Raw genomic sequence first — 72,089 nt, 5'->3', positions numbered from 1 at the left:
TCTCCTGTACCCCTGGTGGGTCACCTGCTCTCCTGTACCCCTGGTGGGTCAACCTGCTCTCCTGTACCCTGGTGGGTCAACCTGCTCTCCTGTACCCCTGGTGGGTCACCTGCTCTCCTGTACCCCTGGTGGGTCAACCTGCTCTCCTGTACCCCTGTGGGTCAACCTGCTCTGTACCTCTGGTGGGTCAACCTGCTCTCCTGTACCCCTGGTGGGTCACCCTGCTCTCCTGTACCCCTGGTGGGTCAACCTGCTCTCCTGTACCCCTGGTGGGTCAACCTGCTCTCCTGTACCCCTGGTGGGTCAACCTGCTCTCCTGTACCTCTGGTGGGTCATCCTGCTCTCCTGTACCCCTGGTGGGTCAACCTGCTCTCCTGTACCCCTGGTGGGTCAACCTGCTCTCCTGTACCCCTGGTGGGTCAACCTGCTCTCCTGTACCCCTGGTGGGTCAACCTGCTCTCCTGTACCCCTGGTGGGTCAACCTGCTCTCCTGTACCCCTGGTGGGTCAACCTGCTCTCCTGTACCCCTGGTGGGTCAACCTGCTCTCCTGTACCCTGGTGGGTCACCTGCTCTCCTGTACCTCTGGTGGGTCAACCTGCTCTCCTGTACCCTGGTGGGTCATCCTGCTCTCCTGTACCCCTGGTGGGTCAACCTGCTCTCCTGTACCCCTGGTGGTCAACCTGCTCTCCTGTACCCTGGTGGGTCAACCTGCTCTCCTGTACCCCTGGTGGGTCACCTGCTCTCCTGTACCCCTGGTGGGTCAACCTGCTCTCCTGTACCCCTGGTGGGTCAACCTGCTCTCCTGTACCTCTGGTGGGTCAACCTGCTCTCCTGTACCTCTGGTGGGTCAACCTGCTCTCCTGTACCCTGGTGGGTCACCTGCTCTCCTGTACCTCTGGTGGGTCAGCCTGCTCTCCTGTACCCCTGGTGGGTCAACCGCTCTCCTGTACTCTGGTGGGTCAACCTGCTCTCCTGTACCCTGGTGGGTTCAACCTGCTCTCCTGTACCTCTGGTGGGTCAACCTGCTCTCCTGTACCTCTGGTGGGTCAACCTGCTCCCCTGTACCCCTGGTGGGTCAACCTGCTCTCCTGTACCTCTGGTGGGTCAGCCTGCTCTCCTGTACCCCTGGTGGGTCAACCTGCTCTCCTGTACCTCTGGTGGGTCAACCTGCTCTCCTGTACCCCTGTGGGTCAACCTGCTCTCCTGTACCCCGGTGGTCACCTGCTCAACCTGTACCTGTGGTCAACCTGCTCTCCTGTACCCTGGTGGGTCAACCTGCTCTTCTGTACCTCTGGTGGGTCAACTGCTCTCCTGTACCCTGGTGGGTCAACTGCTCTCCTGTATCCCCTGGTGGGTCACCTGCTCTCCTGTACCTCTGGTGGGTCAACCTGCTCTCCTGTACTCAACCTCTCTCCTGTACCCTGGTCAACCTGCTCTCCTGTACCCTGGTGGGTCAACCGCTCCTGCTGGTGTCAACCTGCTTCCTTACCTGGTGGGTCAACCTGCTCTCTGTACCTCTGGTGGGTCAACCTGCTTCTCCTGGTGGGATCAGCTCTTCTGTACTGGTGGGTCAACCTGCTCTCCTGTACCTGGTGGGTCAACCTGCTCTCCTGTACCCTGGTGGGTCAACCTGCTCTCCTGTACCCCTGGTGGGTCAACCTGCTCTCCTTATCCCTGGTAACTGCTCTTGTAGTGGGTCAACCTGCTCTCCTTCCCCTGGTGGTCACCCCTGACCCTGTGGGTCAGCCTCTCTCCTGTACCCTGGTGGGTCAACCTGCTTCTTACCTGTGGGTACTCCCTGACCTGTGGGTCAACCTGCTCTCCTGTACCCCTGGTGGGTCAACAGCATTACCTACATCACCATCGTGTCTTTAGAATATGAGGAAGATCAACATCATGTCATCATCATGTGAGGAAGATCAACATCATGTCGTCATCATGTGAGGAAGATGACGCAATATTCCTCATGGAAAACCAGTTTGCTGCCAGAGGGATATACATGTTTCCCTGTTCTCTCTCTCTCTCTCTCTCTCTCTCTCTCTCTCTCTCTCTCTCTCTCTCTCTCTCTCTCTCTCTCTCTCTCTCTCTCTCTCTCTCTCTCTCTCTCTGGTTTTGGTGTCATGCATTGACAAACAAGTAAACAATACACAGTCTGCCCCAGACATGGCCAGTTGTAGCAGCTTACACAATAAACAAACAGTTGTTTCATACACCAGGATACATCAACTGGTTCGAAGAAACTGTTTTAGTTAATACAAATCCTAACCTTGAAGACAGTATCAAATGTACGTCTATATGTTTAGTGCTGGAAAGTGTGTGTGCGTGTGTGTGTGTGTGTGTGTGTGTGTGTGTGTGTGTGTGTGTGTGTGTGTGTGTGTGTGTGAGTTTGTGGCGTAGGGGTAGGGGAGGGGGTTGAATGTATTCGTCTATGTATATTGTCTGCATTATGTAATGTATTGTAATGAGGCAATATCCATTTATGTAACGGCCAAAGTCTCCTTTGGACTGGACATCAACCGTGGGATAGCAGTAGATGATGGGCAAATATATTCACATTGTGTTGCTATTACCCAACGTGGAATTAGCAGGATCTGTACTAAAAGGATTTTTGCCTCATATAATGCTTACTCCAGAGGCCTACTGGAAGCTTTATACCCAGAGCTGAGGTGAAGTATGATATACTGTAAGCCTGCAGATAGCATACTCGACCCATTCTGGTATACTTAGGTGATACAAGACGATATGAGATTCACAAGATAATCAATAGGTTTCAACATACACATACGTATATCAAGGTTGTATACTACATATTCTTATGTTGTCGACGCTATATTTATATATGATACAGTATACTCTTGTTGAGTATAATCCAACGCTTCACTAGGGCAATATATAAGCAACAACAGCATACTTTTTGATCGTACTAACATACACCGTCCTTACCTTCGAGCAATGTATGATGTATTAGCTGAATACATAAGTCTTCAGTATACCTGACTTAGGTAAGATGCCTTGTTGGATGAGATGCAACAGATATGCTTACCATTAAGTGATTAACATACGTACCTGGCTAGGGTGAAGCATACTTCAGTATACTCTTACCTCGCATAGTCTTGTCTTCCGCCACATGAAACACAAGAGCCAACTGTATGGTACACGAAGCTACACAGGACTGACTCCTGTTCTAGAGCGAAGGTGAGAATGCCGTACTAGTTTCAGCCAACCACACAGTCAACATAGGTCATCTTACATCTGTTTCCCTCAAGATTAAAGACTGAATTACTTGGCTAAGGGTGAAGTATGATAGCCTGATTCAGTAGGATGCGTTTCAGTACGATATAAGCCACCTCACACTGAGCCAAGCCAGAGTGTGAGCCACCTCACACTGAGCCAAGCCAGAGTGTGAGCCACCTCACACTGAGCCAAGCCAGGTAAGGCTTAATCCAGAAAATTACTTCAGTCAGGGAGAATTTTAAGGCATAGTCAAGAGCTTACTACCTCATCTCTCTCTCTCTCTCTCTCTCTCTCTCTCTCTCTCTCTCTCTCTCTCTCTCTCTCTCTCTCTCTCTCTCTCTCTCTCTCTCTCTCTCTCTCTCTCGCTTTCTGCCTATCGACCCATCTGCTCATTTATTTATCGATTTCTTATGCGCTTATTTTTGCTCTTTGGATTATGAATCCTTATTTCAAAAATGGGGAAAAAAATTTTCGCCACTAGTTCAATATATATATATATATATATATATGTATATGTGCGTGTGTGGACGTGTATGTATATACATGTGTATGTGGGTGGGTTGGGCCATTCTTTCGTCTGTTTCCTCGCGCTACCTCGCAAACGCGGGAGACAGCGACAAAGTATAAAAAAAAAAAAAAAAAAAAAAAAAAAAAAAATATATATATATATATATATATATATATATATATATATATATATATATATATATATATATATATATATATATATTCATTTATTACACTTTGTCGCTGTCTCCCTCGTTAGCGAGGTAGCGCAAGGAAACAGACGAAAGAATGGCCCAACCCACCCACATACACATGTATATACATACACGTCCACACACGCACATATACATACCTCTGCATTTCAACGTATACATATATATACATACACAGACATATACATATACACACATGTACTTAAGTCATACTTGCTGCCTTTATTCATTCCCGTGCCACCCCGCCACACATGAAATGACAACCCCCTCCCCCCACATGTGTGAGAGGTAGCGCTAGGAAAAGACAACAAAGGCCACATTCGTTCACACTCAAGTCTCTAGCTGTCATGTATAATGCACCTAAACCACAGCAATATATATATATATATATATATATATATATATATATATATATATATATATAGTCGAAACTAGAGGTTTAAAATTGGATTTTTTCCCTTGCTGGACCAGAGACAAAATATTCTCCCTTTCTTTCTTTTTTCCAGTTTCCGAACATGATTCTTGGGGTCCATTGACGAGGGTTTTTTCGTGGGATGGTAATAAAATCAAACCCAAACTGAGGGAGAAACGTTCAGGTTCTGAAAAAGAAGTTGGTGATAATCCTGGTCTATAAAACTGGGGCTTTCACTCTAATGAGGTGAGACTCCAGGGGGGAACATGGTGTGGTATGGCATTTTCTTTCTACTTCTTTTATCACTTGTATGACAAAGTAGGTCTGGGTCTCTGAGTCTGTCTGTGTGTTTGTCTGTCTTCTCTCTCTCTCTCTCTCTCTCTCTCTCTCTCTCTCTCTCTCTCTCTCTCTCTCTCTCTCTCTCTCTCTCTCTCTCTCTCTCCCCGACTACTGAGGACAGCAAGCTACTGTTCACACCAGATATTAACCCGCTGTACACGACGCTACGGCCATGCTGGCCTTTCAGATCAAGGGTTTGCCCATCATACTCAAGGGTCATACCATCGTGTTCACGGGTCGTACCGTCGTGTTCAAGAGTCGCACTGTCATGTTCAAGGGTCGTACCGTTATACTCAAGGATCGTATCGTCATGTTCAAGGGTCGTACCGTTATACTCAAGGATCGTATCGTCATGTTCAAGGGTCGTACCGTTGTACTCAAGGATCGTATCGTCATGTTCAAGGGTCGTACCGTTGTACTCAAGGATCGTATCGTCATGTTCAAGGGTCGTACCGTTGTACTCAAGGATCGTATCGTCATGTTCAAGGGTCGTACCGTCGTACGCGAGGATCGTATCGTCATGTTCAAGGGTCGTACCGTCGTACGCAAGGATCGTATCGTCATGTTCAAGGGTCGTATCGTCGTACTCAAGGCTCGTATCGTCATGTTCAAGGGTCGTACCGTCGTACGCAAGGATCGTATCATCATGTTCAAGGGTCGTACCGTCGTACGCAAGGATCGTATCATCATGTTCAAGGGTCGTACCGTCGTACGCAAGGATCGTATCGTCATGTTCAAGGGTCGTACCGTCGTGCGCAAGGATTGTATATTCGTGTTCAAGAGTCGCACTGCCGTCGGCCTCAAGGGAATAAGAACCCCGTCTCACAAACACCTCCTCCAATACATTAAGAGACAAAGAGAAGCCTCGCAAAGGTCACCAGGGGAGAGACAGAGAGATCTAAGACGCTTTCCAGACCACAAGGAATCTTCCAGAGACTTGACTTGTTCCCTAGGTACCAGCGGAGGAGAGAGTGGAGACAAGGAAAGGTCGTCCATGAAAAGATGTCCCTTGTAAAAGTCTATCCTGGAAAAGTCTTCCTAATACAAAAAAATCCTCCCTGAAAAGGGCCTCCTAAAGAAAAGGGCTTTCCTGGAAAATTCCCATCCTCTGGAAAGGTCTACCTAGAAGGGCCCTCCTGGTAAGGTACTTCCCGGAAAGTTCTCCCCGGGTAAGGTCCGTCTGGGGAGGTCGCTCCCATGGGGTCCACGGACCAGCCACGCCACTAAGGGATTAAGATGACAGAGTCAGTACCTGCTGGATTAGTAGACGGTCGGTAGGACTCTCTCTCTCTCTCTCTCTCTCTCTCTCTCTCTCTCTCTCTCTCTCTCTCTCTCTCTCTCTCTCTCTCTCTCTCTCTCTCTCTCAATAGACGACCTGTTTCGCCCCTCAACAGAAGGGTGTCGATACCGTTTTGGAACGGACGGGTTGACACACATTCTACACATGTAGAACGACTACCTCTCTCTCCAGACAGACTTGTCTGACACCTGACACTAGGTTCTCAACAGACGGCATGACACCTGACACTATGTTCTCCGTAAACCAGTTGACACCACCCTGTCCTCAACAGACATATTGACACCTGTCTAAGCGCGCTTGCTGACAGCCTCCCTGAACAGATAGACTAACACCCTGTGTGTGTGTGACTCTATCCCATGTTGGGCGGTGTCAGGTGGGTGTGGGCGGTGCCAGCGGAGGGTGCAACACGCCCTCACACCCGCTGCTGCCTGACTGAGGCCAATGGCCCCGACTCAGCCCCTTTATAGCGATCGTCCGCTGCGGTACTTTCTCGGCTGCCAAACACATTGTGGATCGCCTTCGATATATCCGTGTCTAACGTCGTTTTACTGAGTCTCCCCCGGGAACTAGACCTTCCTCTCATCGTCCGCGACACAGTGATTGATTGGCCATGATCGTTTGGGTAATGGTAGGTGAGAAGGAAGGGGATTAAGGCCACAAAAGCCATTGTTGTTTGGAGGAGGGCGAGAGCTGGGCGGGGCCCAGGTAAGAGCGCGACGCCTGGTGTTGCACAGACGTGTACCTCTTATGCTCTGCCCGGGGCACTGCAGAGGTTTTCCTGGGGAAACTTGACGTAGAGATGAATTATTTACTGTTTCCCCTACGTCATCATAACACAGCCAACGACGCCTCTGCTCGCTACACCGACGACGACGACGACGACGACGAAAACGTACGAAAAGAAAACTTGAATCCCATGTTTGTGACAGCGACAGGAAGTGAAAGAGACACTTCTCTCTCTCTCTCTCTCTCTCTCTCTCTCTCTCTCTCTCTCTCTCTCTCTCTCTCTCTCTCTCTCTCTCTCTCTCTCTCTCTCTCTTTCAGGGGGGCGGAGGTTCTCCCAGCCTCCCCCCACAACATTTCCCATAATGCACCTGGCTAGCCCCACCCTCTCCTCATCTGGCCCACCACACCCACTCAGCCCGAGGCTCTTATATCCCCTTTATGACGTTTGACTTCCACACTGTCTCAAGTTGACCCCAGCCTGGCGCTGGTCCAGCCTCACCCCGCCTGCTGAGCTGCACACGGTCCTTACTGACCCCTGCTATCGTACTGAGGGCTGGAGACGGCCTCCATTGACCCCTGCTATCCTGCTGAGGGCTGGAGACGGCCCTCACTGATCTTGTTATGAGGTGGTGATAGCCCTTCCTGATTTCTGCTTTCGTGCTGAGGGCCACGCATGGCAGCTATCGACCTTTTCTGCCACAGTCATTACGGCTGGAGGTGGTCTTCCCTCATCCCTTCTACCACAGTCATCACTACCTACTATAATTAAGTGTCAGAAAGTATGGAATGTCAAGATAAATGTTGGCTGGTTCTCCGCTCATCTCACCTGAGAAAAATGACCAACTTCGTGACGTGATCTTACAAAGATCTGCTCAAACTTTTCCTCAGTTTTCAGTCCTGGTCATAAGAGCGTCACGAGCCTGACACCCACAGTAATGAAAGTTGGTAAGGTAGACATTAGGCCGGGGGGATATTACCGTCTACGTCATCAAGTGCAGTCGGGTGGCCTAATTAGTTTAGTTCTGGCGGCGAATGCGCAGGATGGCGGCGGTAAGGCGAGAGCTCCTGTGTGTATCATATCCCATCGTCCATTACTCCCAGCTAATGCAAGGAACTGGAGGACGCACTAACTAGGTCAAGGCAACTATGTAGGTCCTTGTTTGGAGGTCGTCTATAGAACTCGTTTTCCTTCTGTTTCTCCTTCCGGAAATCTGTACATAACAAGTTGTTCTCAGGTCTCTTGTGGCCCAGTTACCAGAGTGGGTGACGTCATGTTATTGTTTCGTATTGATTCTTTTGTAATGGTGATCATCACCATCATGAGTAGGGCGCTAATCACCATCACCACCATCACCATCACCACCACAACAACAACCATCACTTACCATCACTACCACTAAATCACATCAGCCCGGTGGCCGTGATGGCTCTCGAGTATTTTTGTGCGATGTGTCACCTGAAACCCAGGCGTCCGCTCTCCTCGTTGTGGTGGGTGGAGAGTGGGCAGGAAAACCAGACAGGAGAGAAAAAAGAAAGAAAATGAAACGGTAAGAGAGAGTAATGTGCACAGACGAGCGGTTAGATTGGTGGTGTGGGAGAAACAGAAAGTATTCTGCTCAACATCCACCTCTGTTCACATCTCCAGTTCCCGACACCGTCACCTCCGGCCTACTAGAGATCCCTCGTCCCGTAGTTGCTGTATGTCACCTCTACCATATCGAAACCATCCGAGCTGATACGTCTCTTCCCCATCCTGAGCCCCAGTCTCTCTCCCACCCACACCCACATAACCTTCCTCACCCTAATCCCAAGCCTCCCCACTCCCCGCCATCTCCCCAAGCCACGGTGCTGACCCCAGAGACAGAGGGTGTTAGCAGGGTTTAGCTCCCCGGATACTGGGGTTTGGTTGCTATCTTCATGAAGACCTCACTAACAGCTTTCCAGGGATGGTCTGTTCTTGAACCATGTGAGTGTGTGTGTGTGTGTGAGAGAGAGAGAGAGAGAGAGAGAGAGAGAGAGAGAGAGAGAGAGAGAGAGAGAGAGAGAGAGGATGACAACTGGTTTCCTTCACGCTGGTCGTACTCCTTCGAGTCGTTTAACCCTTATGACGACCTCGTGCGCCACAATACGCACAGATGAACGAAAGAATGAGGAAATCACTGGTTGCCTCCACCCTCCAACCTTCCACCCTCCACCCTCCAACCTTCCACCCTTCAACCTTCCACCCTCCACCCTCCAACCTTCCACCCTCCACCCTCCACCCTTCCAGCCTCCAGTCTCCAGCCTCCAGCCGTTGCCTCCAGCCACCCAACCTCCAGCCTCCAGCCACCCAGCTTCCAGCCTCCGTCTCCATACACTCACTATTTCTTAAAATATTGTCCATCCCGGACGAGAAGTGGATTACCTGGGGTGAGTTACTATCAGTAATGACTCACCCCAAACAAACACAGTAATATCTTGTCCTGTAATGATGGCCTGTCGAGCCGTCAATGACCAGTCTAGAGGTTCGTTGTTGTGGGCTGACTGACTGGAGGGAATGCTTCACTCCAAGCCAGACATTGGCCTTAAAGTCCTCAGGGCCACAAACAAGGCGGGTCTGTTCTCCGAGTCTCTTAGAAACAGTATTTTTTGACTAAGTTACAGTACCGCCATTTCATGTATCAAGATTATGTACTATGTTAGATTTCACTTCTTTTACGATATATTTCTTGAGTATTTTCCTTGATCTTAAAACTCATTTTTCAACGTTTCGAATAAGACTTTGTTTCATCTTGAAACTGTTTCATTCATAATCATTGTATAAACGCCGTCACGTTGTCCCTCAGTGTTGACATACAAGTTATCGTTCACCCGAGCCTGGCTATGGCTCCCGTCGTCTTGTTATGTCGGAAAACAGCAGTAATTTCCTGAATGAGGAAGAGGAAGAGGAGGAAGAGGAGGAGGAAGAGGAGGAAGAGGAGGAAGAGGAGGAGGAGGAGGAAGAAGAGGAGGAGGAAGAGGAGGAGGAGGAAGCTTGTATCGCTGTACAGCTCACCAGGTGAACCACCTTCCTTGTTTCACTTTACTCAGGACAATTTCCAGGTTAATTACTTGCTTATCTAACATTATCATAACTGAATTATGCACGACGTTTATTCGTCTACATTTTCTTTCGTAAAGTTTCTACTGAGATTATCAAAAACTGACAATCAGGTCTGTAGTAAGGCCTCTGTGATGACCTGATCTCTCTCTCTCTCTCTCTCTCTCTCTCTCTCTCTCTCTCTCTCTCTCTCTCTCTCTCTCTCTCTTCAGAAGATGTTGGACACGTAACCCTCGGAAGCCCTGACCACACACACACACACACACACACACGAGGGAAGGAAGGCCTCACCACAGCAGTAGCATCACAACACAAAGGCAAACTTCCTAAACCTTCGATACGTGTGGCTCATTGGATCAAATAGATAATCATCGTACGTATAAGGGATCAAGTTGACATTTAATGTATTGTAGATGTTACCAAATTATTAGTCATCGTGGTGTAAAGGACCCAGTTAGGCAGTTATCTATCGTAAGTAAGCCAAAATAGACTGTTATTGGATGTATATGAACATGAATAGAAGTTATCGTACGTGTATGAGCACAAGTAGAGAGTTATGGAAGAGTATGAGTCCACAGTGGGTTATCGTACCATACATGGGGTCACATGACTAGTTAGCGCCCCATATCTTGAGCCCCAATATGGCAAAAGGTTTCCTAACCCCAGTATGGTACACGAGATCTGAAACCCACTAGGTCTGAACCCCAGTATGGCAAAATGGTTCATGTGTTTAGCTCATATTTATCAAGGGAACAATTGCATTACCATGAGAGGCAACCTCACCACCAGTCCACCACCCACCGTTGCCAAGAACCGGTCAACCACAGCCAAAATCTGATCCGATTAATTAGCGAATCACCACTGTTTCCAGACTGATCAGTTGCCCCTCATTAATCCCCTCGATCTTATCCCTCACGATCTGATTATTCTCATTAACATAATTAGGCGATCAAGGTTAATCCTCTAATGTCCAAGACGGAGGCAGTATGTGGCCAGCTGGCTGAGTGACTGGTGGTGGTGATATGGGTATTTGATAACAAAGATTCGATTAGAATATAAGATTTGTGTGGGTGTCCCAAAGAACTGATGAAAAGAATTAGAAAGATAGATAAATAGATAGAAAGATAGATAAATAGATAGAAAGATAGATAAACAGATAGAAAGATAGATACAGATAGGAAGATAGACAGATAGAGAGGAAGACAGATAGAATAGGAGACGACGGAGAGGCGTGAAGAATGATCACACGTCACAGTGGGTGAGGCTTGACCTCCCCAGCAGAACGGACCTGACCTTCCTTGAACTGGTGGGTGGGGGAGGGTGATGAAGGAAAGGGCGATTTTGATGGAGTGATGGAGAGATTGTGGCGGAGGCAAGGCTTGTTGGAGGGAAGGTGGAGAAACGACAGTGCCTCCAGCTGTCATTGTAGTGACTCTCCACCACTTGTCTACTGTGGCCTCCCACCTGCACCTCCCCCTCACATTTGAATCTCTCCCTCCCACCAGAACTTTTCCCTCCCACCTGAACCTCTCCCTCCCACCAGAACTTCTCCCTCCCACCTGAACCTCTCCCTCCCACCAGAACTTCTCCCTCCCATCTGAACCTCTCCCTCCCACCAGAACCTCTCCCTCCCATCTGAACCTCTCCCTCCCACCAGAACTTCTCCCTCCCACCTGAACCTCTCCCTCCCACCAGAACCTCTCCCTCCCATCTGAACCTCTCCCTCCCACCAGAACCTCTCCCTCCCACCAGAACTTCTCCCTCCCACCTGAACCTCTCCCTCCCACCAGAACCTCTCCCTCCCACCTGTGGGATCCAAGGTCCCCTTCCCCCCCATCCCACCTCTGACCACTGCTGTGAGCGTAGGATGGGGTTGGGATGGGATGGGATAGTTTCTGGTGTAATCAGCATGACGTCCTGGTGTTCTCAGGCTGGTGGTTTACCTTCACACACACACACACACACACATGCATGTGTTGGATGAGGATGACCTCTGGCTTACCATGTCCTCCAGAACTCTGGCCTTACTTTCATCCCGACGTATGTCAGAACGACACTCAGCATAACAGACATGTAGACGGTCAAGCGTATCTCGTAGATCTCCTGTTGTCCCACCACGCACGCGCGCGCGCACGCATGTAGCGATGGAGAGTCCAACCCGTCGCAGGGATGGAGGGCCGAGCCTCTCATAGAGAGGGAGGGTTAGACCTGTCGTAGAAAGGAGGGGGGGTGTCAGACCTGACCTTCCCCCCCTCTCTCTCTCTCTCTCTCTCTCTCTCTCTCTCTCTCTCTCTCTCTCTCTCTCTCTCTCTCTCCAGAGGGCAAAAACTTTGAAAAGTACGTGTCATATGATTCATGCATACGACATCAAGATGATCAATTCTAGAATATAGTCTATTCAGAAATGTATAATGTGTTCTTAACGATCTTATAGACAAAATAAATGGTCTTTACGTAAGTTTTCATAACACTTCTGTGAACTATCTTACCATATATATGTATCAGAGACAGACAGACAGACAGGCTGCTGACATGTCTAGATTAAGATTCTGGGTCACTAGCTGTACTCCTAGACTGACCAAAAGATGACCTAGTAAATACGCAAGAGAGAGAACTAAATATCTGTGATCTCTACCCAAGTGATACTTGACAAGCAACTGATAAATCGCGATCCCTCATCCTTCATGCTGTTAGGCACTGAATGAATGAACCTCTGGAGACAAACGAGCATCCGTGTCCTCCCCTCTCCCCCTATATCCCGCCATAGCAACTAACACATCTCTGAGATTACCAGGTATATCTTCATAAATGATCTCTTTCCTGGCTAAACATACTTTTTTTCTCGGACTAAACCTACTTATCTAACAGTATATATATTCATCTGTATGTTTGTCTATCTATCTGTATGTCTGTCAAGATTAGTATGTATGTATCTATCGATTCATGCATATACCTATTTGTATATCAGTCTATACATCCAAGTACACACAGGGTCTGAAATTACTCACACACATCCTCAACAAGTGTGTGAAGTGAATCATAGACTTCTACCACTTATAAAAGTGTCTTTTAATGTTGTTATTTTACATATAAGTAAATGCACATTTTTCAAAATGGCCTCCAATGATTTCGTTGAGGGAAAACAATTCCAAGTCAAATCTCGATTGAACAAACCTCCCATAAGGAAAGGTGAACACCTGAGTTGCTGCTGCTAACAGGGGTCGAACCTATGTGCTCAATTCTGTGACATCTACAAGAAAAGTATTATGTTTGCATAACAAACGTGCATAAGATAAAACTCTGATAAAACTGGGAATGACAGTGCAAGGTGATTGAAACAGCATCATTTATCATGATCAGTATGTGGTGAGTGATACGCTGTAAGTGTTTATGGGTATGCGCAGGTATAGTGTGTATTAAGTTCACAGATTTTTTTCCTTAACATGTGTGTGTACAAAATAACAGAGGAGGGCGAGTGGGTCCAGTTAAAAAGGAGTCTCCGGTAGGGTTGTTTCTTCATGGTTGTTTGTATATGGATGGGATGGTAAGAGAGGTAATGCAAGGGTCGTGGAGAGTAGGTTTGTAATCTGTTCAGGGTTGGGGTGAGGAGCAGGGAGGCGAGTCAGGTATTTTCTGATGACTCAGCACAAGTGACAGATTTGTGTGAGAAACTGCAGAAGCTGCTGTCTGATCTGGAAGTGTGTAAAAGGATAAAGTTGAGAGCAAATGTGAATGAAAACGAAGTTATTAGGTTTAGTGGTGAAAAAAGACGCTTTCTTTTGGAGTGTGAGCTTGCATGGACAGAAGTTAGAGAAAGTTGATAGAGACCTGGGAATGTACAGCATGGAAACAAAAGAAATCATGGAGCTGAAGTGAGCTGAAGGATGGGCGAGGGGACAAAGATCATGGGAATGTTGAGAAATGTATGGTCACTCTGAGGCAAAATAGGTGTTTGATGGTATAGTAATCCTGTCAGTGCTGTATGAATGAGAGATGTGGTAATACGAGAAGTATACATGAGAGAACTGAAGACAGTGTGCTGAAATGGATTGGACATATGAAGATGAGTGACAAGAGGATGACTAAAAGTATATGTAAGAAGTGGAGGGAACAAGGAAATGGGGAAAGTCAAGGAGGTAAAAGGATGGAATGAAAGATGCTTTGATGGTTTGGGGCCTGATCATGCACGAGGGTGATTGGTATGCAGGAATCAGAGATAACTGAAGCAGTGTGATGAGAAGGGGACAACCTACGTACAATCATTGTGCTGAACCAGAGCCCATGAAGGGGCCAAGAGAAACCACAGAAATTTCTGTGAGGCCCAGTTGTGGTTAGGAGGCTTTGCTTTTGATGCACTATACACGACAAGATAGAGAGTGGATTTGAGTGAATGAGGTCATTTCTTCCATGTTCGTGACACTACCTTAATAATGCAGGAAATGGTAAACAGAGAAAATCCTATAAGCTAGAAATAAGGCTTTTTTCTACAAATCCCTGCATAAACTATTGATAGTTTAGTAGGTAGTAGTTGGTAAGCAGCCACTGACGAGGGAGGTATATTACCGGCACTACCAGCTTGGATATTGGTTGGGTTAATGACTGATATACAGTGAACCAGCAATTCGGGGGTTGTCAAATGGCACTGCTCTGATCCAGGTAGCTGTCTTTTCTTTCTAACTCACATGTGGACTGCTGGCATTCTGTCCATAAACATAAATCTCTCCCACTTGTCACAAATAACATTTGACAAAACTTACCTCACACAATCCATTCATCATAGCTACATTTTCCTGCAGTGAGAAATATGTGCTAGCCCTGCTTTTTGGCAAAATGGTAGGAGCATTAGATATAAGTAGTAGGTAGGAACATCAGGTGGGTACAAGAAGTAGTAGTAAGTAGGAACAGTAGGAGCATTAGGTGAGGTAGTAGGTTGTAGGTAGTAGTCTGTAGGAACATTATAATAATAATCCATCCGGTTTATTGACCAAGAAGGTTACATACAATATGGTATATTGCATAACATAATGGCTTGGTTTACAATGTTTCTACCACTGAAAAAGACTGCACTAGAGTTGTCCTCTGCTGATGGCCTGTTAAGGTTGAGGTAATATAGGACAAGAAACAGCCCTAGAGTTCACCAGTTATAGAGATCTATTTGCTGTGGCCACCCTCTTGATGGAGTTCCTAAAGGGAATGGGTTTCAGAGATATAGACAGATAGATTGTTTTTTTCTTCTGAAGTACTTATAATCCATGAAGCAACCAGAGCAAGAAATGACAGTCCAGAGGTACAAAAAAAAAAAGACAAAAAAATTAAATATAGAAAACAGGCTTTAGCAGCTATTGCATCTTTGCCAATCTCCTTCTAAAAGCCTGATATGCTCTAAATTTCAAATTATCTAAGATCAAATTGGTAGGGTTCTAAGATAAAAAAATCAAACGTCGTCATTCTTTATTTAGCATACAGCTGAATCAATAATCATGTGTACAACCTTAAAATACTGTACAAGTAAAAACTTCAAATGAAATCATCTTAAGTAGTTAAAAAAAGGGTCTGCAATTAAAAAAGAACTTACATGCTTAATCACAGTAAAACAAAATATATGCAGTTATGAAAATGCCATGAGTGAAATAAAGTCTTACATGACTTCACAATGAATGTGTGATGCCAGTATAAAAAAGTAACCATTTAAGTATTACAATGATGACTCATCACTGGTGCCATATTCCATCATTATGTAGGACAGAAGTACCAAGATCTTCTATCCTTATATTATACTCTGTTTCCTGAGTGTTATAATCAATGCCTTCATATCCTTGGATCCAAAGTGCTGTCATGCACCATATACTCTGTTCCTTTCATTATTCTTCAGTCAGATAATTACAATAAATAGCTTATAAAAGATTTCCTTATCAGCTATATCCACACATAAATAATTTTCAGTTTTCCCACAAAAGGTGCATGTCTGTATGCAAAATTATCCACCCACAAAAATGGGAAAGAAGTCAACAATAATTGACGGAGTACAATTTTAAGAGACTAAACCCTTATTTCTAAATCAGATACATCAATTCTCACATTCAGGGTAAGGTATCTCATGCAGGATCTTCTCCATTTCAATCACTGAGCTATTTGACAAGCAATACTTCAAATATCTGATGAAAAATCTCTATGAGCGTACAGCAACCTTCATTCATTGTTATTCAAATAAAAACATAACTATTCTGGGCCTGTCCAGCCTTTATATACTTGTTTTATGTTCTTTTAAATATAATGGTTCTTTTACCTTCCCACATCTGTGATGTTTGCAGTAACCAACAGCACATTTGTTTTCATCCTATGCTCATTTTTGAGCCTTAGCCTTCCTAATGTCACTATACTCAGAATGTACAGTCACTCATAAAAGTTTGTAGGGGTCTCTCTGCATGTGTAACTGATTATGACTACCTATAACACATGATTGACAAACATAATCCTTTTTTATTACACGTCACAGTTCTGCCGTGTTCTGGGAGCGGGGGGCTGGAAATCCTCCCCTCTCGTTTTTTTTTAATTTTCCAAAAGAAGGAACAGAGAATTGGGCCAGGTGAGGGTATTCCCTCAAAGGCCCAGTCTTCTGTTCTTAACGCTACCTCGCTAATGCGGGAAATGGCGAATAGTTTGAAAGAAAGAAAGAAGTTCTGCCGTGTGCATGGGTGCATGCATTGTCACGTCTTATACAGACACACCGTCCAGAAAGGTGTGGGGACTGCACAGACCCCCACACACACACACAGACCCCCATGAACTTTTATGAGTGACAAACTTTTATGAGTGACTAACTCTTATGAATGACAGTACATAATGCCACTTCCCTCTACACTCTACAAGGTAGCCCAGGCAAAACTTCCTCTTATCACCAATTGTTTTCCATTTCTGCATGATCACCATCCATGCTATCACCCCGATCATCTAACAAAACACAGCTTAAACTGTTCCATTGCCATCATTATTTTCCTTTTAATCCTCTTCAACTACTTCTAAGCAGCAAAGTGAGACAAATATCAGCCAATTTGATATTTGACAAATGCACATCACAAATTACTAATTCTAACCATAAAAAAAGAAAATATATCAAAGAAAAAGGTATTTCCATAAAAATACCATCATTCAATGGTTATATTCTCCAATCACAAACTTCAAGATACAAGCTTGATTCTCATGCCAGGAAGGGCTGGCAGGGTGTTATGTGCTGCAGGGAACTGCTTACTCATGGCCATTAAGCATGGTCTAAAATGATGCCAACAAATCTTAGCAAGGGACAGCATGAAAGAGACTAGATTTACATAAAGAGATGTCTCTATGTACTGTACATGGGATATATGTATATATAACCCAAGTAGGACTTGGTGTAGTGGAAGCCCAAAAGTATGGCAGAAAAACAGAGTGAGGGAGTATGAATGTGAGAGAGGTGATACTCTGGATGGATGTGCAGAGGGCTACAATGACAACTGTTCTACGAAAGTTCTGCATGGACTACCATGCTGTTCAGTGAGATATGGCACATAAGACACAGATGGACAAAAAATGCTTTCAAACTGGATATCATGTCTCACACAGTTAAGACGAATGAACACCTTTTTTCCTAAATCTCTGAAGAATAGCATAAATTTGGCCTTTTACATAACACTGAATAAAGTAAAATATTCTCTTTCGTATGAACAGTAATAAACATTTACAAAGAAATCAAACATTTCCATATACCTCACACAACTGAATAACAATAATAGATAATAAAGTATGAGCAACTGTCTTTCAATACATGTTCTAGTAAACTTGATAAAACTATTTTTAGCTGCACCCTAGTCAAGCAATATACACTTGACATTATTATTAATTGCTGCTCAGAAAACAATCTACAAAGGTTGCTGCTGTAAATTTTGAGCTACATATAGTCATATATCTTCTGTGAATTCATAGAAGGTTTCTGATATGGCAAGGATTATGAAATTGAAAGTGAAAGAATTTGAAATATTTTGGACAAATGAGATGACAGAAATTCCTTCAATTCAACTAACTCCCTTTCTGAGTGTGGACTAAAAAACAGTATCAGAATGACATGATTTCCTGCTATACAGGAAAGTGTCAATATATGCAACAACCACTGCACATAGTGGTATAATTCTTACAAACACCCCTCTCACACACATATACTCCCTCACTGAACATCAATATCTTAATAACGTGTATCATATGGGTATTTTCATTAATACCTTAAGTGCATCTGTTACTACTGTTATTTGGCATAGCAATATACCTTCATCTGAGTGGAACTCATAAATAATGACTAAAGCTGGGCTTGAGGAACTGAGGAATGAGATACCATTAACCATATAACTTGTACAGCCTTTATTCAGAAAATATACGTGACAAGGAATGGAGGAATTATTCATATTTTCAGTATACACAAAAAACTGCTCTGAAAGCAATCCCTTTACTTTCAACTAGTAAGAGACATCTCATTCAATAAATTTCTCCTTTCAATTTTGCTTTTAAAGCATTTCTCTTAAAAGCACAAACTCCTTACAGGATAAGTTGCCTGAAAAATATCAAAAGTAACTTTAATAGTTTTCCCACATGTTAATACCTTCATATGAAACACACTGATGAGGCACTTGCACAATAACAAATGATGCTAAAAGGAGAGTGAGGATCATGAAGGTAAACCTAAACCATCCATGAGAATGCCTTTGGTACCATGATCAACATTCATCACGGAAGTTATGTGGTTAGAAGCACTCAACTGGGGACTAAATATGAAGGCTTTGTGTGTAACTTGTGGGAATAAAACATTACTCTTTAAGTGAGAAATTTCAAAGGTTTGTTGACTCACTTCAGAGCTTAAGAGAGTAACTAAACTATTATCAACACAATTAATGATAATCCACAAACTGACTCTAGAAGAAAATGGGAAGCATCAGAAGAGTTCCATCTCATCATTGGCATGAATATCAAGAAAATCCTCATCATACACTTCAGCAGATCTATCCTCTACTTTGGCTGCCCTTGGATCAGCTTCAATATTAAGAAAACCTCCATTAAATGTATCTACTGAGGTATCAGGTTTACATGCCCTGGGGTCTGCCAAAGCTGGTGGTGTTGTGGGTATCACATCTGGTAATCCAGGTGGTGTCAACTGATTGATCTGAAAGGAGTGAGACATATAACAATTTTCATACTTATTATATGAATCTAAACCCCTTGGATAACATAGGCTGTGTCAGCTGCTTCATCTTAAAAGAATGAGTACTACTTCAAACGTATAACAAATTTATATCTATTCTCCTCTCTAGTTGCCTAAATCACGATCATCTTACCCATGTTCTGTTTGTCATAAAGAAGGGTGGGAGTTGATGGGGTGTAAAAATTTGTTCCCCTTTATTAAAAATTTTCAAAGAGTGAAAACAGAAAAAGTGAGCCAAGATATTTTCTTGAAGACTCAGTCATCTGTTCCAGATGCTACCTCACTAAGATGGAAAAATAAGAACATGAGATACAACATTTTAAAATATGCAAAGTATAAAACTATCATCTCATTCACACAGCCAATTTAAATCATCATGCATAATGCACTGATGCTAAAGCCTTCCAGCTCCAGCCAAGCCCCATAATTACTCTATGACTTTTCTCTACTGTATCATATCTCAAAAATAACTTATGTGTCAGAAGTGAAGGGAACAATGGGGAGGGGGAGACTAAGAGGGAGATGGAAGGATGGGGTGAGGGACGCTTTGGAAAACTGTATAGGAGCCTGGACATTCTGGATAGTAGGAGCTAAGCTGCCATGGATAGAATGAACTGGATCAATGTGATATACAGGATGCAATAAGCTGTCCATGAGCTTAACAGAGGTATATGAAACAGTCAAGATAAGCTAATAAACAATTTGTGAGACTTGGCTAATGAAGGTAGGGTCTGGTTTTAGTATATCATAAAACACATTAGACATTGCAATGAGGCCATTCTTTGTTCCATTCTTTGTTTGCTTTTGACAATGACTTGCTCTGGAAAAAGAGACAATTTGGTACAAAAATGAAAAATACGCTATAATCCTATATATCAATTTGCACTAACTATTCTATCCCTAATCTAAGGAATGGATGAGGTACATACAGCCATCACATTTTCCTTTATGGTAAATGATAAAGCAGGAGCATACATGCCCTAATCATGGCCTCTCAGGTGAAAAGAGAAAAAAAAGTACAAGGAAAATAATACAGAAATCAATAAGAGCTCTTCAGATGTTTGCACACATCCTTACAATCTAAGCCTAGCTTATCTGAAGAAAACATGGCCTCAGCACTTGTAAAAGTGTTTTTCACTTCATCCTTCTAAGCACTAAGTTGATCTGTCAAATGAAAATAATGTTTGCATTGATATCATCTCATTACACAAAATGCTTCCACTGCATCCAATCCAAGGCACTCCTCTAATACAGGAGTTGCCAACATTCTCCATCTCATGTGCCACACAATATTTTTGTGAAAGGTACCACAATGTCCATAGGTAAGGATGAATGCATGATACTTATACCAGTGAACTGACTGATGTCACCATGATTACCTGTTTTCTAGAATTTCTCAAAACAAGCAAACAAGTAAAAATAACCCTAAAGGCATGGAAAACAAAGTACCGGCTCCCACCTACCACGATCAGCTTGCCCTAATGTTTAAGTAGTTGCAATACTCACAACCAGTGGGACACCATGATAACTGGCATAAAATTCAAAGCATACCACTTACAAAGCCCAAATGTTCAAGAGGTATATGTGCCACAGGTTAGAAACCCCTGCTCTAATGTCTCCATCTGACATATCCCTAGCTCTCATCAATTTCCTTGCTACATTTATCCATCTCTTTCAATGTCTACCTTTCTCCCTTGCACCCACTACTGTGCATGCTGCTACTCATCTTCTTTACCCATCACCTGTCATATGGTCTACATGACTATATCATTTAAAAGAATTTCATCCAAACAACTTTATAATGACTTCTTACTGAATCTTGCCTGCTCAAGATTACATCACTAGTAAAAAGTCACTTTTGGTGGGGTTGTGTCCCTGGGAATAAACCTTCATCAAAGAACCTGTCACTCTAAAGAAGTCTACATTTCCCTGCTACTGGAAGTAGTGCAGCCTTGGGCTGCAGAGCCTTTAGAAAGGTTCTGGGTAACATAACTCACAGAAATTGGCTCTGCAGTACTAATACATAAATGACTTCATACCACAGAGATATTATTTCTTACTTGGCCCATATACATTTAGTTTTAACTGCCATGTAAGTTGTGTACTCAGGATAGCTTAATCTCGTAGATAGTGTTTCCCTAGACTAAGAATAGCCAAGTCTTATTCTTCAAAAAAAAATATTTTCATATTTCTAAACACTTTTTCACAAAATAAATGCATGGTGGGGAGAAACAAAATTATCAAGTTTATACCTTCAAGGTTAATGAGACTTTCCATAATCCCAACCATAACATGGAGGGTCCACTTGAACAGTGTGTACCCTACAAAAGGTGCTAATACCAACATCTCTATTACTGCTCTGAAATAGTAGTAAAAACATATAAGAAAATCTTATATATTACCAAAGATCCAGCCAAGTCTCCTTCCTCATTGTCTGATGGCTGTGGGGAAGTAACAGGCGTTGAACCAGGGCACTTGGCTCCCCCAGGATCATCCGAGAAGAGCCCTCCCAGATGCAAGCCTTCTTCTGTTACCTCTTCTGCATGGCAAAAATACTAACTGTTACTATGACATTGAACACAAATACAATAATAGTTTAATTTAGCCAGACAAATCTAAGAACATGACTGAAAATATAATTATCATCATGAAATAAATTTTTTTTTTTTTTTTTTTTTTTTTTTTTTATACTTTGTCGCTGTCTCCCGCGTTTGCGAGGTAGCGCAAGGAAACAGATGAAAGAAATGGCCCAACCCCCCCCCCATACACATGTATATACATACGTCCACACACGCAAATATACATACCTACACAGCTTTCCATGGTTTACCCCAGACGCTTCACATGCCTTGATTCAATCCACTGACAGCACGTCAACCCCGGTATACCACATCGCTCCAATTCACTCTATTCCTTGCCCTCCTTTCACCCTCCTGCATGTTCAGGCCCCGATCACACAAAATCTTTTTCACTCCATCTTTCCACCTCCAATTTGGTCTCCCTCTTCTCCTCGTTCCCTCCACCTCCGACACATATATCCTCTTGGTCAATCTTTCCTCACTCATTCTCTCCATGTGCCCAAACCACTTCAAAACACCCTCTTCTGCTCTCTCAACCACGCTCTTTTTATTTCCACACATCTCTCTTACCCTTACGTTACTCACTCGATCAAACCACCTCACACCACACATTGTCCTCAAACATCTCATTTCCAGCACATCCATCCTCCTGCGCACAACTCTATCCATAGCCCACGCCTCGCAACCATACAACATTGTTGGAACCACTATTCCTTCAAACATACCCATTTTTGCTTTCCGAGATAATGCTCTCGACTTCCACACATTCTTCAAGGCCCCCAGAATTTTCGCCCCCTCCCCCACCCTATGATCCACTTCCGCTTCCATGGTTCCATCCGCTGCCAGATCCACTCACAGATATCTAAAACACTTCACTTCCTCCAGTTTTTCTCCATTCAAACTCACCTCCCAATTGACTTGACCCTCAACCCTACTGTACCTAATAACCTTGCTCTTATTCACATTTACTCTTAACTTTCTTCTTCCACACACTTTACCAAACTCAGTCACCAGCTTCTGCAGTTTCTCACATGAATCAGCCACCAGCGCTGTATCATCAGCGAACAACAACTGACTCACTTCCCAAGCTCTCTCATCCCCAACAGACTTCATACTTGCCCCTCTTTCCAAAACTCTTGCATTTACCTCCCTAACAACCCTATCCATAAACAAATTAAACAACCATGGAGACATCACACACCCCTGCCGCAAACCTACATTCACTGAGAACCAATCACTTTCCTCTCTTCCTACACGTACACATGCCTTACATCCTCAATGTATATATATTTTTTTTTTTTTTTTTTTTTTTAATATCACCAAAATATATAACTGTCTTGTCCAACCAAATAAATTTCATAATCAGATGATTGTTGTTACTGTAGCCCCTGGGTCCCTTTATGGGAACATCAGCTCCCAGACAGACTGCAACATCCCTTATTAAATCCTAAATATCTTGAATATAAGAGAAAATGATGGACAGTCAAGAATTAAATTCTTTGTGTACAGTGAGATAGCAGCATCGGCAGGAAGAGGAACGTATAGGTTCAATTTTATGCTTATGTGCTTGAAATGAAGAGTGGTGGCCAGGCCTGAGGCATGATACTGTGGTTTGTTTTTCTGGGTGGATTAGATTCAAATGGATTCACCTAAAGGAAGGGATGATCTGAATTAATGTCATGAGCTGACTGTTCAGTGACTGTATGGTAATGAGCATATGAATGTGTTTGGTTGTAAAGTTGGTGGATGGGTATTTGGCAGTACAAATAACTGAAATGTAAAGCTGCTAGGGTCTGTTTCTTCTTTTTGGGTATGGATAGGTGGCTTGTGATGGGGTTGCATATGACTGCTGTAAAGCGAGTACCTGTCATGTCTAAATGTCTGTAGTATAATAACTGGGGTTTCTGCAGGGGGGTGACCAATGCTCGTAATTTGGGTGCATCCTGCTGTAAAAGGATGCACAAAATCATCAGGGTGGCATCAAGGTCTTCACTCTTCATGCCTCCAGACCTCAAAATTGTGCCCAACCTATTCTATCCCCTGAGTGAGTATGCCTTCGTAGATTGGGACCAGTTCTTCAGGTACAGGAACTCACTTTTCTCACATTACATTTTTCACTTCTGAAGGGTGTGACATCCCGGTCATCATACCATTCTCTCTACTTGCAGTCTACACAGAAATCATCCTAGGCCCACACTAAACATGTGCAACAAAGGCAAACAACATAACAAAACAGACAACACTTAAGAAAGCAACCTTTGCAAAAGATGAATTAACCTACTGTGCACTAACCTCACCCCTCTAAAACAATATAGCAGAAATTGTACCTGTGAATTTCATTCCCACAGCACCAACTCTTTCCTGTGTCTACCCAAACCATCAGGTCCAGTAACCTCACCACCTTCTATAAACTCAATCCCACCCACATACCCCAAACCAACAACAACTAAGCAAATCATATAATGCAACTCTTCCAAATATGAACTAGACATCATGCAAGTACACATAAATAGAATAAAATACAAACTCCAAAAATTTTAATATTTCTTATAAAAACACAACATGCATGCTGCACTCATGAAAGAAACTAAAGTAAGACATCACTCATATCCAGTTATACCACAGTAAGGTTAGACAAATCAAATACATAAGGTAGAAGGCTATTCATATCCATACACAGTGACATTCCTTTTACCAACACACAAAAAAAGCAATACAATAAGAATTACATCTACCGCAATCAATGCAAAATACCATTTCTAACAACAACCAACACTTACAACCCTCCATCCACCTCCTGCCCTCCTAGATGTACACTAAAATCATAACAATAACTTTTGCATTCAAATCACCCATCACTATAACCTGGTCTCATGCATCAAAACTACTAACACACTCACTCAGATGCTCCCAAAACACTTGCCTCTCATGATCTTTCTTCTCATGCCCAGGTGCATATGCACCAATAATCACCCATCTCTCTTCATCCACTTTCAGTTTTACCCATATCAATCTAGAGTTTACTTTCTTACACTCTATCACATACTCCCACCATTCCTGTTTCAGGAGTAGTGCTACTCCTTCCCTTGCTCTTGTCCTCTCACTAACCCCTGACTTTACTCCCAAGACATTCCCAAACCACTCTTCCCCTTTACCCTTGAGTTTCGTTTCATTCAGAGACAAAACATCCAGGTTCCTTTCCTCAAACATATTACCTATCTCTCCTTTTTCTCATCTTGGTTACATCCACACACATTTAGACACCCCAATCTGAGCCTTCGAGGAGGATGAGCACTCCCCGTGTGACTCCTTCTTCTGTTTCCCCTTTTAGAAAGTTAAAATACAAGGAGGGGAGGGTTTCCAGCCCCCCGCTCCCGTCCCCTTTAGTTGCTTTCTACAACACGTGAGGAATGCGTGGGAAGTATTCTTTTTCCCCTATCCCCAGGTTCCTAAGATAACTATAAAACTGTGAGTTTTATCCTTCTATAAAACAGGGTAGCTCATACAAAGCCATCAACCATCAAACAGTATGTCCCCTAGTAAGCTATTTCAGTCTTTTGACATGTCTATATGTAAAAGAAAATTAAAAGATGGCCTTCTGTCATTCAAAACACGAAAACAAACTGAAAAAAAGAAATATTATTGGTGGAATTTTTGTAACTTTTTTTTAAATAAATGTATTTCTTGTTCTAACAAGGTGACATCATATAATCTCTACATGTTACATATGATACTGTAAAAACCTGGCACTACCATCCATAACCAAATTTCAAAGAGTACTCCACTGTTTACCTCTACTCCTTCAAATGCCCTTATTCATCTAAGTGACAGCACGTCACCCTCTGTGTATCACATCAATCCAATTCTTTCCACATGCCTCATACCTCTCATCCACCCAAACATTTAAGCCCTAGTAACCAAAAGCCTCCTTTACTTCATCATTCTATCTCCTTCAGTATCCTATTTCCCTACACTTCCTCCACTTTTGACACAATGATCCTTTTTGTCATTATCTCTTCATACATACATACCCTCTGTATGCCTACACCATTTAAACACACCCTGGTTGGTCCTTTCAACTATGTGCCCACTATCTTTCTCTTACACCTAATATCTTACACAATCAAATATTTACTGAGAACAAACTACCTTGAGGTTTTGATTCATGTCTTTCCCGCTTGCGGTGAGCTCTCTTACGCTTTCTCCATTGCTGTGATGATCGAGACTCTTCTTGAGGGAAAATCTTTATCAGATCTGGTTTCTCTAGCCCAGGAAGATTCTTTATCAGCTGCAAGAACACTCCCCCAGATGTTCTTCTTCTGGACCCATCCTGTCATATCAAAATTCTGATAATGATATTACCTTTATATCTTCATTAACAACATATATAAGAAGGTTAACATAATAAGTCTATATAATAAAATTTCAATAGTGAACTTCTTGAACATGTTCCTATCAACCTATCTCTTATTCTGGCATTCAGATAAAACAACTATGCAAAATCATGCACTTTACAGTCAAAGATAACTGAGTCAATACTCAATATACACACTCTCAAATGATGATTCTTCAGATAAGAAGACAGAAGGCAGAACCAATGACTTCAAACTACAAATCAACATGTCTCACTTGCAATAAACAAATACAATGAAAATCTATCTATACACCTGCTGCCATTTCCCCCACCCCCAGGAACTCCCATCAAGTGGGTGGCTAGGGCAAAAGAGTTTCACTTATCCCTGTCCTTGCATGCCTCACCACTCTATGCATTCTTCCACCATTTCTCTCCCTCCAGTACTCTTCCACTCTATTTCCCCATGTTACAGGTGGTCTCCTACTAAAACCAACCCCTTTAATCACACTATCATACCCTTTCCTTGTAATCTCCCCATCTTGCATTCTTTCCACAAGCCTAAACCACCTCAAAGTATCATGTTTCACCGACCCTACCGCTTCACAATTCATTCCCTATGCATTCCCTGCAATATCAAATCTCTGATACACCTAATTTCTTTCTTCATTACATCTAATCACAACTCATGCTCCTCTGAAATGGCTCATTTTAACAGCCTAGATTCTTGACCACTGTGACTCATTCCATGTCCATATTACTGATGCATAGGTCAGGGTTGGGAGGACCATGCTGCCCCTTAGACTTTTTTTCATTTCTATATTTATACTTCTTTCCTTCATTATATTATTACCATATCACCAAAGTACACTGAAAAAAGAAGTTCATCTTAGACTTATATAAAATCATTATCTCACTGACTCACCATAATCAAAAGACCACCTTCACGTTCCAGTTCTTGAGTTTCTTTGTAGAGCTCCATGGCCTTTTCCCGACCTAAGACTTCAACCACCCGCACTGAAATAGACATCATTTCTTAGTCAAACCCTAAAATATTTGGGACATAATCTATAACTTGTTCAAAAAAATGAGTTCTGATAAAAATCAACAAAATTTAGAAAATGCGGTACAGTAAAAGACACTATAAGGAGATAAGGAGAAACATATCACAGAAGAGAAGAACTGAAGGGAGAAACCTGATTAGGGCTAAAGGATAACTCAGACAATGTTCATTACACAGAATAAGTATGAATAAAATATTTACCATTAAAATAATGGATGAAAAATGCTATTAATGCTGAGACAGTACATACAGTATCTATTGGCATTGACATTAATCAGGTTTCCATTCTGCAGATATCAGGGAATACACAAAGATGCACCAAAAGCCAACCGCTTTATACAAGACAAAGCTGTTTAAGGTATATTTATATAAAGTTTTGATAAAATCATATAAATGAATTCTCCTCCTACAAATACTTGTCCTATATGCAGAGAGGTTATGACTTACATACCTATAAGTTCAGGCTTCCTTTCCAGCAATGCGTCAGCAAGGGCAAGGCCTACTTCTTCATCTGTCATATTCTCATTCACACTAACATCTACTAAGTCCCGCTGCCCACTTTTCGTTTTTGGTTTTCTGTAGCTAATTTTCTCCTTCATATGTCGTTTTCGCTGTATCCTGTTACAGAAAAATCTATGCTTACATAACAGAAATATTCCAAGGTATGAAACTTATTGTATCCATAATCATGAATACAAGCTATAAATGCTAAAAAACTGTTCCCTTCAGCTGGCACTCTGGCTACAAAGGAAACTGACTTTACAAGCAGAGTTTAATCCTCTGGTGACAAAAAAGAAAAACCTATTACTGAGAGTGTGACTGAATCTGTGGGACACAAAAATTATAACAACATAACCATTCGTCAAAACTGAGATTAACTTTGTTCATATATTCAAATGGTAATATATCCATATCTCTGATGCCCATTCCCTCCAGGAACTCTCTCAAGGGGGTGACCACTGCAAAAGAGTCATCATAATTGGTGAACTCCAGCACAGCTTCTGCCTAAAGTAAGTTTTACCCAATGCTCCTGCCTTATGTTCCTACCAACTACTATTGCTTCTACAATTCTGCTACATGGCAGGAGTACAGCTAGCACACACTGTTAACCCCAGGAAAATCTATAGTTACAAAGAATGAGTTGTGCAAGTTAAGCATTGTCAGGTGTTATGTGGGACAAAGAGAAACTTTTTGTTTGTAGACAGAATACCAGCAGTGCACGAGTGGGTGAAGTAGAAAGAAAAGAAACCTATCTGGGTCAGAGGAGTGCAAGCTGACAAGCAGTGAAATGCTGGCTCATTACACTTGTTAAAAATCCTTAAAACCCAATACAAGGTGTTCTACTTCTCTTCTCATCAGAGTAATATCCTGATTTCATCCCCATTTTCTGCACTTACAGCTTTCATACTGTCTTCTTATCATATCCTTCTGAACTGGTCTAAATAAGAAATGTTCCCCTCATTCATGGAGCTTAACCTGGCCTTAATTTCTCTCAGTACATATTAAAACAATGAAGTTATAAAACTACATGGAATTTTATCTTTTACATTGCAAATGAGCAACATCGTACGAATCTTTCAATCCCTGCATACTTTAAATCATATCTTTTCACAATATACAAAAATTAGACCACAATCATCAATTACCACATAAATGATAATAATGCAATTCAATTGCTCATCACTGTATTAACCCTTTCATGCCACAGTTTATGTCAATGTTGTGAGGGATCAACTGGCATGTGCTAACAGCTGGCATACATCAGTCAGTGCTGCTAGACATACCAGTACATTACTAATTTTTTCTTGCTTACGTTACACAAACACAGCATTGTACATCAGTGTTTGCTGACATGTATTAACTTTTATGGAATTCTGTTTTGCATGTGCAATCACACTGAAGATGTATCATGAATCCATGAAATCATCTGGGTTTTCTCAGTTGCTCCAGCAATGCAATAATGTCATACTGTTCTCTTGAACTTCTTTTGAGCAACTAACCTACAAATGGAAAAATAACTAATCTGCTATATGGTAACATATGGAGGGTGGCAGTGGACAATGCTAATGCTAATATTTACATTCCAAGATGTTGTGCAGCATTTCTAAAATATGAAATCCCGATTTTCAGCATCAGCTGGGTGAAGTGGGAAATGAGAGAACATATAGACAGCAATTGTAGTGAGGGGGTTAAAGACCAACAAAGATTTTCAATTTCCAATACATTCCTGTCAAATATAAAAACCTCAGTACAGTAACTGCACATGAAAACTAAAACATCATAATACCATCTCAATACAAAGAGTTACAACAGGAAAATCTCATTAAGGACTGCAATTCCACAGTTGCAGGAAAAAGATAAGAATAATGTACATGTTCTCTGTGCATTGATCAGGAGAGTACATAACACAGCAAACAACAGGATCCAGGACTTTACACTGCACACATGAGCAAAGAAAGCTGTTGAGGCATAAAAAGAAAATAAAAAATAATTTTCTTTGGGGCCTGCTATGGCCATCACTATACAAATCTATTATCATTCTCCCCATGGTGCATAAACATAGTACTAAACCAAACTTGAAGTTTCCTCCCTAATATTCTAAACATTTTCTTACATTCCCCTTCTACATACGGGAATTTCACTAACATTATTTCTGTACAGTGCTCTGGCTTACAGGGCAATGATTCCCAAAGAAGCTTCACCTACTGGATCTCAGAACTGAATCTGTTATGTTTCTCATTCTAATCAAAATTCCCAAGGAAAACACCAATATTTTCATGGATGGGCCTTACACAGTCTTACATAGAAGGTTAATTCCATAAAATCTCCATGAAAGGGAAAAATAAAGGCATCATACGCTGTTGGCCACCATCTTATAACAAGTCAGAGGTTCCCAAGCTATAAGGGTCATAAACTTTTAATTTTTTGAGGTAATGGTATCCAGAATACTATTAACACAGTTCTAGTGTGCTATATAAAGAAGCTTGTGGGGGCCATATATATAGTAATCTAAAATTCTTGACAAAACTTCAAGTAACAGCAAAGCCGAGAATGTTACTCATAAAAAAACTATTATTTCTCTTTTCTTACAGACTTGATCCTTACCTTTTTTTCTTTACTTCCTCAGTTTCTTCTTCCTCTTCCTCTGAATCATCAGCCTGGATGCCCCTAAGTTTAAGAGCTTGCGTGTAGTCATAGCTCTCAATGCTGCGGTCACCTTGATCTAGTCTTCGCTTAAGGCCAAAGCCCCCTATTTCTTGTGCAAGGACCTGTCAGTCAAACAAAGACTTGAAGAACTTTGCAGAGGACACACTGTTTTCCCGAAAATATAAGATAAAACTAAAACAGCAGTAAATTCATAAAACAAGACTAAGCCTTTCAGCAAGTTAATGATAGCAATACTTTAATGATGTAGCATATGGTTTATGTGTAAGGTGGCAAGCATCTGCTAGTCTTCTACATCTAACATAAACAAAGCCTTTCAAATCTAATCCACTTCACAAAGCATTATTTCATTACCCCTCTAACATTCACATTTTTCACCTGTTGAGGTTTCAGTACCCTTACAAATGTTTTTATCCTTACAGAATGTAAGATCAACAGCATAAAAATAAATCTAGCACTGTAACCCACAGAAGGGCTACTGCTTCACTATCATCATTTCCATTTGCTTAACATTCCTTTTTTTCTACCTTCCATACTGAAGAATAATTATCATTTTGCTTTTACCCCTTTTATCTTTTCTTTCATGGGTGTTTGCTCTTTTCTACATGAGCAAAGTAGCATCAGAAACAGATGAATCAGCCTTAAAGAAACAGAACCTCACTTGGCTCCTTCTCCATTCCTTATTTTGGAAAGCAATGCAAGGGAGAATGATTTCCAAACCCCATTACCACCTCCTTTACTTACCTTTTACACCAAGCAAGAGACATATGGGCAGTATTCTTTCTTCCCTATCCCCAGGGGAAAAAAATATGATTTATCATCTTATAAGTAACATTATCAGTAATACTTATACAGATACTGTATATACATCAGTACAAACTGGTGAATAAAGTAACTTCAAAACTAACCATACACTTCTTTCCCCCATCATGTCTGTTGGGTTACTGTGAGATTGTCTGGCAGAATAATTCAACACTCATAAATGGTTGCTGCCCTACCCAAGCCTAGAATGCAGCCTTAAACTTGTGGCAGATATTCTTAGTAAAAAGATCTTCATATGTGGATGTTGAGAACATGGTGAAAATCTTCATTCATGACTGTCAATGGGTTAAAACCTTCATGCTAATTCTGGATAAGATGGTACTCAAAAGAATAACTCCTGGATATTTCAACTTGTAAAAATGAAAACAAACTTTTTAGCAGAATATCTGGTTTTCACACCTATCTGTATCACAATGATACAGCACTATCCTAATTAGAAGGCAGATATAACCATGTTACTAAATTAGTGCAAAAACATCTCACAGTTAACGTTTTGAAAAACTGATCAAGACAATTTCTAGATATAACATATGTATATTTCCTACGTAAAAGAATTACAGTACCAAATTTCAAAAATATCCATGTAATTTGGATATGGCTTTCGTTATCATTATACGACCCAGGAATCCTTTTACTGGACTCCTTAAGCTTTATAACAGGAGCAGGGAGATGATAATCTCTTAAAGAAGAAAACATTCTCAATGAGACCATAAAACTTCCTGTCCACTGACAGTGATACAGGCTTACTGAAGGTGACTTTTTGCTTGTGGTGTAACCACTTGTAGGCTTTTTATCACAAATGAAATCTGTAATTGGCTGCAATTATGCAAGCAGGCCACTACTGATCTCAAAACAACGACATTTTAGTATTCCCAGGAAGAGTATCTGAACTAAGATCCTACAAAGGAGAACATCAAGATTCTTTTTTCAGTCTAAGTGTCAAGAACATAAGGATTATATTGTCCATCTACATCTAAATTTCCTGTGATATGGAACACTACTACTGATGATTGTGCTAACAGCTCTGTGCAACACCCACACATCAATAATGTCTCTGCTATCCACATCTTAGATATTTCAATATTTTAAAATATTTTTGCTAAATACTATACTGTCACAGATACAGCTCCAAGATAAACATGGACTTAGTTGATTCAGAGAGGAAAATAACGAATGCAATTATTATGCTATAGCCACAATGTATACTATCTACCTGTGCCTCTAAAAATAAAGGTTTCAAATAAACAAATCTGATTAATGCAACCACTTGACCAAGCAAAACTTAATTCTTCCCATTCACCAGAACTCACAAAAAAAAAAAAAAAAATAATTTTATCAAATTACCTGATATTCTTTAACAAGTGAGGGCAGATAGCTGAGCCTTTTTTATGGGTCTAATTCACTTGCAGCCTTTTTATCTGTATTTTCCTTCTGAACTTACAATGAATCTAAGAAATGAATGATGCAATGGTCATCCTATACCACTTTATTACATCTAAGATATGAAAGATGTAATGGTCATCCTATATCACTTTATCATTTCATTAAACAATGTTACAATGATGATCTTTAGCAGGGCAAAAAATTTCACACAATATTTTACCTGTTCTTCCATTACTGTAGACCAGACATTGTTACGACGTTTGGCTTTTGCTATTTGTTTAATCTCCTCTTCTGTAGCATCAACTGCCCACCCTCTGGGGTCATGGCTGAAAAGATTTTCAAATATATCATCCTGCTGTAATGTAGAAAATGGCTTCTAGGTCCAGTGATACTCTGTTCTGAGACCTGAAAAGGTGATCTTTAAGAGATGTAGCCACTATAACTTTTTGTCTATGTTACTGCAGAGTAAAATAAAACCTATACACTTGCCTTCCACTGTCTAGAAGAGTGACCTGCATAGAATCTACTAAATACATCATCATTCTCGTATCATTCCAAGTACTCCTTATGAATAACTTCAATGTCACAGCTGACAACAATAGGAATGGAAAAAAGAAATATAAGAATCAAACAAATTCTGGGATAATTAAAAGGATTCAATATCATGACCATACAGAGTATTTAGGAAGACAAACTGAGTAATATGACAATAGTCCTAGTATAACAAAATCAAATGAACTCTTAATTCCTTAAACCCATTAAAAGACCCAATTTCAATTCCAAAGCAATCAACTAACTCTGAGTAATCTGCTTTTACATTCAGCTTTCCCATAACATAAGCATGAGAGATCCAACTCAAAACCAGCAAATGGTGTCAATATGCCAGGATTAATAGTAATCATGAGCGGCATTTAACAAATTTGTATTTCAAAGGTGTTTACCTGGTTCTTCACCCTAATCAGAACCCTACATTGCCTTTCAAAGCTGCAATCAGACTTACCTTTCTGAATAGCACGTATCCATTTTACTAACAGTAGGTCGTTTGCGCTTTGCGATAACTGCAGTATCAGAGTCAGAATCTGAGGAGTAGTCTTCATCGCTAGAAGGCATATGACGTGCAACATGACGATACTGGGAGGCATCAGGACGAACTATAGGCTTGTAACCTAACTGGAAAGCAAAGGAATGAAACAAGTTGAAGAAAACTCCATGAAGAAATAAAAGGAGCATTGGATCTGCAAAATGTGGATGACAAAGTGCTGTTTATCACTCTAAATCTTTTATGGTTTTTCAACTACCAAGGTGGCTCATGCAGTCTCCTCTACTCATCATAGCCTTAATTGTCTCCTTCCCCTTTTACTTTTCATGTTGTTTATGCACATTCAACCATTCATCCTATATCCAAACTCTTGAATATGCTTATAAAATCTTAACAGTCACTTCTTTGTTTTACTCTCTGTTTTTTCCATACCTCACTCTAATATATAAAGTTTTACTGCCTATTCTTCATTCTTTTTATGTGACATATCATTCTCAACAGCTTGCACCTCTGCAATTTGTACTCTGCAAATCAATATTACTCACTCAAGTTTTAAGGAGACAGTGTGACTTCTAACAATGCTAATAATGAAATGCAGCTTCATCCCTCTTGATCCTCCTTGGAGCACAATTGTCACCCCTACCTCTAAACATCGTATCAAATAACCCAGCACTTCTCCCATATTCAATAACAGATATATTCTCTTAATACCTGACATCCCCAATACTTGCAATTCCACAATCTCATCATCTAACTAAATCTTACATAAACATTACTCATTCTAAAATTCTAAACATTCTTATTGTAAGAAAAAGATACTAAGTGTAGCCTTATAGCTTAGTTTTATGAAAACAGAAAATAATGTGTAATCAAACATAAAAAACACAGAGCTATGTATAAAATGTAGCTAATGTGTATGGGGTGTGTGAAATCACATCTGGTTACAAACCAAAAAATCTGTAATGTGTTTAGGTGTATGTAAAATGAAATCACACCTGCAAAAAACCATAATCACAAAACACTTACTTAAATAAGGACCCATGGCATCCACTACACACCTTTGCACACCAAGAGAGTGGAAAAATTATCCTACTTTTTTTGAGTATTTTCTTAAATATCTGATAGAAATTCTGTAAGGAAAAATTTTCTTTGCACACTAAAAGAGCATTTATCAGGACTGTGCAATGATAGGGATAAAATAACATTATGTAAATCCTTTAGCTATGAAGTTTTAAACTCTAACATTTGAATTCAAGGCTTTTGAAGTCAACCGTTCATATATGAAATTTTCATTTTGTCTATCAGATCATTCCAACCCCTGGCTCTTGTTGAATGGAGGGAAAGGGTGTTAGGCAACAGATGCATTAATAAAATATATCAGATTTGTTTAAAATATACCTTAAAGTGTATTTACAGAAGAACATAAGGTTATCATATCATTAGTTAAAGATAGGAGGAAGTGGAAGGTCAATGACCCCTGGGTTAGGCTTTGCCTGTGCTACTGCATCATATGGGCTGAACTTATTTTCATCTAATATAACACTCTTTTCTATAACTAATTGTTGTTTATCATTCAAACTTTTAACTTGTCAATACGACTTGTACGAGTAATTATGACCTTAACCGTTTCCTTTAACAATCAACACACATTCATTTGATTCATTCACAAAAAAAAAAAGGTTTCAGGCACACTATCACTTGACAAGTCCATTTTCTTCTGATGTTGAATTTTATCCCTATCATTTATTGGCTACCTTTATGTTCATTTTCATGAGTCTCAATAAGAATTGTGAATCAATCATTTTTCCATCTATTTTCTAGCATTCAATGTTTATCATGTTTATATTACCAGTAGATATCGATGGTGTTAAAACATATGCTCTTATACTCATCTCAAATCTATTTTAGTTTATCCACTCATATTTTGCATTCTAAACATTTTCTGACCTCACTAGCATATACATATGTACAGTCCTTGATGTTCGAAATGTTAAAATACGTTTCTAAATAAACACTGGTCTCATTCCATGTGTCAAAAAAAAACAAGGAATAAATTTCTTAAGTGTGGAAGTCCTTGTTTCACTAACCTGCTAAGCAAAAACAAATGTTGTACTGGATGTGATGTGAGTATGGATATATGACAACCGACTGAATTACAAAGATAATAGCTCTCTGGCAAACATTTCTCTACGTCATTCTTTTTTTTTAGTATATCTGTCAGTGTGTACTATTACCTATTACCAGTGTGTCTACTATTACCTATTCGCACAATATGGAAAGTCTTACATTTGTTGTGCTATGCCTCAGAATTTGCTATCGTAAGTTTCTGAGTTTACATTTCAGAATTCAAGAACTTTCATGATAAAATATTTTTCTGTTTGAAGGAATGTACTGAATTATGAAACAAGACATTCTAAAATCCAGCAATGTCTTGGTACCGAGCATTCCAGATTTGAGAGTGTACACTTGCACACTTGCTTCTATTTCAATATTTTCCCAGAGCTTCAAAGCCCTATCAATTTCTTCCAGAATAAGAATGTTGGCTGGAAATGTTCAAGAATGTTGGCCGGAAATGTTAAGTAAAATAATCGAACACGACAAGACTGTCCTGGGACACATTCATGTCTTGAACATATCATAAAGCTTATTCCAAAACCGGAAATAAAGTGGTATATTTTACTTGGATATTCTTCTGAAGTGATTCTTTCTGTTTTGGAATAGAAAGAATTGATCTATATGAACGATACACAGTGGAAGAAAGTATCTAAAATATGCTGATATGGTCAAATGTGTCATGCGACTAATTTAAGACATTATGTTATGAGTGTGTATTCAGCTTGCTAAAAACCCCTCTGATACGAACATTTTTAGGTATGTTTCCCTAATAAACCTCATTAAGGCATGAAAGTACGAGTGCCTGACAGTAGAACTGTTACGGGTAGGGTCCGTGGGGGACGAGGTGGCAGGTGTCATAGGGGTCGTCCTGGGGTCCGGGGACCCTATTGGGACCTCTCCCTGACCTACACTTACATCAAAACTGTCTTCGTTCCCATCGGATACCTCTCCTTCCTCCTTGTCATCCATGGTGGCATGTGAGGAACACCCTTGGCCTTAGCCGCAACTTCCTTCGCTACACTCTACCGCGAAATGTAAACATAGACAATTGCTGTTTGCGTTGCGCAGTGTTGCGCACATGCTACTCAAATCACTTTATTAACTCATACATCTTCATATCTGGCTCAAAAAGACTCCATTATCCAACTTAGATATTGTATAATTCTATATATAAATCAACAATAACTTCATCATATGACATACGATACGTTGGTTCTGTTAGATCGCGAAATACAAAGTTGCGTTTATAGTGAATTCGTATTACCTGTATATTTATGATTTTTCTAACCTATTCCAACAATAATACAAAGTATCTGTTGGTAATCTAAATTCCACATTCATCATATTTTAAAGCTAAAAAAATTTTTCATCCGTTTTTCTAAAAATGTTGGGATCCTAATCAAGTCATTTTATTAAAATTAAGCCATTCAACAAAAAATAGTCTACTTACGAAAAAAGAGCTTCAGAATCTAATCAAACATGTGATTCTAATAATATTATTTTCTATTATTTCTAGCAACAGTGAAATTTAAGAAAAATCAAAGTGCAGCAAATGACCTATAAGAACGTGTTTTTTTTTTTTTTTACTCGCGACCAATATGTTTTACTTACGTATATCATAAAAATGAAAAAACTCTCAATTATATCCCATCGAAACATTATAAAGGAGACTAATAAGACGATTTGATGAATTATTACAGGTCGAAAGCTATTAAGGAAATATTTCTTAGTATTACAAACCGGATACATGAAGCACCTAGAATCACGACTTGAGTATGAATTAAATAAAGATGAAAAGTGTTTAGGATACAAGAGAATTAGATGCTCTCAATGTCCCTTTGATTTTGGAAAGGTTGAAAGAATGTACTTCTTTCAGATCATGTAAGCAAATGTTACTAATGAAGATAACAAAGTCCTTCTCAAGTGATCCTGAACTAGAAGTGATACACTAAGATTCTCTATAAATGGTTTCACAAATTCATTAAGATATCCTGATTACAATGTTCTCTTCCTTAAGGGAAAACACTATTGTTAACTGGTGCTTGGTGTCTGCTGGTCCGCATCCTTTCCTAGTTATGGACATTGAAAACTTGGAGATGAAAATCTAAATTTCTTGAGCTTGGTCTTCTCTTTCCTCATAACTTATTATTCTACAAAGTTTAGAGGTCTACGGAAACGCCACCTCCCTTCTATTGCAGTATAATGGGGCTGCATGAACACGAAATTATTGTAGTATGTCATTGTTTGTTTGCTCCTTATTAAGTTAGATTCTGATTTCTTTTAATGTCAAGCACAACCTCAAAAGGACTGTGTCGCCAATTATTTCATGCTGGAATTGGGACCAGTTGAATAACACAGAGAAAGATTTTACGTGGATTGTTAAGTGGTAGCAAGATGAGTAGTAATTCCATTTGAAAATCTACAGAAAAGCTCGTACATTAATCTTATGGAATTCTTTTCTGGTGCACCTGGCAGAAAATACATTAAGTAGGGAGTATCATCAAGATATTTATAAAACATTAAGAATTTTAAGATGTTTCATTCGTTTGGAAACCTTTAGCAGTTCAATAATATGCCAAGCAAAATAAGGCAGGCAATATACAAAACATTTTCCTCGCAACGACCATTTTTATATTATCCTAATTAAGAATACGTGTGTTTTCATATGATCACAGTGTCTATAATCTTATATTAAAGCTAAGTTGTATAAGTAATTTAGACCTAGGTATAGCTACTCCAATAACTAAGATTTTATAAATCCACATCCTCCACAATATGACCCGGGTATATCGTGTTGATACTCGACTCAGATCACTAGTGTGTTTTACACGTGAGGCCACTGCTTCTCTTGTAAACATAAACATCAAGCTAATACAACATATATCGTAAGTATGTGAAGTTATATGTCACCAGAAAGTCATATGTTGATTATCAAATGGCAAAAACTATTAACTTCAACGTTTGTTTAGCTGGTTGAACCTACTCCTTTCAAACATTTATTCCAGTTTTTTTTCGCCATGCACAATTCATCTTAATAAGGTTGAATATAGCTAATAAGGATAGTTTAGCTAAGTTGTATTTAGTACAGACATGTAAAACTTTCAAATGGTCATCCAAACCTTCAATAGATGTGGTCTTAGGCTTCCAATACTTTACAGTAATAAATATTCTGATCGGCATTTTTACAGTTTACGACCCACTGAAGTTCCGATATTTCTGATATACGCCATCAATAGATCTATCCTTTAGAGCCTCTAGATAGGGACACTCATCCGCTAGATCAGGTTAGGTAAGGTCCATTAGATTAGGACGTATACCGTCGCTCAGCAGAAAATATCTGACCTGTGTATGTCCTTATCTGTTAGGTATCAGTCTTAGGTTACTCTGATTTTACACACAAGCATTCAGGAACATTTATAGCTTGAACTAACTAATTTTGACAAAGTGTTTCATATCCTGTTTCGAAAACGTCTGTGATAAGGAACCGATAGCACTATAGCTTCATGGCTTTAAAAGCTTTGAATATTATGTGTATTGGTGGAAGCTTAGAAGGTACTCTGTCATATCAGTTCTTTATTGTTATTCAGGCCTGTATTACGTGAAATTGTAATCAGGTTACTCAAGACAATGCAGTTCATTTCCAATTGTAAAGATGATATTTAAAAACTATAATAATCTTGAATTTCCCAGAGAGTGGGAAGGGCTTTAGAGCAGAAGGGAATAGTTGAGATTTGTGAAATTGATATAGATATACCTATCTATATATATCTCTGACACCCATTCCTTCTGGGAATTCCCATAAAGAGTTTGGCCATGGCCAAACAGTTTTCACTTATTCCTGTCCTCATGTGCCTCACTCTCATACACCATTCCATGCATTCTTCTACCATTCCTTTCCCTCCAGTAGCCTTCCAGTCTGTATCCCCATGTCACAAGTGGTCTTCCTCTTAGATCACCCCATTTAATTGTACTGTCATATGCTCTGGTAAACTATCCATTTTGCATTCTTTCCTCATGTCCAAACCACTTCAAAATGTTAAGTTTCATCAGCTGTACCATTCCAAAGTTCATTCCTAAGTTTCATCAGCTCTACCGTCCCACAGTTCATTCCTTTTGCATTCCTTGCTGTACCAAATATTAAGTCACACATACATATCCTCACCATATGTGCAGTGATTATATTTAGCAGGTAGTGTCATCATTTCTTTGTAAAGATATGAAGAGTCCCAGAGGGAAGTAAAGTTTTGAGTAAAGGCATTTTCTCTTTAACTGATATTTGTCAAAGCATCATCTCAACAGGTATCATTGGGCTGAATGCCTGGCATTTCTCTAGACATGTCGTCAAAGGACAACGAAGAAGAGTCTTCAGAATCTGAGTACTCGGACATTGATGAACGAGAAGCAGCAGAGGAAGACTCAGATGTTGAGGTTTTTTATTAATCCTTTCATTGGTTTGGTCTATGGTATTTATTATGATATATAACAAAAGAAGGTTACTTTTGACAGTTTGTCAGTAAAAGTGGTAATATGTAAATGTAACTTATAAAGGAGTTGGTATTTTGTGGTATGCTTTCTCAGTTTTGAATATTACATATTTGTATTGTCTATAGAATGGTGAGTAGGCTATTAATGACACAATGTGATTACAGATACAAAATGCATTTGCCAAGGGAAAACTAAAACCTGGTCTTCATGTTCTTACTGAGAAATTGGTCAAAGAACACAAAAATGATGTGGTAAGTAAGAATTACTTTTGCAATTGTTATGTTTATGGATACCATTTGACATTATGTCTCCTGCTATAAGGAAGGAAATTATTTGTTTTCCCCCTCCTTAGGGAGGGAGAGAGATTAGTTTTGTATTTTCTTTTCCATAATTTTATTTTTGTGTAATTTTTGAATTTTCTAACAATGAACAAAACAGTGACATCCCTTCATTTTTGAGCTGGTTGACTTGAATGTTTATGGTTATACATCATGGCTTAGTATGCTTGTGTAGTTTTTAATTTTTTTGATTGAAGACTTTTAAAAGATTTCGTGGGAGTAGAAATCAGATAACAATACTTTGTAATATTTATCACTAGATGACATCATAAGTATTATTCAGACACTTGTCATCTTTTCCAAAGCATGGTGTGTAAACATTAGTCTCATATAGTTATTGTCTCCATCCACTGGAAGGGGAACATATTTACAAAGACATATATTGTATTTTGCTATCATTTGGCTATATATCATCCAGTGTTGAAGTTAAGCTCAAAGATTTGTGGTATGGCTTTTCTTTAAGGGTCAGTAGTGACAGTGATTTTTAGCTTTCTGTGAATTTGCCAAAAGAAATGAAATTCACTCATTTTTACTTGTTATCCTCCCTCCCTTCCTCCTCATTTTATTTCTCATGTTCTTGTTTTGCTTCTGCCTGTTCCTTTTGATAGGTTATTTTTTCTTTTTCTTTCAAACTATTCGCCATTTCCCGCATTAGCGAGGTAGTGTTAAGAACAGAGGACTGGGCCTTTGAGGGAATACCCTCACCTGGCCCAATTCTCTGTTCCTTCTTTTGGAAAAATTAAAAAAAAAACGAGAGGGGAGGATTTCCAGCCCCCCGCTCCCTCCCCTTTCAGTCGCCTTCTACAACACGCAGGGAATACGTGGGAAGTATTCTTAATCCCCTATCCCCAGGGATAACATATATATATATATATATATATATATATATATATATATATATTTTTTTTTTTTTTGTCGCTGTCTCCCGCGTTTGCGAGGTAGCGCAAGGAAACAGATGAAAGAAATGGCCCAAACCACCCCCATACACATGTATATACATACATCCACACACGCAAATATACCTACACAGCTTTCCATGGTTTACCCCAGACGCTTCACATGCCTTGATTCAATCCTCTGACAGCACGTCAACCCCGGTATACCACATCGATCCAATTCACTCTATTCCTTGCCCTCCTTTCACCCTCCTGCATGTTCAGGCCCCGATCACACAAAATCTTTTTCACTCCATCTTTCCACCTCCAATTTGGTCTCCCACTTCTCCTTGTTCCCTCCACCTCCGACACATATATCCTCTTGGTCAATCTTTCCTCACTCATTCTCTCCATGTGCCCAAACCATTTCAAAACACCCTCTTCTGCTCTCTCAACCACGCTCTTTTTATTTCCACACATCTCTCTTACCCTTACGGTACTTACTCGATCAAACCACCTCACACTACACATTGTCCTGATGTTTGAGGTTATTTATTTATTTATTTTGCTTTGTTCCTGTCTCCAGTGTTTGCGAGGTAGCACAAGGAAACAGATAGGTAGTGATGATTATTGTTTTTAGGATCTTGATTAGCTGAGCAATGGACAGCAACTATTTGGTAGTGTTCTGTATTTTGTTGGGGCGTTTGAACTTTTTATATGAATCCATCTGCATTAGCCAGATAGGACTGTATGCATGACCTCCAAATTTCTTGAAGAAAGCAAGAGTTGTTCTATGTATATTGGATATATTTTTTTCACAATTTGGGAAGAATGATTGGTGATTATGTATTTTATTACCATAACTTAAGAAGAATTAACATGGAGCACATCTATTTGATATGAGAAACAACTTATAATTTACTGATTACTGAATATTGATTGTGATTGCTATAAATATAGGCTTAAGCAGACAACATATCCTTGGTTGCATAGTGAGCCCTAGCATCTTGACATGTATTGACTTAGTCTGTATGGAAAGCTCACACTCATGGCATAAGAATTATGCAACAAATTTTGATGCATAAAATATATAGACGTAAAGCACTGTTATCCTTTAATATAAGGTATAATCTTGTTAAAACTTTTATTCTTTGTTTTGTGTCATAAGCTACTATGCCTATGCATAATGCCTTAGTAATGATTCCCGTGATATTTTTCTAGATATATATGAAATGTTGGTGATGAGTAAATGTTGGATGTTAATTATTTTTTTTAATTTTGATTTTCCCTTGAAACAGAGAGGATTACAGCAGAAGTTGAGTGAATTTCAACGTACGATGCCATGGATTGAGAGGTTAGACATTACTTGCAAACCTGCACCCGTGGCACCAGAGCTTGGTGTAGAGGTCAGTTTTTCAGGTTCCAGCATTAGTTGCTCTATTTTGTTTGTGTGTGTTTTTGATGTTCTCCAACTGTGGTAGTCAACATTCAAAGGTATTTTATATAAGGAATAAAAAGAGTATAAGGAATATGTAGTTTAAATGTTTGAAACAGAACTTTTTTGTAGTTCTTTCATGCGAAAAGGCTTGGAAACTATTGTGATTTGCCATTATGAGTTAGTCAATATCTGTCATTCAGTTCTTGCATATTTACATCTGTAACATTATCTCTTAATGCTTCACAATTTTTTTTTTTCTTTTTTTTTTTTTTTTTTTGCTGGCTCCCGCGTTTGCGAGGTAGCGCAAGGAAACAGACGAAAGAAATGGCCCAACCCACCCCCATACACATGTATATACATACGTCCACACATGCAAATATACATACCTACACAGCTTTCCATGGTTTACCCTAGACGCTTCACATGCCCTGATTCAATCCACTGACAGCACGTCAACCCCGGTATACCACATCGATCCAGTTCACTCTATTCCTTGCCCTCCTTTCACCCTCCTGCATGTTCAGGCCCCAATCACACAAAATCTTTTTCACTCCATCTTTCCACCTCCAATTTGGTCTCCCACTTCTCCTCGTTCCCTCCTCCTCCGACACATATATCCTCTTGGTCAATCTTTCCTCACTCATTCTCTCCATGTGCCCAAACCATTTCAAAACACCCTCTTCTGCTCTCTCAACCACGCTCTTTTTATTTCCACACATCTCTCTTACCCTTACGTTACTTACTCGATCATACCACCTCACACCACACATTGTCCTCAAACATATCATTTCCAGCACATCCATCCTCCTGCGCACAACTCTATCCTTAGCCCACACCTCGCAACCATACAACATTGTTGGAACCACTATTCCTTCAAACATACCCATTTTTGCTTTCCGAGATAATGTTCTCGACTTCCACACATTCTTCAAGGCTCCCAGGATTTTCGCCCCCTCCCCCACCCTATGATCCACTTCCACTTCCATGGTTCCATCCGCTGCCAGATCCACTCCCAGATATCTAAAACACTGTACTTCCTCCAGTTTTTCTCCATTCAAACTTACTTCCCAATTGACTTGACCCTCAACCCTACTGTACCTAATTACCTTGCTCTTATTCACATTTACTCTTAACTTTCTTCTTTCACACACTTTACCAAACTCAGTCACCAGCTTCTGCAGTTTCTCACATGAATCAGCCACCAGCGCTGTATCATCAGCGAACAACAACTGACTCACTTCCCAAGCTCTCTCATCCCCAACAGACTTCATAGTTGCCCCTCTTTCCAAAACTCTTGCATTCACCTCCCTAACAACTCCATCCATAAACAAATTAAACAGCCATGGAGACATCACACACCCCTGCCGCAAACCTACATTCACTGAGAACCAATCACTTTCCTCTCTTCCTACACGTACACATGCCTTACATCCTCGATAAAAACTTTTCACTGCTTCTAACAACTTGCCTCCCACACCATATATTCTTAATACCTTCCACAGAGCATCTCTGTCAACTCTATCATATGCCTTCTCCAGATCCATAAATGCTACATACAAATCCATTTGCTTTTCTAAGTATTTCTCACATACATTCTTCAAAGCAAACACCTGATCCACACATCCTCTACCACTTCTGAAACCACACTGGTCTTCCCCAATCTGATGCTCTGTACATGCCTTCACCCTCTCAATCAATACCCTCCCATATAATTTCCCAGGAATACTCAACAAACTTATACCTCTGTAATTTGAGCACTCACTCTTATCCCCTTTGCCTTTGTACAATGGCACTATGCACGCATTCCGCCAATCCTCAGGCACCTCACCATGAGTCATACATACATTAAATAACCTTACCAACCAGTCAATAATACAGTCACCCCCTTTTTTTATTTTATAAAGATTATTATTTGATGGAAACTTGGTTGAGTGTACTTTTTACTTCACAAAAACTTGTGGAGTTCCAGTATTTATTTTACAAAGATGAATTTGAATATTTCCAAGCACCATATTATTTATTGTGCTTTGTCGCAGTCTCCCGCGTTAGCAAGGTAGCGCAAGGAAACAGATGAAAGAATGGCCCAACCCACCCACATACACATGTATATACATACACATCCACACACGCAATCTATACATACCTATACATCCCAATGTATACTTATATATACACACACAGACATGTACATATATACACATGCACATAATTCATACTGTCTGCCTTTATTCATTCCCATCGCCACCCCGCCACACATGAAAATAACCACCCCCTCCCCCCAAATGTGCGCAAGGTAGCGCTAGGAAAAGACAACAAATGTCACTTTCGTTTACATCCAGTCTCTAGCTGTCATGTAATAATGCACTGAAACCACAGCTCCCTTTCCACATCCAGGCCCCACAGAACTTTCCATGGTTTACCCCAGACGCTTCACATGCCCTGGTTCAATCCATTGACAGCATATTGACCCTGGTATACCACATATTTTCAATTCACTCTATTCCTTGCACGCCCTTCACCCTCCTGCATGTTCAGGCCCTGATCACTCAAAATCTTTTTCACTCCATCTTTCCACCTCCAATTTGGTCTCCCACTTCTCCTTGTTCCCTCCACATCTGACACATATATCCTCTTGGTCAATCTTTCCTCACTCATTCTCTCCATGTGACCAAACCATTTCAACACACCCTCCTCTGCTCTCTCAACCACGCTCTTTTTATTACCACACATCTCTCTTACCCTATTATTACTTACTCGATCAAACCACTTCACACCACATATTTAACTCAAATATCTCATTTCCAGCACATCCACCCTCCTCCGCACAACTCTATCCATAGCCCACGCCTCGCAACCATATATATAACATTGTTGGGACCACTATTCCTTCAAACATACCCATTTTTTCTTTCCGAGATAATGTTCTCAACTTCCGCACATTCTTCAATGCTCCCAGAACTTTCGCAACCTCCCCCACCCTATGATTCACTTCCGCTTCCATGGTTCCATCCGCTGCCAGATCCACTCCCAGATATTTAAAACACTTCACTTCCTCCAGTTTTTCTCCATTCAAACTTACCTCCCAATTGACTTTTCCCTCAACCCTACTGTACCTAATAACCTTGCTCTTATTCACATTTACCCTCAGCTTTTTTCTTTCACACACTTTACCAAACTCAGTCACCAGCTTCTGCAGTTTCTCACATGAATCAGCCACCAGCGCTGTATCATCAGCGAACAACAACTGACTCACTTCCCAAGCTCTCTCATCCACAACAGACTGCATACTTGCCCCTCTTTCCAAAACTCTAGCATTCACCTCCCTAACAACCCCATCCATAAACAAATTAAACAACCATGGAGACATACACTCCTGCTGCAAACCTACATTCACTGAGAACCAATCACTTTCCTCTCTTCCTATACGTACACATACCTTACATCCTCAATAGAAACTTTTCACTGCTTCTAACAACTTGCCTCCCACACCATATATTCTTAATACCTTCCACAGAGCATCTCTATAAACTCTATCATATGCCTTCTCTAGATCCATAAATGCTACATACAGATCCATTTGCTTTTCTAAGTATTTCTCACATAAATTCTTCAGAGCAAACACCTGATCCACACATCCTCTACCACTTCTGAAACCACACTGCTCTTCCCCAATCTGATGCTCTGTACATGCCTTCACCCTCTCAATCAATACCCTCCCATATGATTTCCCAGGAATACTCAACAAACTTATACCTCTGTAATTTGAGTACTCACTTTTATCCCCTTTGCCTTTGTACAGTGGCACTATGCAAGCTTTCTGCCAATCCTCAGGCACTTCACCATGAATCATACATACATTAAATAACCTTACCAACCAGTCAACAACACAGTCACCCCCTTTGTTAGTAAATTCCACTGCAGTACCATCCAAACCCGCTGCCTTGCCGGCTTTCATTTTCTGCAAAGTTTTTGATACCTCTTCTCTGTTTACCAAATCCTTTTCCCTAACCCTCTCACTTTGCACACCACCTCGACCAAAACACCCTATATCTGCCACTCTATCATCAAACACATTCAACAAACCTTCAAAAGACTCACTCCATCTCCTTCTCACATCACCACTACTTGTTATCACCCTTGTCTTACGCACTTTATTTACCTCCTTCCAAAACATCTTTTTATCCTCCCTAAAATTTAATGATACTCTCTCACCCCAACTCTCATTTGCCCTCTCTTTTTCACCTCTTGCACCTTTCTCTTGACCTCCTGCCTCTTTCTTTTATAAATCTCCCAGTCATTTGCATTTATTTCCATGCAAAAATCATCCTCAAGCCTCTCTCTTCTCTCTCACTAATAATCTTACTTCTTCATCCCACCACTCACTACCCTTTCTAATCTGCTCACTTCCCATGCTTCTCATGCCACAAGCATCTTTTGCGCAAGCTATCACTGCTTCCCTAAATACATCTCATTCCTCCCCTGTTCCCCTTACCTCCTTTGTTCTCACCTTTTTCCATTCTGTACTCAGTCTCTCCTGGTACTTCCTCACACAAGTCTCTTTCCCAAGTTCACTTACTCTCACCACTCTTTTCACCCCAACATTCTCTCTTCTTTTCTGAAAACCTCTACAAATCTTCACCTTAGCCTCCACAAGATAATGATCAGACATCTCTCCAGTTGCACCTCTCAGCACATTAACATCCAAAAGTCTCTCTTCCGCGCGCCTATCAATTAACACATAATCCAATAACGCTCTGTGGCCATCTCCCCTACTTACATATGTATACTTATGTATATCTCTCTTTTTAAACCAGGTATTCCCAATCACCAGTCCTTTTACAGCGCATAAATCTACAAGCTCTTCACCATTTCCATTTTCAACACTGAACACCCCATGTACACCAATTATTCCCTCAACTGCCACATTACTCACCTTTGCATTCAAATCACCCATCACTATAACCTGGTCTCATGCATCAAAACTACTAACACACTCATTCAGCTGCTCCCAAAACATTTGCCTCTCATTATCTTTCTTCTCATGCCCAGGTGCATATGCACCAATAATCACCCATCTTTCTCCATCCACTTTCAGTTTTACCCATATCAATCTAGAGTTTACTTTCTTACACTCTATCACATACTTCCACCTCTCCTGTTTCAGGAGTACTGCTACTCCTTCCCTTGCTCTTATCCTCTCACTAACCCCTGACTTTACTCCGAAGACATTCCCAAACCACTCTTCCCCTTTACCCTTGAGCTTCGTTTCACTCAGAGCCAAAACATCCAGGTTCCTTTCCTCAAACATACTACCTATCTCTCCTTTTTTCTCATCTTGGTTACATCCACACACATTTAGACACCTCAGTCTGAGCCTTTGAGGAGGATGAGCATTCCCTGCGTGACTCCTTCTTCTGTTTCCCCTTTTAGAAAGTTAAAATACAAGGAGGGGAGGGTTTCCAGCCCCCGCTCCCATCCCCTTTAGTCACTTTCTACGACACGTGAGGAATGCGTGGGAAGTATTCTTTCTCCCCTATCCCCAGGGATAGCACTGTTGTTGTTATTGACTGATCTTCATGTATATTTTGTTGTGCTTAACTGCTTGTCTTGCTTAAGGTTGGTAGTGTCAGGAACAAATGAAGAATGGATTGCATACACCTGCCATCATGTATAATTTACAATACGAGGTATTCTTATAAAAAAGATATTCTGAGGGTGACAGTCCACAATCTTTTTGTCCACTTGGCAATCTGTCTTCCACATGTCATACACCAAACTGACCAGAAGATGGCTGAAACTGAATAATGATTAAGAGTGAAAAAAAGAAAAGAAAAACGTTAACATCAAAATAGGTTTAGCTGTAAAAATTGGCAGTTTTGTAATGTTTCACACGTGCCAGGTGACATCACATCTTGCATCAAACCAGCATCTGCCGCTTATTGATATTGTTGGTACATTATATAAGGACTGCCTATTTAGGGTCTTGTTCAGATGTTATGCTTGAAGTATTTCTTTAGAGAAAGCTAGTTTTTAATTGTCCACATTACATCCTTCCAGAATATAATAAGTTCACAGAATACATTGTATTCATAGGAACAGCAACATCTGTTGAAGAACAGCAATAGTTTTTACTTAGGACCTCATATCTTTATTAAGGAAGCATTTTGTTGGGTTAATGTTATTATTTTTTTATGCAATCTGAGATGGCATAGGCAACTGAGGTCCTAATGAAGACCATCCCATTAAAATTGGAGGTGGAAAGATGGAGTGAAAAAGATTTTGAGCGATTGGGGCCTGAACATATATGAGGGTGAGAGGCGTGCAAGGAATAGAGTGAATTGGAACTATGTGGCGTACTGGGGTTGACGTGCTGTCAGTGGATGGAACCAGGGCATGTGAAGCATCTGGGGTAATCTGTGGAAAGGTCTGTTGGGCCTGGATGTGGATAGGGAGCTGTGGTTTTGGTACATTACACATAATAGCTAGAGACTGAGTGTGAACAAATGTGGCCTTTTTGTCTGTTTTCCTGGTGCTACCTCGCTGAAGTGGGGGTAGCAATGCTGTTTCCTGTGGGATGAGGTAGCGCCAGGAATGGATGAAGGCAAGCAAGTATGAACATGTCCATGTGTATACCTGTATATGTGTGTGTGTGTGTGTGTGTGTATGTATATATGTGTGGATGTAACGTAAGGGTAAGAGAGATGTGTGGAAATAAAAAGAGCGTGGTTGAGAGAGCAGAAGAGGGTGTTTTGAAATGGTTTGAGCACATGGAGAGAATGAGTGAGGAAAGATTGACCAAGAGGATATATGTGTCGGAGGTGGAGGGAACGAGGAGAAGTGGGAGACCAAATTGGAGGTGGAAAGATGGAGTGAAAAAGATTTTGTGTGATCGAGGCCTGAACATGCAGGAGGGTGAAAGGAGGGCAAGGAATATAGTGAATTGGATCGATGTGGTATACTGGGGTTGACGTGCTGTCAGTGGATTGAATCAGGGCATGTGAAGCGTCTGGGGTAAACCATGGAAAGCTGTGTAGGTATGTATATTTGCGTGTGTGGACGTATGTATATACATGTGTATGGGGGTGGGTTGGGCCATTTCTTTCGTGTGTTTCCTTGCGCTACCTCGCAAACGCGGGAGACAGCGACAAAGCCAAAAAAAAAAAAAATGTGTGAATATGGGCATTTATGCATTATTTATGCATGAGAAGCATGGGAGGTTTGCAGATTAGAAAGGGTAGTGAGTGGTGGGATGAAGAAGTAAGATTATTAGTGAAAGAGAAGAGAAAGGCATTTGGATGATTTTTGCAGGGAAATAATGCAAATGAGTGGGAGATGTATAAAAGAAAGAGGCAGGAGGTCAAGAGAAAGGTGCAAAAGGTGAAAAAGAGGGCAAATGAGAGTTGGGGTGAGAGAGTATCATTAAATTTTAGGGAGAATAAAAAGATGTTTTGGAAGGAGGAAAATAAAGTGTGTAAGACAAGGGAACAAATGGGAACTTCAGTGAAGGGGGCTGATGGGGAGGTGATGACAAGTAGTGGTGATGTGAGAAGGAAATGGAGTGAGTCTTTTGAAGGTTTGTTGAATGTGTTTGATGATAGAGTGGCAGAGATAGGGTGTTTTGGTCGAGGTGGTGTGCAAAGTGAGAGGGTTAGGGAAAATTATTTGGTAAACAGAGAAGAGGTAGTAAAAGCTTTGCGGAAGATGAAAGCCGGCAAGGCAGCAGGTTTGGATGGTATTGCAGTGGAATTTATTAAAAAAGGGGGTGACTGTATTATTGACTGGTTGGTAAGGTTATTTAATGTATGTATGACTCATGGTGAGGTGCCTGAGGATTGGCGGAATGCGTGCATAGTGCCATTGTACAAAGGCAAAGGGGATAAGAGTGAGTGCTCAAATTACAGAGGTATAAGTTTGTTGAGTATTCCTGGTAAATTATATGGGAGGGTATTGATTGAGAGGGTGAAGGCATGTACAGAGCATCAGATTGGGGATGAGCAGTGTGGTTTCAGAAGTGGTAGAGGATGTGTGGATCAGGTGTTTGCTTTGAAGAATGTATGTGAGAAATACTTAGAAAAGCAAATGGATTTGTATGTAGCATTTATGGATCTGGAGAAGGCATATGATAGAGTTGATAGAGATGCTCTGTGGAAGGTATTAAGAATATATGGTGTGGGAGGCAAGTTGTTAGAAGCAGTGAAAAGTTTTTATCGAGGATGTAAGGCATGTGTACTTGTAGGAAGAGAGGAAAGTGATTGGTTCTCAGTGAATGTAGGTTTGCGGCAGGGGTGTGTGATGTCTCCATGGTTGTTTAATTTGTTTATGGATGGGGTTGTTAGGGAGGTAAATGCAAGAGTTTTGGAAAGAGGGGCATGAGAGAGCTTGGGAAGTGAGTCAGTTGTTGTTCACTGATGATACAGCGCTGGTGGCTGATTCATGTGAGAAACTGCAGAAGCTGGTGACTGAGTTTGGTAAAGTGTGTGAAAGAAGAAAGTTAAGAGTAAATGTGAATAAGAGCAAGGTTATTAGGTACAGTAGGGTTGAGGGTCAAGTCAATTGGGAGGTAAGTTTGAATGGAGCAAAACTGGAGGAAGTAAAGTGTTTTAGATATCTGGGAGTGGATCTGGCAGCGGATGGAACCATGGAAGCGGAAGTGGATCATAGGGTGGGGGAGGGGGCGAAAATCCTGGGAGCCTTGAAGAATGTGTGGAAGTCGAGAACATTATCTCGGAAAGCAAAAATGGGTATGTTTGAAGGAATAGTGGTTCCAACAATGTTGTATGGTTGCGAGGCGTGGGCTATGGATAGAGTTGTGCGCAGGAGGATGGATGTGCTGGAAATGAGATGTTTGAGGACAATGTGTGGTGTGAGGTGGTTTGATCGAGTAAGTAACGTAAGGGTAAGAGAGATGTGTGGAAATAAAAAGAGCGTGGTTGAGAGAGCAGAAGAGGGTGTTTTGAAATGGTTTGGGCACATGGAGAGAATGAGCGAGGAAAGATTGACCAAGAGGATATATGTGTCGGAGGTGGAGGGAACGAGGAGAAGTGGGAGACCAAATTGGAGGTGGAAAGATGGAGTGAAAAAGATTTTGTGTGATCGGGGCCTGAACATGGAGGAGGGTGAAAGGAGGGCAAGGAATAGAGTGAATTGGATCGATGTGGTATACCGGGGTTGACGTGCTGTCAGTGGATTGAATTGGGGCATGTGAAGCGTCTGGGGTAAACCATGGAAAGCTGTGTAGGTATGTATATTTGCGTGTGTGGACGTATGTATATACATGTGTATGGGGGTGGGTTGGGCCATTTCTTTCGTCTGTTTCCTTGTGCTACCTCGCAAATGCGGGAGACAGCGACAAAGCAAAAAAAAAAAAAAAAATTAAAAAAACACACACAGACATATACGTATATATATACACATGTATATATTCATACTTGCTTGCCTTCATCCATTCCTGGCACCACCCCACCCCACAGAAAACAGCATCGCTAAGAGAACAGACAAAAAAGGCCACATTTGTTCTCACTCAAGTCTCTAGCTGTCATATCTAGTGCACCGAAACCACAACTCCCTGTCCACATCCAGGCCCTACCTACCTTTCCATGGTTTACCCCAGACATTTCACATGCCCTGGTTCAGTCCATTGACACCTTGTCGACCCTAGTATACCACATCGTTACAATTCACTCTTTTCCTTGCACGCCCCTCATCCTCCTGCACAAGCCATGATTACTCAAAATCTTTTTCACTCCATATTTCCACCTCCAATTTGGTCTTTGCTTCTCCTTGTTCCCTCCACCTCTGATACATATATCCTCTTTGTCAATCTTTCCTCACTCATTCTTTCCGTATGTCCAAACCATTTCAACACACCCTCTTCTGCTTTCTCAACCACACTCTTTTTACTACCACACATCTCTCTTACCCTTTTATTTCTTACTTAATCAAACCACCTCACGCCACATATTGTCCTCAAACATTTCATTTCCAACACATCTACCCTCCTCCATAGAACTCTATCTATAGCCCCTGCCTTGCAACCATATAATAATGTTGGAACTACTATTCCTTCAAACATACCCATTTTTACTTTCCAAGATGAAGTTCTCTCTTTCCTTACATTTTTCATCGCTCCCCCACCCTTTGACTCACTTCCACTTCCGTGGTTTCAGTCGCTGCTGTGTTCACTTCCAGGTATCTAAAACACTTCACTTCCTCCACTTTTTCTCCATTCAAACTCATCCCAAGTAACTTATCCCTCAACCCTGCTGAACCTAATAACCTTGCTCTTATTCACATTTACTCTTAACTTTCTCCTTTATCCCTGTGATTATTTAAAAATGATCTGAAGTCCACCTGTGAGTTTTATTGCTTTGTTTTAATTTGCTTTTTCTTTTCATTTTCATGCCACTCTTTCTGTTACATGTTCAACTAGACAGCAATTTTAGTAATTTTTGTCTTTCGACAATGTCAATAATTTTTTGATGATAGAACTAGCTCCTCTCTGTGAAAAATATGTTTCTTTACAAACCAAAGTATGGTTTGCATTTACTTGTTGAATTCTTTGTTATCTCTCATATGATTTACCATAGCTTCCATACCATTGTACATCAAGGCACAATATCTACATGCTTTGAGATAAGAGTTATTGTCTTGTTTTTGTCTCCTCTTAATTTTTATGTTTAGCTTTATTGTGATTCCTCATCTGCATCCTCTCCTTTGATTCTTTTTCAGTCATCTGTGACTATGTTTTACTCCTAGTTCACTCTGTGATCACCATTGTTGTTTACTCCTTTAAGGGCTTATTAATGTCTCCGATGTTATTTTTCTTTCATTTCTCACTGACTTTTTATTCTCTTTCTGTTCCATTTCTCATAGTTTCAAGAGTTGGATGGATATAATGTCATTTTATATGTTTCCCACTCTTGCAGATTTTAGAACACGCAAAGATGCGAGAGAAGCACATGAAATTGCAAAATAAACGTTTCAGCCTTGAGAATGATCCAGTGCATAACGATTTCAAACGTGAAATGACTTTCTACAGACAGGCCCAAGAAGCAGTAATGGAAGGCTTTAAATGCCTCAAGAAACTTAACCTACCAACTACAAGACCAGATGATTACTTTGCTGAGATGGCCAAGAGTGATGACCTTATGCAAAAGGTATGGATGTTTTCTAAGCCTACAGGATTTATACATCAAAGCTTTTGGTGCTGGTCTCGTCAGTTTAGTAAATATCTCTCATCAGAAAAAATTCTTACTCTCATTTGTCTTTTTTTTTTGTTAGCTGAGATGACGTAACTGAATTCCTTTTTGTGGCTGTCTCATGTTCTTCTCTGATGATACAGCACTGGTGGCTGAATTGGGTGAGAAACTGCAAAAGTTGGTGACTTGAGTTTGGTAAAGTGTGAAAAAAGAAAGGTGAGAGTAAATGTGAATAAGAACAAGGTTATCAGGTTTAGTAGGGTTTAGGGACAAGTTGACTGGGAGGTAAGTTTGAATGGAGGAAGTGAAGTGTTTTAGATATCTGGGAGTGGACTTACCAGCGGATGGAGCCATGGAAGCAGAAGTGAGTCACAAGGTGGGAAAGGGGGCGAAGGTTCTGGGAACATTGAAGAATATGTGGAAGGCGAGAACGTTATCTTGAAGCGCAGAAATGGTTATGTTTGAAGGAATAGTGGTTCCAGCAATGTTATATGGTTGCAAGGCATGGGCTATAGATAGGGTTGTGCAGAGGAGGGTGGATGTGTTGGAAATGAAGTGTTTGAGGACAATGTGTGGTGTGAGGTGGTTTGATTAAGGAATGAAAGGGTAAGAGAGATGTGTGGTAATAAAAAGAGTGTGGTTGAGAGAACAGAAGAGGGTGTGTTGAAATGGTTTGGACAAATGGAGAGGATGAGTGAGGAAAGATTGACAAATAGGTTGTATGTGTCAGAGGTGGAGGGAAGAAGGAGAAGCAGGAGACCAAATTGGAGGTGGAAGGATGGAGTGAAAAAGATTTTGAGCGACTGGGGCTTGAACATGCAGGAGGGTGAAAGGCGTGCAAGGAATAGGGGGAATTGGAACGATGTGGTATACTGGGGTGGACATGCTGTTAGTGGATCGAGCCAGGGCATGTGAAGCGTCTGGGATAAACCGTGGGAAGGGAGCTGTTGTTTCAGTGCATTACACATGACAGCTAGAGACTGAGTGTGAACGAATTTGGCCTTTTTTGTCTGTTCCTGGCACTACCTCGCTTGAGGGGGGGACACTATTTCATGTGTGGTGAGGGGTGGCGATGGAAATGGATGAAGGCAGCAAGTATGAATATGTACATGTGTATATATGTATATGTCTGTGTGTGTATATCTATGTATACATTGAAATGTATATGTATATGTGCATGTGTTGGTATTTATGTTTATACATGTGTATATACATAGGTGTATAGGTTATTAGGTACAGTAGGGTTGAGGGTCAAGTCAATTGGGAGGTAAGTTTGAATGGAGAAAAACTGGAGGAAGTAAAGTGTTTTAGATATCTGGGAGTGGATCTGGCAGTGGATGGAACCATGGAAGCAGAAGTGGATCATAGGGTGGGGGAGGGGGTGAAAATCCTGGGAGCCTTGAAGAATGTGTGGAAGTCAAGAACATTATCTCAGAAAGCAAAAATGGGTATGTTTGAAGGAATAGTGGTTCCAACAATGTTGTATGGTTGCGAGGTGTGGGCTATGGATAGAGTTGTGCGCAGGAGGATGGATGTGCTGGAAATGAGATGTTTGAGGACACTGTGTGGTGTGAGGTAGTTTGATCGAGTAAGTAACGTAAGGGTAAGAGAGATGTGTGGAAATAAAAAGAGTGTGGTTGAGAGAGCAGAAGAGGGTGTTTTGAAATGGTTTGGGCACATGGAGAGAATGAGTGAGGTAAGATTGACCAAGAGGATATATGTGTTGGAGGTGGAGGGAACGAAGAGAAGTGGGAGACCAAATTTTAGGTGGAAAGATGGAGTGAAAAAGATTTTGTGTGATCAGGGCCTGAACATGCAGGAGGGTGAAAGGAGGGCAAGTAATAGAGTGAATTGGATCGATGTGGTATACCGAGGTTGACGTGCTGTCAGTGGATTGAATCAGGGCATGTGAAGCGTCTGGGTAAACCATGGAAAGCTGAGTAGGTATGTATATTTGCGTGTGTGGACGTATGTATATACATGTGTATGGGGGTGGGTTGGGCCATTTCTTTCGCCTGTTTCCTTGCGCTACCTCTTAAACGCGGGAGACAGCGACAAAGCAAAAAAAAAAAAAAAAAAAAAAGTATGTGGGTGGGTTGGGTCCTTCCTTGTCTGTTTCCTTGCGCTACCTCACTAACGCGGGAGACAGCGATTAAGTATAGTAAAAAAAAAAAATGTGCATTGCTCTTTGAGGAGACTGTACTCCCTGTGATACAGCCTTTCCAAAGTTGACTTTTCACTTGCAGTGTAACTCTGTTTATGCAGTCTGGTAACATATTTTTTCATTCATGATCGTCATTTCCTGTGTTAGCAAGGTAGTTCCAGGAACAGATGAAGAAAGGCCACACTTATTCATATCCCTCCTCTAACTGAAAAGTCAGTCTGCATAAGCCCACCACCTTACCCTGTTTCTTTTTGGAGCACAGCCTTTAAGCTGTGGGAGGGGTCTTTAGGTTATTTGATAATAGTAACTGCATTTTAAGCAGGATAGCATATGGATGATTAGTGCCAAACATGAAAGTTACCAACTACCTTTGATTTTCATAAACAGTATGTTTATGCTCTATAAGCTGATTGAGAATATGTTATGAATTCTTCATGCTGACTTGGGGAAAAAAAATTGTTGTGTAGCCTGTTGGTTTTTTGGTTGTTATCCAGTTGTGGATGTTATCTTATATTCTGATGTTTTCCATCCTTCACCAGGTTCGCAGAAGGCTGATGCAAAAACAGATAGGCAAGCAGATAAGCGAACGAGTGAAAAAGATTCGTGAGATTAAGAAGTATGGAAAGAAGGTTCAAGTAGAAGTTGAGCTGCAGAAACAAAAAGAAAAACGTGAAATGTTGGAAAAGATAAAGAAATTCAGGAAGGTATGATGATGTATATATGTAGTTATCTGCTTTTAGTCTTTTTCCTGGCAGCACTTAAAACAAAGGAAATTGCTGCCTTAACTTGTTCAGGTCTCCATTACTTGAACAGCTACCCAACAATATTCACTTATAAACAAGAAGCATATCCAGACCTCTATAGTGGTATTTCTTAAGTGTGATTATATACATTTCTTATCATGTCATGTCTCTTTTAGGGTGAGCTCGAAGTTGTTGACAAGACTTTAAGTTTATCTAAACCAAAATTGTAACTGGGAAAGTTATGGTGCAGAATAACCTGACCTGATAATGTTGGAGGAGTTGGTTTTTATAATTTTTACTGAAATCTTAAGATTTGTATCAAGTTTTGTTGTGATTATTTGAAAAATCAGAGCTTGTTGTCCAGAGCTATTAGGATGAAGCAGTATAGTTTGCCATCAAACATTGGTGGTTTACCTCTGGATTTTACAGTAACAGTGCAAAGCTGTGTTGATGAGTCTTTTGTATGGTAGAGTTTTGCTTAGTATTGCTTACATCAAACAAGCATCTTTTTAAAGTGACAGAGCTTTATAAATAAGATAATGCTTACACATGGGAACAAGTATGTTTGTGTGTGGGAAGTGGGTATTGTAATCTATGTTCACTTTTATAATTTCATAGCTCATAGTTGGCTGACATGTGATAGACAGTTCATTTAGGAATGGATAAAACTTTCTTAGGAGAATTTGACTTAAATGTTTTATCTTCTAGCTCTTTTGAGTGAGTAGGACATCTATTAATTGTCCAGCAGGCTTTCACCTGAATGAAATAAGGTAGCTAAACTATTCTTTTCTAATTTTTAAATTCTTAATTTCTTCCCTTAATTTTTTTTTTTTTTTTTTTTTTTTTTTTTATACTTTGTCGCTGTCTCCCGCGTTTGCGAGGTAGCGCAAGGAAACAGACGAAAGAAATGGCCCAACCCCCCCCCCCCCATACACATGTACATACACACGTCCAGACACGCAAATATACATACCTACACAGCTTTCCATGGTTTACCCCAGACGCTTCACATGCCTTGCTTCAATCCACTGACAGCACGTCAACCCCTGTATACCACATGACTCCAATTCACTCTATTTCTTGCCCTCCTTTCACCCTCCTGCATGTTCAGGCCCCGATCACACAAAATCTTTTTCACTCCATCTTTCCACCTCCAATTTGGTCTCCCTCTTCTCCTCGTTCCCTCCACCTCCGACACATATATCCTCTTGGTCAATCTCTCCTCACTCATTCTCTCCATGTGCCCAAACCATTTCAAAACACCCTCTTCTGCTCTCTCGACCACGCTCTTTTTATTTCCACACATCTCTCTTACCCTTACGTTACTTACTCGATCAAACCACCTCACACCACACATTGTCCTCAAACATCTCATTTCCAGCACATCCATCCTCCTGCGCACATCTCTATCCATAGCCCACGCCTCGCAACCATACAGCATTGTTGGAACCACTATTCCCTCAAACATACCCATTTTTGATTTCCGAGATAATGTTCTCGACTTCCACACATTTTTCAAGGCTCCCAAAATTTTCGCCCCCTCCCCCACCCTATGATCCACTTCCGCTTCCATGGTTCCATCCGCTGACAGATCCACTCCCAGATATCTAAAACACTTCACTTCCTCCAGTTTTTCTCCATTCAAACTCACCTCCCAATTGACTTGACCCTCACCCCTACTGTACCTAATAACCTTGCTCTTATTCACATTTACTCTCAACTTTCTTCTTCCACACACTTTACCAAACTCAGTCACCAGCTTCTGCAGTTTCTCACATGAATCAGCCACCAGCGCTGTATCATCAGCGAACAACAATTGACTCACTTCCCAAGCTCTCTCATCCCCAACAGACTTCATACTTGCCCCTCTTTCCAGGACTCTTGCATTTACCTCCTTTACAACCCCATCCATAAACAAATTAAACAACCATGGAGACATCACACACCCCTGCCGCAAACCTACATTCACTGAGAACCAATCACTTTCCTCTCTTCCTACACGTACACATGCCTTACATCCTCGATAAAAACTTTTCACTGCTTCTAACAACTTGCCTCCCACACCATATATTCTTAATACCTTCCACAGAGCATCTCTATCAACTCTATCATATGCCTTCTCCAGATCCATAAATGCTACATACAAATCCATTTGCTTTTCTAAGTATTTCTCACATACATTCTTCAAAGCAAACACCTGATCCACACATCCTCTACCACTTCTGAAACCGCACTGCTCTTCCCCAATCTGATGCTCTGTACATGCCTTCACCCTCTCAATCAATACCCTCCCATATAATTTACCAGGAATACTCAACAAACTTATACCTCTGTAATTTGAGCACTCACTCTTATCCCCTTTGCCTTTGTACAATGGCACTATGCACGCATTCCGCCAATCCTCAGGCACCTCACCATGAGTCATACATACATTAAATAACCTTACCAACCAGTCAACAATATCTTTATGTTTGATTATTGCATCTGTTTTGTACTTCTTTGCAGAGTCATAGTATGACTTTTGCATCACAGGAATTGCAGCTATAATTTTTCTGTAGCATAATTGGCCATCTTCTTAGCAAATTATTTGTAACTGCCCTTTATAAATTTCTTGTGTAACAAGTTTTAGGGGTAGAGTTTTTAACATTCTGTTCCATGAATGATGATTGTTGAGTATCAAAAAAGGTTTGAATCAATCTCTTGTACAAATTATTATTAATTTTTTTTTCAGGGAAAAACAGACACCATAGATTTCTTGGAGAAAGGACCTTTGCGTAAAGGAACTGCCGGAACAAAATCTCAAGCCAAGAAGGAAGTAAAACGGTGAGACTAGTAACATCCAAAAATTTGAATTTTTCCGTAACATTTTCTCTATCCTTTGCTGTCCTGCAGTGTGTGGCTGTCTGTTTTAGCTTTGTTCCTAAAGCCAAAAGGTTCCATAAAATTGTCACTTTCTGCTTGAATATAGTTGTTCTGAGTACTAAATATTAAGTAAACACTAAATCTGGCTTCCCTTTGGAAATAAAATGTCAGATGGTATCCTGAAGTCAGAAGACTAGGGGTCAGGTTCAGTGTGACCTAAGCAAGAACTGATTTGTGCTTGCATTGGTGATTTGACCAAACTTATGAATGGCTTTTCCTTTTGTTAAAGAATAAAAATTTCTTATTTTTATATCTGGGTGTGGGTCATTGTGCCTCTGACAATAGAAATTTGGTGTAGTATTTCATTACTGTATAATCTGTGCTAATGGAATCTTCTCTTGGTTTGAGAGTTGAAAGTTCCATAGTTTTTAGATAAAGAAATCAGAGGATGCGGTTTATAAGTTCGTCAAGATTTAGCTTTGTTACATGCCTTTTGATATGTGCTCTTTGTGGGTAATGACATTTTAAAGGTATTGTTTTGTTATTTTTTATTATACTTTGTCGCTGTCTCCCACGTTAGCGAGGTAGCGCAAGGAAGCAGACAGAAGAATGGCCCAAACCACCTACATACACATGTATATACATACACGTTCACACACGCACATATACATACCTATACATCTCAATGTATATATCTGTATACACACACAGAGATATACATATATACACATGTACATTGAGCGGGTGGCTGGAAAACCTCCCCTCTCGTTTTTTTTTTTCTAATTTTCCAAAAGAAGGAACAGAGAAGGGGGCCAGATGAGGATATTCCCTCAAAGGCCCACTCCTCTGTTCTTAACGCTACCTCGCTAATGCGGGAAATGGCGAATAGTATGAAAGAAAGAAAAGAAATACATGTACTTAATTCATAATGTCTGCCCTTATTCATTCCCATCGCCACCCCACCTCACATGAAATGACAACCCCCTCCCCCCACATGTGCACAAGGTAGCACTAGGAAAAGACAACAAAGACCACATTCGTTCACACTTAGTCCCTAGATGTCACGTATAATGCACCAAAACCACAGCTTCCTTTCCACATCCAGGCCTTCACATGCCCTGGTTCAATCCATTGACAGCATGTCGACCCCGGTATACCACATCGTTCCAATTCACTCTGTTCCTTGCACGCCTTTCACCCTTCTGCATGTTCAGGCCCTGATCACTCAAAATCTTTTTCACCCCATCTTTCCACCTCCAATTTGGTCTCCCACTTCTCCTCGTTCCCCCTACCTCTGACACATATACCCTCTTTGTCAATCTTTCCTCACTCATTCTCTCCATGTGACCAAACCATTTTAAAACACCCTCTTCTACTCTCTCAACCACACTCTTTTTATTACCACACATCTCTTACCCTTTCATTACTTACTTGATCAAACCACTTCACACCACATATTTCTCCTCAAACATCTCATTTCCAGCACATCCACCCTCCACACAACTCTATAGCCCACGTCCTGTAACCATACAACATTGTCGGAACCACTATTCCTTCAAACATACCCATTTTTGCTCCGAGATAACGTTCTTGCCTTCCACACATTTTTCAATGCTCCCAAAATTTTCGCCCCCTCCCCCACCCTATGGCTCACTTCCACTTCCATGGTTCCATCCGCTGCCAAATCCACTCACAGATATCTAAAACACTTCACTTCCTCCAGTTTTTCTCCATTCAAACTTACCTCCCAATTGACTTGTCCCTCAACCCTACTATACCTAATAACCTTGCTCTTATTCACATTTACTCTCAGCTTTCTTCTTTCACACACTTAACCAAACTCAGTCACCAGCTTCTGCAGTTTCTCACCCAAATCAGCCACCAGGATTGTATCATCAGCAAACAACAACTGACTCACTTTCCAAGCTCTCTCATCCACAGGAGACTGCATACTTGCCTCTCTCTCCAAAACTCTTGCATTCACCTCCCTAACAACCCCATCCATAAACAAATTAAACAACCATGGAGACATCACGCACCCCTGCCACAAACCGACATTCACTGAGAACCAATCACTTTCCTCTCTTTCTACTCATACACATGCCTTACATCCTCGATAAAAACTTTTCACTGCTTCTAACAACTTGCCTCCCACACCATATATTCTTAATACCTTCCACAGAGTATCTCTATCAACTCTATCATATGCCTTCTCCAGATCCATAAATGCTACATACAAATCTATTTGCTTTTCTAAGTATTTCTCACATACATTCTTCAAAGGTATTGTTTTGTATTAAAGGTCATATGATAAGCCCCAGATGTTGTCGTTGATATTCACCCTACTTAAGGTGACTGATCACTGATAATTAATTTAGTAACATTATAAGTAACAGTTGCATGTGGCATTTACGGACTTGGAGAAAGTTTGTGATAGGGTTCATGGAGAATCCTTATAGAAGCTGCTACAAATGTTTGGGGTAAAGGGTAAGCTGTGTGTGTTTAGGGAGGGAGGGGTGAGAGTAGTTCCCAATGAAGATGGCTTTACATTAAGGACGGGTGATGTCACCATGGTTGTTTCATATATTTACAGATGGGGTGATGGGGAGATAAATGCAAGGGTCTTGAATCAAAGTGTGAGTTTATTGTATGCAAAGGGGTAGGGGTGGGGGATAGCTTGGCGTTCATTTGATTTCTGCATGCAAATAACATGGCTCTGGTGGCAGATTCAAGAGAGAAGCTACGAAGGCTGATTATATAGTCTAGCAAAGTTTGTGAAAGGAGAGAAATTGTGAATAAATGTTTTTATGAGGTGCAGAAGTGGGGGGGGGGGTTAAGCTCGGATGATTTGAGTATAAGTTTGAATGAGAGGGCTTGGAGAAAGGTACCCAGGTGTAAAAGGAAAGGTACCTAGGTGTAAAAGATGTAGTGGTTGGATCATAGGTTTGCAGTGAGTTATAGGGTGAAAAGGAGGATTTAAGGTCCTGGATACACCAACAAATATGCAAAAGGAGTTTTTGACTTTATATGAAAGATGGGTAATTTTTGAAGTTACAGTATAATAATCCACTAATGTTGTATTGATGTGACTTTTGGATTCTTAACACAAAATAAAGGAAGAGATGGATGTATTGGAAAATAAATTACTTAAGAACAGTTTGCAGTGCAAGTTGGAAACCCTTCCCTTGTGTATTATTACTTAATAAACGTAGGATGAGAAGAATCAGAGGAATGAGTTAAGAAGAGGGACTTTCATTGAAGGCTCACTTGTCTGTTCCTGTGCTACCCTCCTGAGGTGGGAAACAGCATGCAGGTTAGAAAAAGCAAAGAATAAAAGATATTTTTGTTGTGGATTTTAAGAAAAGGTAAAATTACTCTAGTCAATGATTTCTGTGGCTGTTAAGAGGAAGATTGATCACACTTAATCCTGTTTTGACACTGGGAGAAGTTGACTTTGATAGATGTACACAGAGATATAATAGTTCATGTAAATTATTTATGGCTTACAACACCATTATTATTCATCGTAGTTGATGTACAGCAATGCATTTTTCACACATTTTCTTTTTGATGTGCATTTATAATGAACTTTTATTTTTTTTTCACAAGTCTTACATTTCAGATGCTTATCACATATGAAAATTACATTATTGTCAGGTTTGTAAAGCTTGAGAGTATTGTACAAATGGAGAAATGATAAACTGAACTGTTGCAGCTACAGATAATTAATTTCCATCCTTATTCACATATATTTCTTTCCAACTTGTTCATTGTTACCTTTCCCAGTGAAGTAGCATCAAGAACATGGGCCTAAAAGGAAAAATCCTCTCTTTGCCTCTTCCTGTTTTTCTTTTGGAAAGTAATAATACAAGAGGGAAGGATTTCCAACCCCTCACTTCTGATATTCACACCAAGTTTTGCAATACATAAATAGATTTTTGGAGTCCATAGTTTGATAATATTAACCATAATTATTTAATTGTAGGTTCTCATATGTAGGGATTAATATTTTACCTAGTTGCACAACCCCAAGACCCCTTTTATGGGGCTCCATCAGCTTTAAGGCTGTGCTGTAATCAGTACCAGGGTTTATTTTAATCTTATTTATGAAGAGCTATTTTTGTGCAAAGTCAAATTAGACCAAGGAGAAGAAAATGGGGCTTGGCTTTGGATGTTAGTTGTAGTTGAAGTGCATTGAGCTTGACTATTTGAGATGATGGGTGCAAATTAGGCTGTCATCTGTTTGTTTGTGACACTTACCTTGTGAAGATAGGAAAAGCAATGTTCCTTTTAAAGAATAATAGAGCTTCATTTATACTGTTGTGTATTTTGTATATGTATCATTTTTGTGTGCATATTATATAATGTTTTATCATTGAAAATTATGTGCATGTTTCATCACATCATTTGCTTTCCACAGGAGTAATAAGAAACGAATAATGAAGGACAAGAAATATGGCTACGGTGGTAAAAAGTGGAATTTGAAACGAAACGATTCTGAGAGCTATGGAGATGTTAGACAGTTGCCAGCAATGAGGAAACCTGGTGCCCAAAATAAGAAAAGGAAATCCAAATCAAAGGGCAAGAAAAACAAGGGTAGATCCAGAAAGTGATTTGAATGATTAATTTGATTGGAAGAAGTGGGTTCACTGATATTGAACATATATTTACATTTGTGAAATTCACTAGTTATCTATTATCTCAAATGTTAAAATTGATGTTGAAACAGCTTCTCAAAACATCAGTTGCAGAAATAAATAGATCTATCTTATCTTGTTTTATTTTGAAGCATATTTCAGGTTTATTGAAGTGTATAAAGGGATGTGAAAGTTAGGATTAGTAATTACAGACATTGGTGACTTTTATGAGAATGTGCAGCAGGGAGGTATATTACCAGTTCTACCCACCTGGGTATCAGGAGGGTGAGTGACTTCTACTTAGTGAACTAGCACTTCAGAAGTTGTCAAGTTGCACTCCTTTGACCCAGGTAGATGTCTTTTCTGCCTCATGTGGACTACTGGCATTCTGTCCACAAACATACAATCTCTCCTTGTCTTCCGTAACACTTGACAGCACTTATCTCGAGTAGCTCATTCTTTGTATCTCTAGATTTTCATGTGGTGAGCACTATGCTAGTCCTGCCTTTTGGCAAAATGGGAGGAACAGATAGATAGATAGAAGTAGTTGGTTGGAACATTTTGGCACGATTACCTGGGAGTAACATTAAGTAGAAGCAGTTGGTAGGAGCATTAGATAGTAGTCATTGGGAACATTAGATAGGAACCTCTGCAAACACTGAGCTAGACTTGCCCTCTGCCAGTGGCCTTTTATGGGCGAGGTACTAAAGGCTAAGAAGCAGCACTGGAGTTCTTTAGTTATGGAGACTGTTGCCATGGCCACCCCACTGAGGGAGTTCCACTTGGAGCATTGAGGGAGTTCCACTTGGAGCAAGCATCAGAGATATAGATAGACAGATAGAAGAGAAAACCAAAACATTTATTTAATGAGGCATGCAAGTGAAACAGAGTCTGAAATGTGGTTGCGGCTGATTGATATTTTGTAGTAAAATTGTTTACATGCTGAATGTGAACTAACAGACTTCTTGTTTCTGTTTGTCATGATGGGCCACAGTAAATACAGACAAGCCACTGGGATCATTGAGGAACGAGAACGAGATAGCCAATAAGATTACACCCGTCACAAACAGATGATAGCTCTCAGCACAATTAATATATTGGTGTTCCTTTTGTATTACATCCTGTAGTTTGGAATGTGTTCCATCATCTACACTTCTGATTTGTTCTTTGTCCTCTCTACATGCTTTTCTAATCTTGTAACTTATCTGTTTTTGATTGACTTCCAACCCTGCTTTCCTCCCTGATAATCAGTTAATCTTTTCAGTGTTTCTTACAAGACTCTCTGCATTCTTTACTGCTTTATGTTTATTTTTTTTTCTAACTTATTTTTTACTTTCATTCCTCCTTGTTGCATTATTTGGTATGCTTGGTGTTCTTATAATAGTGTCATTTTTACTTCTTCATTCTATCAATCACTTACATCTCATCATGTAATTGTGTACAGCTTGTTTGTTTAGGACTCTACAGAACTGATGGTCTTGATAATTTTATATTCACAGTGAAATATATTAGGACTACATAACTGATGGTCTTGATAATTTTGTATTCACAGTGAAATTAAGCCAAGTGCCATTTTGGCAAAATAAAGCAGAGCAAAGCAGATTGTATTATTCTGAAATTCATTACTCTGTCAATTATCCATGTCTGAAAAGCAGCCCATGATTATGGAAACTGATTTCACAGTAAGCATAGTACTTACTGCCAGACTTATACCTGAACATGCCATTTGAATCTAATCTGTTCAGTTGAAAAAATTTATATGTATCCCTGGGGATATATATAAACAGGCACTTTGAGTCTCATCCATTAGTTTGAAAAAAATCTATATTTATTGCTAGGGAAAGGGGAGGAAGAACACTGGACATGTATTCCCAGGGTAAACCATGGAAAGGTCTTTGGGGCCTGGATGTGGATAGGGAGCTGTGGTTTCATTGCATTACTCATGACAGCTAGAGAATGGATGTAAGCAAATATGGCCGTTCTCTGTATGTTTCGTGATGCTACCTCACTGTCACAATGGGTGGTGATGCTGTTATCTTTGGGATAGGGTGGTGCTGGAAAATGGAGAAAGACGAGCAAGTATGAATATGTACATGTGTATATATGTGTATGTCTGTGTGTGTATGGGAGTTTATGTGTATATATATATTATATTATTTTTTTTTTTGCTTTGTCGCTGTCTCCCATGTTTGCAAGGTATCGCAAGGAAACAGATGAAAGAAATGGCCCAACCCACCCCCATACACATGTATATACATACGTCCACACACGCAAAATATACATACCTACACAGCTTTCCATGGTTTACCCCAGACGCTTCACATGCCCCGATTCAATCCACTGACAGCACGTCAACCCCGGTATACCACATCGCTCCAATTCACTCTATTCCTTGCCCTCCTTTCACCCTCCTGCATGTTCAGGCCCCAATCACACAAAATCTTTTTCACTCCATCTTTCCACCTCCAATTTGGTCTCCCTCTTCTCCTCGTTCCCTCCACCTCCGACACATATATCCTCTTGGTCAATCTTTCCTCACTCATTCTCTCCATGTGCCCAAACCATTTCAAAACACCCTCTTCTGCTCTCTCAACCACGCTCTTTTTATTTCCACACATCTCTCTTACCCTTACGTTACTTACTCGATCAAACCACCTCACACCACACATTGTCCTCAAACATCTCATTTCCAGCACATCCATCCTCCTGCGCACAACTCTATCCATAGCCCATGCCTCGCAATCATACAACATTGTTGGAACCACTATTCCTTCAAACATACCCATTTTTGCTTTCCGAGATAATGTTCTCGACTTCCACACATTCTTCAAGGCTTCCAGAATTTTCGCCCCCTCCCCCACCCTATGATCCACTTCCGCTTCCATGGTTCCATCCGCTGCCAGATCCACTCCCAGATATCTAAAACACTTCACTTCCTCCAGTTTTTCTCCATTCAAACTAACCTCCCAATTGACTTGGATGGTATTGCAGTGGAATTTATTAAAAAAGGGGGTGACTGTATTGTTGACTGGTTGGTAAGGTTATTTAATGTATGTATGACTCACGGTGAGGTGCCTGAAGATTGGCGGAATGCGTGCATAGTGCCATTGTACAAAGGCAAAGGGGATAAGAGTGAGTGCTCAAATTACAGAGGTATAAGTTTGTTGAGTATTCCTGGTAAATTATATGGGAGGGTATTGATTGAGAGGGTGAAAGCATGTACAGAGCATCAGATTGGGGAAGAGCAGTGTGGTTTCAGAAGTGGTAGAGGATGTGTGGATCAGGTGTTTGCTTTGAAGAATGTATGTGAGAAATACTTAGAAAAGCAAATGGATTTGTATGTAGCATTTATGGATCTGGAGAAGGCGTATGATAGAGTTGATAGAGATGCTCTATGGAAGGTATTAAGAATATATGGTGTGGGAGGCAAGTTGTTAGAAGCAGTGAAAAGTTTTTATCGAGGATGTAAGGCATGTGTACGTGTAGGAAGAGAGGAAAGTGATTGGTTCTCAGTGAATGTAGGTCTGTGGCAGGGGTGTGTGATGTCTCCATGGTTGTTTAATTTGTTTATGGATGGGGTTGTTAGGGAAGTGAATGCAAGAGTTTTGGAAAGAGGGGCAAGTATGAAGTCTGTTGGGGATGAGAGAGCTTGGGAAGTGAGTCAGTTGTTGTTGGCTGATGATACAGCGCTGGTGGCTGATTCATGTGAGAAACTGCAGAAGCTGGTGACTGAGTTTGGTAAAGTGTGTGAAAGAAGAAAGTTAAGAGTAAATGTGAATAAGAGCAAGGTTATTAGGTATATATATATATATATATATTTTTTTTTTTTTTTTTTTTGCTTTGTCGCTGTCTCCCGCGTTTGCGGGGTAGCGCAAGGAAACAGACGAAAGAAATGGCCCAACCCACCCCCATACACATGTATGTACATACGTCCACATACGCAAATATACATACCTACACAGCTTTCCATGATTTACCCCAGACGCTTCACATGCCTTGATTCAATCCACTGACAGCACGTCAACCCCGGTATACCACATCACTCCAATTCACTCTATTCCTTGCCCTCCTTTCACCCTCCTGCATGTACAGGCCCCGATCACACAAAATCTTTTTCACTCCATCTTTCCACCTCCAATTTGGTGTCCCTCTTCTCCTCGTTCCCTCCACCTCCGACACATATATCCTCTTGGTCAATCTTTCCTCACTCATTCTCTCCATGTGCCCAAACCATTTCAAAACACCCTCTTCTGCTCTCTCAAAAACGCTCTTTTGATTTCCACACATCTCTCTTACCCTTACGTTACTTACTCGATCAAACTACCTCACACCACACATTGGCCTCAAACATCTCATTTCCAGCACATCCATCCTCCTGCGCACAACTCTATCCATAGCCCATGCCTCGCAATCATACAACATTGTTGGAACCACTATTCCTTCAAACATACCCATTTTTGCTTTCCGAGATAATGTTCTCGACTTCCACACATTCTTCAAGGCTCCCAGAATTTTCGCCCCCTCCCCCACCCTATGATCCACTTCCGCTTCCATGGTTCCATCCGCTGCCAGATCCACTCCCAGATATCTAAAACACTTCACTTCCTCCAGTTTTTCTCCATTCAAACTCGCCTCCCAATTGACTTGACCCTCAACCCTACTGTACCTAATAACCTTGCTCTTATTCACATTTACTCTTAACTTTCTTCTTTCACACACTTTACCAAACTCAGTCACCAGCTTCTGCAGTTTCTCACATGAATCAGCCACCAGCGCTGTATCATCAGCGAACAACAACTGACTCACTTCCCAAGCTCTCTCATCCCCAACAGACTTCATACTTGCCCCTCTTTCCAAAACTCTTGCATTTACCTCCCTAACAACCCCATCCATAAACAAATTAAACAACCATGGAGACATCACACACCCCTGCCGCAAACCTACATTCACTGAGAACCAATCACTTTCCTCTCTTCCTACACGTACACATGCCTTACATCCTCGATAAAAACTTTTCACTGCTTCTAACAACTTGCCTCCCACACCATATATTCTTAATACCTTCCACAGAGCATCTCTATCAACTCTATCATATGCCTTCTCCATATCCATAAATGATACATACAAATTCATTTGCTTTTCTAAGTATTTCTCACATACATTCTTCAAAGCAAACACCTGATCCACACATCCTCTACCACTTCTGAAACCACACTGCTCTTCCCCAATCTGATGCTCTGTACATGCCTTCACCCTCTCAATCAATATCCTCCCATATAATTTACCAGGAATACTCAACAAACTTATACCTCTGTAATTTGAGCACTCACTCTTATCCCCTTTGCCTTTGTACCATGGCACTATGCACGCATTCCGCCAATCCTCAGGCACCTCACCATGAGTCATACATACATTAAATAACCTTACCAACCAGTCAACAATACAGTTACCCCCTTTTTTAATAAATTCCACTGCAATACCATCCAAACCTGTTGCCTTGCCGGCTTTCATCTTCCGCAAAGCTTTTACTACCTCTTCTCTGTTTACCAAATCATTTTCCCTAACCCTCTCACTTTGCACACCACCTCAACCAAAACACCCTATATCTGCCACTCTATCATCAAACACATTCAACAAACCTTCAAAATACTCACTCCATATCCTTCTCACATCACCACTACTTGTTATCACCTCTCCATTTGCGCCCTTCACTGAAGTTCCCATTTGCTCCCTTGTCTTGCGCACTTTATTTACCTCCTTCCAGAACATCTTTTTATTCTCCCTAAAATTTAATGATACTCTCTCACCCCAACTCTCATTTGCCCTTTTTTTCACCTCTTGCACCTTTCTCTTGACCTCCTGTCTCTTTCTTTTATACATCTCCCACTCAATTGCATTTTTTCCCTGCAAAAATCGTCCAAATGCCTCTCTCTTCTCTTTCACTAAATACTCTTACTTCTTCATCCCACCACTCACTACCCTTTCTAATCAACCCACCTCCCACTCTTCTCATGCCACAAGCATCTTTTGCGCACTCCATCACTGATTCCCTTAATACATCCCATTCCTCCTCCACTCCCCTTACTTCCATTATATTTTTTTATTTTTTTTTTTGCCACTGTCTCCCGCGTTTGCGAGGTAACGCAAGGAAACAGACGAAAGAAATGGCCCAACCCACCCCCATACACATGTATATACATACACGTCCACACACGCAAATATACATACCTACACAGCTTTCCATGGTTTACCCCAGACACTTCACATGCCCTGATTCAATCCACTGACAGCACGTCAACCCCTGGTATACCACATCGATCCAATTCACTCTATTCCTTGCCCTCCTTTCACCCTCCTGCATGTTCAGGCCCCGATCACACAAAATCTTTTTCACTCCATCTTTCCACCTCCAATTTGGTCTCCCACTTCTCCTCGTTCCCTCCACCTCTGACACATATATCCTCTTGGTCAATCTTTCCTCACTCATTCTCTCCATGTGCCCAAACCGTTTCAAAACACCCTCTCTCAACCACACTCTTTTTATTTCCACACATCTCTCTTACCCTTACGTTACTTACTCGATCAAACCACCTCACACCACACATTGTCCTCAAACATCTCATTTCCAGCACATCCATCCTCCTGCGCACAACTCTATCCATAGCCCACGCCTCGCAACCATACAACATTGTTGGAACCAGTATTCCTTCAAACATACCCATTTTTGCTTTCCGAGATAATGTTCTCGACTTCCACACATTCTTCAAGGCTCCCAGGATTTTCGCCCCCTCCCCCACCCCATGATCCACTTCTGCTTCCATGGTTCCATCCGCTGCCAGATCCACTCCCAGATATCTAAAACACTTTACTTCCTCCAGTTTTTCTCCATTCAAACTTACCTCCCAATTGCCTTGACCCTCAACCCTACTGTACCTAATAACCTTTGCTCTTATTCACATTTACTCTTAACTTTCTTCTTTCACACACTTTACCAAACTCAGTCACCAGCTTCTGCAGTTTCTCACATGAATCAGCCACCAGCGCTGTATCATCAGCGAACAACAACTGACTCACTTCCCAAGCTCTCTCATCCACAACAGACTTCATACTTGCCCCTCTTTCCAAAACTCTTGCATTCACCTCCCTAACAACCCCATCCATAAACAAATTAAACAACCATGGAGACATCACACACCCCTGCCGCAAACCTACATTCACTGAGAACCAATCACTTTCCTCTCTTCCTACAAGTACACATGCCTTACATCCTCGATAAAAACTTTTCACTGCTTCTAACAACTTTCCTCCCCCACCATATATTCTTAATACCTTCCACAGAGCATCTCTATCAACTCTATCATATGCCTTCTCCATATCCATAAATGCTACATACAAATCCATTTGCTTTTCTAAGTATTTCTCACATACATTCTTCAAAGCAAACACCTGATCCACACATCCTCTACCACATCTGAAACCACACTGCTCCTCCCCAATCTGATGCTCTGTACATGCCTTCACCCTCTCAATCAATACCCTCCCATATAATTTCCCAGGAATACTCAACAAACTTATACCTCAGTAATTTGAGCACTCACTCTTATTCCCTTTGCCTTTGTATAATAGCACTATGCACGCATTCCGCCAATCCTCAGGCACCTCACCATGAGTCATACATACATTAAATAACCTTACCAACCAGTCAATAATACAGTCACCCCTTTTTTAATAAATTCCACTGCAATACCATCCAAACCTGCTGCCTTGCCGGCTTTCATCTTCCGCAAAGCTTTTACTAC

At 40.7% G+C, this 72,089-nt stretch overlaps 2 protein-coding genes across 2 annotated transcripts; one reads left to right on the top strand and one right to left on the bottom strand.

Moving 5' to 3' along the window:
- Nucleotides 1–15,247: 15,247 nt before the first annotated feature.
- Phax (phosphorylated adaptor for RNA export) lies at nt 15,248–36,620 on the bottom strand. Its single transcript, XM_071680790.1, has 9 exons — nt 36,466–36,620; nt 33,397–33,566; nt 32,617–32,722; nt 30,132–30,295; nt 27,478–27,644; nt 26,889–26,980; nt 25,762–25,942; nt 21,436–21,572; nt 15,248–18,994 (listed from the first exon to the last, which is right to left on the bottom strand). The coding sequence occupies exons 1-9, from the start codon at nt 36,517–36,519 to the stop codon at nt 18,767–18,769; spliced, it is 1,299 nt and encodes a 432-aa protein (XP_071536891.1). The 5' UTR covers nt 36,520–36,620; the 3' UTR covers nt 15,248–18,766.
- Nucleotides 36,621–38,302: 1,682 nt separating this feature from the next.
- Nucleotides 38,303–64,422, top strand: LOC139758960 (probable rRNA-processing protein EBP2 homolog). Its single transcript, XM_071680789.1, has 8 exons — nt 38,303–38,435; nt 39,850–39,978; nt 40,200–40,286; nt 42,547–42,654; nt 53,612–53,842; nt 56,588–56,752; nt 59,523–59,614; nt 64,074–64,422. Exons 2-8 carry the CDS (start codon nt 39,865–39,867, stop codon nt 64,264–64,266), a joined length of 990 nt encoding a protein of 329 aa, XP_071536890.1. The 5' UTR covers nt 38,303–38,435; nt 39,850–39,864; the 3' UTR covers nt 64,267–64,422.
- The last annotated feature ends 7,667 nt before the right edge of the window (nt 64,423–72,089 follow it).

This window comes from Panulirus ornatus, chromosome 32, assembly GCF_036320965.1.
Source record: "Panulirus ornatus isolate Po-2019 chromosome 32, ASM3632096v1, whole genome shotgun sequence".
NCBI lineage: Eukaryota > Metazoa > Arthropoda > Malacostraca > Decapoda > Palinuridae > Panulirus > Panulirus ornatus.
Note: the sequence above shows the minus strand (reverse complement) of the source record. Positions and strands in the feature narration are given on the sequence as shown.

What these genes read in the sequence shown, in the direction of transcription:
- Phax (XM_071680790.1), bottom strand. Translation starts at nt 36,519, where the DNA reads ATGGATGACAAGGAGGAAGGAGAGGTATCCGATGGGAACGAAGACAGT. An exon ending in GATACGTGCTATTCAGAAAG is followed by an intron (nt 32,723 to 33,396) that starts GTAAGTCTGATT and finishes AAATCTTTTCAG; the next exon opens with CCATGACCCCAGAGGGTGGG. An exon ending in CTACAGTAATGGAAGAACAG is followed by an intron (nt 30,296 to 32,616) that starts GTAAAATATTGT and finishes TTTGACTGACAG; the next exon opens with GTCCTTGCACAAGAAATAGG.
- LOC139758960 (XM_071680789.1), top strand. Translation starts at nt 39,865, where the DNA reads ATGCCTGGCATTTCTCTAGACATGTCGTCAAAGGACAACGAAGAAGAG. An exon ending in AGGAAGACTCAGATGTTGAG is followed by an intron (nt 39,979 to 40,199) that starts GTTTTTTATTAA and finishes ATGTGATTACAG; the next exon opens with ATACAAAATGCATTTGCCAA. An exon ending in AGATAAAGAAATTCAGGAAG is followed by an intron (nt 56,753 to 59,522) that starts GTATGATGATGT and finishes TTTTTTTTTCAG; the next exon opens with GGAAAAACAGACACCATAGA.